Source organism: Musa acuminata, chromosome BXJ1-11 (assembly GCF_036884655.1).
Source record: "Musa acuminata AAA Group cultivar baxijiao chromosome BXJ1-11, Cavendish_Baxijiao_AAA, whole genome shotgun sequence".
NCBI classification, from domain to species: Eukaryota; Viridiplantae; Streptophyta; class Magnoliopsida; order Zingiberales; family Musaceae; genus Musa; species Musa acuminata.
The window spans coordinates 31,625,370-31,687,776 of NC_088337.1; the positions used below are offsets into that span (position 1 = coordinate 31,625,370).

A 62,407-nucleotide genomic window follows, 5' to 3' on the forward strand; every position below is an offset into this window, starting at 1 on the left:
TCTGACATCACCAAATTATGGCATATGCGTTTGGATCATATAAGCGAAAAAGGTTTGAGTATATTGAGCAAAATGGGTCTACTTTGCGGACAGAGTACTAGGCCACTGGATTTTTATGAACACTGCATTTTTGGAAAGCAGAAAAGAGTCAGCTTCAATTCTCCGACAGTTCACAAAACAAAAGGTACTCTTTACTATATTCATTCAGACCTTTGGGGTCCAGCTCATGTTCAGTCTAAGGGTGGTGCCAGGTATATGTTGACTTCGATTGATGATTATTCCATGAAAGTTTGGGTTTATTTTTTGAAGCATAAAAATGATATTTTTCTAATATTTAAACAATGGAAGGCTTTGATTGAGAAGCAAACAGGTAAACAGATTAAGCGACTTCGAACAGATAATGGCATGAAATTTTGTAAAGATGACTTTAATGAATTTTGCAAAAATGAAGGAATCGTTCGGCATCGCACTGTTAGGATGACGCCTCAGCAAAATGGTGTGGCCGAATGTATGAACAGAACACTCTTGGAGAGAGCAAGGTGTATGATCTCAAATACAGGGTTGACAAAGGACTTTTGGGCAGAGGCGATTAATATGACATGTTACGTTGTCAACCGCGCTCCTTCTGCAGCACTTAACTTTAAAACTCCGGATGAAGTTTGGTCAGATACTCCTGCTAATTACTCTGATTTAAAAATTTTTGGGTGTCCAACATACATACATATAAATGAAGGAAAATTAGAGTCTCGAGCTAAAAAATGCATTTTCCTTGGGTATGCTTATGGGGTGAAAGGATACAAATTATGGTGTTCTGATCACAAATCCCCAAAATTTGTAATAAGTAGAGATGTTACTTTTGATGAATTATCTATGTTATCTTCTAAAAAGGAATCTACTAGTTGTACAAATGATAGTCCACATAAGCAAGTGGAGCTTGAGATTGGTAGGTCTGATTCTTTTCAGTCGAACTCTTCTACTCAAAGAATGCTAGCAGATGGTCCCGAGTCTACTGAAGTAGATGATCCAGAGAAAGGGCAATATTCCATAGCCAAGGATAGACCACGAAGAGATATTCGACCACCACAAAGATATGCAAATTTGGTTGCATATGCTTTGTCTGTTGCAAAAGAAACAAGAGAAGTTGGTAAGCCTACTACCTACTCAGATGCAGTTTCTTATGATAATTTCGCTAAGTGGTTGATTGCGATGAATGAAGAAATAGAATCTCTTCATTGGAATAGAACTGGGGATCTTGTGAAGTCATCTTCGGATAAGAAAATTGTTGGATGCAAATGGGATACCATTGCTGAGGGGAAAGTCCTTGTTCAGAAAATTCATACAAAGGACAATCCTGCTGATATGCTTACGAAGCCTCTTCCGGTTTATAAGTTCAAGCAGTGCTTGGACTTGGTTGGTGTTCATTGTTGGTGATTGCCCATTGGGGCTTTTATGAAGAAGGTGGAGCAAGTTTTGTTGGGACATACCAAGGTAGAGATTTGTTAGTTTGGCAAGTCTCATAGTCCCACATCGGGAAAACCAGGCTTGTTATCTCCTATTGAAACTATAAATAAGGGCTTGGGCTTTGAAGTCAGATGTACCACAAGTGGCACCCCAAGAAAAATCTATGTATTTGCTTTGGGTTTAAGTCCATACTCAGTTCAATAGTTTGGGCTTATAGTTGAGGTTTTTCTTATTTAGCATTTTCGGGTGTTTTATGACCTAGAACATCTTCCTAAGACATTTGTAATAATCTCTTTTATAGTAGTGATTTGCTCCTCTTTCGTCCGTGGATATAGGTCAAAGTTAATTGATCGAACCGTTTTATTTTTTCCGCTTTATTGTCTTTATCGGGTTACCAAAATTACCTTTGATAAATTTTCTGAGACTACCTCTAATAATTTCTCTGAAAGCCAACTGCCTTCCCCCTCATCTTTCTTGGACCACCACATCGGTACATGGCTCCATCAAGTCGCACCTAATTTCTTCTCTCTCTCTCTCTCTCTCTCTCTCTCTATACATGTATATATCTCTGCACACTGTAATGGATTTAACTTGAAAAATGGATCGAACCATATTACTGTATAGACAGATATATCGAGTTGGACGGTGTTAATTTTGTTATGGGGGACTATCGTCCTCCCCCTCTTCATCATGAAAACATAGGGATGAAAGTGAACTCAGGCCTCATCGACCGGGACCATTAACACACTCTCTGGGACCATTTTTAGTAACAGGGAACCTTCTGTATACGACCCGAACTTGATCTATGAACCAGTTTTTCTTCACCTGATTGATCGATGGAATGGCAGTGTTTTCTCTCCTTTCGGTGTGAGTTTACGTGCATGTGTGGAGACACACAGGCGATCATGCGTGGGAAAGGAGAACGAGGTTAAACCATGTCACTCTCGTGTCCAAAGGCGTTCCGAATCATAAAAATGTGCGTCGAAATTGCATTCGTTTTCTGGTCCTGCATGAAGAAAGCACGTATGGAGTAGTACATCGACGTCCCTCCCCTCTTCCTCTCCACATCTCATTCACCATGGCCGGCAAAACGACAGAGCTGGAAATATGTTGATGTACATACGACATGGTCCACCCTCTAAACATCACAAAATCATGATTTCAGGTATGCTAACTCATGAGTTAGTCCCCACAGATCTATATGCTCGCTGAGACCCCATCCGATGCACCGGTCCATTAATGAGGTATTGAATTGTGAATCCAAACATAAGCTATTTTACGCAGATATATCAGTGTTTCGTGCGATTTGCGTGAAATATTTGAGTGATAATGGATGAGGCTGCCAGTGGATGGATCGTACAGGACAAATAGGACACGGTAGAGCCGACGACGCGTTCATCGAAGTCCCTGTCACCAGCTATCTCTTCATGCTTCAGGATGTCTTCAATTATTAGAGGATTAGGAAGGAAGAGCTACGTGTTCATCGCCTGAGGGAGCGAAGCAACCCGACGCACGAGGAAGCCGCGGTCGATGCGGCGATGCCGGTGTTGAGATAATGCAATACACAATATAATTGAGGGTGCTATCAGATATGGTCTCCACCTGCATCTACGCAGGAATGTCTCCCGTTTCATCCCTGCACGAGTCCTGGAACCACGCGTCGCTCTCGTCCTCATCCTCCGTCGTTTGATGGTGATCTGACGATGGCCCCTCCCCACTGCTGTTTCTGTGGAGTTAGCAAGTCAATACATCCAATAAAAAAACTGAATTAAATGGGTCAAATCGAAGTAGGGATCGATTGGCCCGTCGGTACAGTGGTCGAGAACTTGAGGCCACAATTAGGCCACGTTCGTGTCATTTTGACTCAACCCGACTACCGCCCATCTCCGAGATCGAAGTTATGACTCGGTGGACCGGCCGAAAAGAGAGAGAGAGAGAGAGAGAGAGGGAGGGAACCGAAAGAATCTATCTATTCTTCTCATTGGATTATTTCCATGGTTTTCCTTTTTCCCATGACGTACGCTCATAATATTTGCAATCTTCTCGTGTCGGGCAAAGGATGGACAGGTGGATGGGCCGGCCGGCCACTCTTCGCCTTCCCCCTCGCTTGCTTTGGCTTCGTCATCGCCAATGATTGCTTGCTCCGACCTCTTTTTAGCTGCGATGGAGATGAGTAGACAGATGGTTTTGCAGTGCTCTAACTAATTTGACCCAGAAATGACCGGCGACCCTCTCGCAGACAGATTGACATCACGAGGGAGGGATGGGGGGGCGAGAAACGACGAGTAATTGATAGACTGGGGGGGAGGGAGGTGGTGGCGGAACAGGGGACGGTCCCAGCTTCTTCCCCTCCTTGTGTACATTGCATGGACGGTGGGCTCCCCATCGACACTGCTCGCCCTACATAAACATCTTTTCCTTCTCCTCGTTCACTTATTTCCGTGACTCGCATCTCGCGCGCTCTGTCTCTTTCCGTCGTCGGTATGACTCACTGTTTCCCATGTGAATGTGTAGCTCCGGATGTCGAGAGGCATCCACCAACTGTTTGCAGGATGAAAGATGAAAAGGTTTTCCTCCGGTCGATCGAGACCGGGTGCAGAAAAGATAGCCCGGCAATCACAAGTGAGTGGGATTTGGGGGGTCCATATACCCCCTTCCGTGGTAGACGCCCGTCCGTCCCCGGACGTGCCTCAATTCCCCGTTTACGTGACCTCATTCATGCGGTGGAAATAAACGGAGGCCAAAGTTGCACGGGTTAATCTCAGGAAGTAGATTGGGACGCTCGATCTGCATGTCGTATGCGCATAAATCGATTGATAACTACACCGAGCACTCTGCCCAAGTCGGTGGATCTGATGGTGTCCAAGAACAATGTAGCAGACTTCATCACCAACTATTTCATCCCTGTGAAACAAAGACAGAGGCAAAGCAAGAATCCTGGTAAGGATCTGATCCCATGTTGGCTGTGGAGAACACATGGGGAGCACGACACCGGAGTACGGAAGAAACAAAATCAGTCAGAATGTCCTCCGGGTAAGATAAAGAGGAAAGGAATCAAAGGCAGAGAAGCAAGTGCTAGTTGCCAACCAGTTTCCCCTTTTTTATTCCGCTCAAGTTTCTTCGGAACCTTCGTCGACAGTTCTATAAGATTGCCACCAAGTAGGCGTATGGGGCGAAGCTGGTGTTTCTGAGAAGTCAAATCCTCAATTTACTCTCGACTGTTTGCTTGAGTTGGTGAGGATGATGGTATTAAAGCCGGTCTTTCATTTCTGTTTAGAATCTCAGATATTCTATCTTTTGATTTGATGTCTCAAAGGCTATACACCTGATGAAATCGTAGAAGGAACTGCAGGTGGGGTGCAATTAAGAAGCCAAAGCATATTGAATGCTTGTGGGTAAATTGACTTGGCAGGTCACATTAACTCGAACGTTTCTCTGTTTGCATGGTTCTGGAAATTGATGGTTTCGAAAGTTACAGAGGCTGTCTTCTCCTTTTTCTCGCGTCCTGTGTTACCCTTCTTCACCAAGGCCTGCACATCTGTTTCCTGGGTGAATCTGAGTGCAGAAGCAACACCAGCTACGGGGTTGGTGCATTTATGACTCCCTCGGTCGATTCAGTTGGGGTTCATGCCAGAATCTGTCAGCTCTCTCTCTCTCTCTCTCTCTCTCTCTCTCTCTCTTGCATGAGGGGGTGTTTCTATCACGTTGAATGCTGTCCTTAGGTTCTCCTAGTGAGAAACGTATACTGGTGATGCCCGTGAAGACGGGGAAGCTTTGTTTCATGTGGTGACCTTGGATAGGTGAGACAGAGCGGAAGCCTAGTCATTGAGAGACTCTTTGTGCGGTTAAAAGGGCCTTCCCTGCCCTGTTTGAGATGAGCAGTCATTGGCAGCGTCAGTCAATGCTGTTAACTCAATCGAACCCTCTCATTGTACTTTTTTGCCTGAGTAGAGGAGGGCATGGCACAGTTCGGATTCACAAGAGATTTCTTCTTCTTCTTCTTTGCTACAATTTTCTAATAACAAGACTTGGCCATGGAGATCGCAATCGTAACCTGCTAGCTGAAACCTTGTTGCTTCGACATTTACACTGGGAATTCCTTCTTTCACAAAGATACATGTCTCGCACTAAATTAGAGACCTTCGGCATCAAGCTGTAGGTTGTGCAGCCAAGAATTTTGGCTTGGTTTTGACAGAGAATTCAGCAAGTGCTTTAATTGGTGTTCCAAAATTAGATCCTTTGATACCACCATTCGGTCGTCTGCCAAAGTGGAATCCTTAATGAGAGGGTTGGAACTCTAATCCAGACATGTGCATGTGACGTTCGAGATAGCTTATAGCTCTAACATTATAGACTCATACGAAATGTTCTACAGCTTAATGTTAGTGAGATCAAACCATATTTGTTCGAACACCTTCACGATGACATCGTGGTACTCCCTGGAGTTCAGCGACAGGTAACAAGCAAGCAGTTCCTCCAGATCTTTCGATGCCCGGATGTTGTTCTCGACTATCATCTCCAGCATAGAGTCCTTGAAGTCCCTGTGAGGGTTGGACGACGACTTCACCACCGCGAAGCTCTCCGATAAGCCCTTCCTCTTCTGCATTGCGGTGGCCGATGTCGTGGTCGACCCAGTGCACCTCCTGCTGCGGTGAGCCTGAACTTTCTTGCTTGAAAGCCGTGGCGAGTTGGTTCGCATTCGTAGACGATGAAATCCGGGAGAGGGCTTCATGGATTGCTTCTTGTCCTCCACATCTTTGTCCTCGAATTTGACTGCTTTCGGTTCTTTCGTTGCTGGCTTGGTGATGATTGGAGGGAGTCTGAGCTCTGAGACCGAGTCGAACTCATCGAGCTTCTCCGGTTTTGGAGTGATCGAGGTCTTGGTATCCATATCGATGATGATATCGGTCGGAGAGGATATAAATCTGCAGCTACAGGAGTTCGACCGGGAGGGCAGGTCATTACACTGGAATCCGTAGTCGTCGTCGAAGTTGCTCTTTTGGAATTCGAGATCCTCGCCGTCGATATAGTAGTCGCGTTGACGCAACGGGCTCTCCACTTCAGGGAAGTCGGGAACGGACTCGGTCTTCCAAGCTCTGCAGCTACAGCCAGCGGAGACAGAGGAGGTGACCAACTTAGGCTTGGTGGGAGCTCGGATGGGCTTCTTCCTGCTTCTCTTCTTGGACTTCCGTGGTGGTTCCACGGGGAAATTGGTGTCCAAGGCCTTGGTGCGAGTTGGAGAGAAGGAAAACCTCTCCGCTTCCGTTCTGCTGGAGTAGTAGCAAGAAGCTCTATAGGGGAGGAGCTTAGTCTGTGGTGGCGGGAATGGCTTCGGCGTAGCGCTTGTTGCTGCTCTTGAAGGCTGGCCTTTCCCCGTGGGGTGCGGCGTGCTGCGGTTCTTGTTGGCTCTGTGACTCATGTCTTTGAGCTTGTAGAACCAAGCATTCGGCATCATGTCAGATAGCTTAAACCTGTAGTTCCCCATCACCCAGAATCCTAATTCGACCACCAAGAAGACGACGAAGAAGAAGAGAGGCTTACTACTTCGCAGTAGCCTAGATCTACGCTACTGTATCATGGCAAGGACAGAGAGAAGGAAATATGCTACTGAAACCTCGAAACAAGAAAGATATCCGAGCAACTCTAGATCATCAGAAACACAAAAGAACTTATCTGGGGAAACTCTGTGCTCTCAGTGCTTTCTTCTCATCTCAGTCTCAACCGGCCACAAACAAGAAACAGAAGAGCTAATTAGAAACATCATAACGCTGTGGTGACCTCAAAGCTCCCAAAGTACCTACAACGGCCACACAAAAGCTAAGACTGAGATACCCAATATAGAAGACATGCACACAAGAGCCTTCCAACACAAAAGCTACAGTGACCACACACAGGATGATTCCAAGAAGATGAAAGGGAAAGGCTAGACTCGTTATCCTTGGTGTGTGTATGAGGCAGTTCTTGATTTGGAGGGGAGGATGGGAGGGAGGGAGAAGATAAATAAGGAGGAGAAGAGGGTGGTGGTGGTGGTGGTGGGATGAGAAAGAGACCTGAGGTGTGTCTTTAGCCCACAGCGGGGTCCAGATTGTAGAAGAGCTTAAAAGAAAAAGAAAGAAGGAACGCAAGGATGAAGGATGAGATGGTTTGGGCTCCCTTAATTCACAGGTGAGACATGAAGAGCAATTTACTAATGTGTTCGTGTTAGATTGATCACCAAGCAACCATGCATGTTTCTTTTATCTTTCTTCTTTGTTTCTACGACTTGTCGGATGGTACGGTACATAAATGTTCGTCCACCAACCATGGATGGGTCTTCCTCATGCTCTCTCCACCATTTAATACGACGCTAAGCTTCCTCGTCGGCAATCCACAGCCCAGATTCGTGCTGAGCCTTGTTATCTAAGCAAACAGGGTGTTGTCCTCTGTTCATTCTAATCAACTCCATATAAAGGTGGGAAAGAAACAACCGGATGCGGTCGGATGTACACAGTCTTCTCCCGCAACCGAGCAACCTTACTATAAGCCGAAGCAGAGCCCGCAACACAGATTCGATCCATCCCTTTTTAAACTACTCATGCCATGTGATTCTCGATTTACCTGTCTGCTCCATGTTTCGTCATTTCCATGCAAGCAAGTCCTGCCGCCTTCGTTGGTATGTTAGCATGCAGTCGATGTGTCCGGATTGCAACGCTAATGACAGTCCAAATTCCAAAACACTGGAGTCAGGCGATAGATTGATGTGTAGGAAAGCTCCGAGGCGACTGCAGCAATAATGAAGGAAGCCACAGAGGCATGTGTGGCGAGGCTTGACACCAGCGGGGAGGGGTGCAGCTAGCGTCTAAAAGCTGCACTGTGTAGCCCCATTCCTCGACCTCAGAAGAAGCAATCGTTTTTCCAGAAACACTGAGAAGGCCATATGTGGGGGAAATCTAGAGAGAGAGAGGTGCGGGCTCTGCGTTGCCGCTGTCGTGTATCACTGCGTCGAGTTCTGCCTGTCTTGTCTTTGGATGGTGCAACTACGTAGTGGAGGTACGATTTCTTCTCGGCCAACTGTTTGTGATTTGGTCTTCCAACCAAGATAAACTATGTAGCACAGATTACAATCATCGTGTCATGTATACAATGATCAGTGGCCACAATGCTGACTGATTTATTTCTTCCTATAGCTTGGCTTTTATAGCTCGAATTAACTGAAATAATTGTCCAATCGACTAACCTGAGTAGCCAATGATTCATTCGTTCTTCTCCTATTGAAGAAAACTATGAATGTATCACCTTCCGAAGAGGGGAAGGAACAAGTTATTCCGGCCACTGATATGAGTTGGGTTGGGCCCAAATTGCAATATTTTCCACGGCAAAAGTGCAAGAGTAGCCCACCATGTTCATAGTTTAGGTCTCATTCTTGTACTGCACTGGTACATGTAGAATCTTCAAATCCATTTGACAGATCAAACCGAATTAAAGTTGAATCAAAATCAAACTTTGTGTGTAACCTTATGCCCTCCACGTTCATAGTCGGTATGGCTTGGTCTGTCTTAAAAGTATAAAGTCATCCATGTGTGGATTCTTGGGACTAAGAGGTTGACGGGACGAGATCGGGTTAGAGGGTTGGTTTTCGGGATTCTATTGTACCCTCGTTATTGACTTGAGGTGGAACTTGATCGGTTTCGTCCATGCTACAATCCTACACAACAGATTGATATCAGGAGGGAGATTCTTAACTCAACCCTTTGGATTGTTAAGTTACTGAGTGAGTCTTTCATGTAACAGGTTTGATCATCCTTTTTAGACCAGGAGATCGGTATTTATACATGTGGGGATGGCTCAATTGTACTTAGATCATTAATAATCGTCAATACTTTGAATCGTGTGAGCGATTGGTCTGTGTGCTCTTAACAACGTAGGTCGATTTGTCCGATCTCCTATCGTGCGACGTCGACTAATATGATTTAAGTGGTACGAAGTTAGTTATGCATCATTCCCCAAGTTGGTTACGCTTTCTTCGAACACATGTTGGGTACATGTTCCATGTCGACTCCTCGATGGCCACTAATTGTTGATATGTGGGCGATGACGAAATATTCCCTATCAAAACTAGTTTATAATTGATTTGATTTTAAAGACTATAAATGAGTTCGATTAAATATACTCTTCTTTATTTCGGTTAATAATTTGAGCTGAACCGAATCAATCTTAATTAAAAAAAAAATCAATTCGATCGAATTCATTATCTTAAACTATTAAACGATTATAGCCAGCCTAAAAAATCTCAAAAACTACTTTCCTTTAATTAAATCAAATAAAAAATAAATTCGATTGGGTTGGGCCCTAAGAGTTCCGTTGGAACCCGTTTCAACACCCTTCGCTTATATGTGCTTCATCATCGTCTCTCACCCTTTTGCAATTGCCGGGTTCCACCCGGATGCTATCATCAACCTAACAAGTGGGTTTGCCAAGTCGTGAGAGGATTTGGCAGTGGATCTCGACGCATGGAAAAACAGAGCGGGTGTCAGTCCCCAGTTAGGATAAGAGAGCTCCTTTTCCGGCCACAGTTCTATGGTTGCCGTATCCACCAATTCCTCCATTTACCGGTCGTCCAAAGCTTCCTCGATATTAGATAGTGTCTTAAGGAGTCTTGGCAGCGCGAACGCCAGTCCACAACTCCAAGGAGATAAAACATGCCACAGATATATTTCCAGGCAGATGAAATGTGATATAATACATGGCTTATCTCCGTCCATGTCATTCAACCAACCCATTTTATTCCTGTCGCACCGATGCTTGCAGTAGACATCCTTTCGTAATCCTAGCAATCCTTTTCTTCAGGAATATGTCGTACACATCGACGTGGTGTCATATGGGCTCTGTTCTTTCCAAAAAAGAACATTCACTGCGTTTCTTTCCAGAATTCATGAGATTAATCTACTTGTGTTGGAGAAAATGGTTATTAATGGCTGATTAACTCCTCCAATTACGACATAGGCGTTATCCTCACCGGACCACCCGAGTCGGTCGCACGCTGCCGTCGTTGTCCTGAGAACAACCACTCCAAGTAAATGCACGCGGCCGTCGTCCAATTTGGCTGTACGGGTGAGAAGTTCGTAGGTCATCATCATCCAGCAGTGCTTCATTTGCATATAGTATATACATATATACATCTCTCTCTCTCTCTCTCTCTCTCTCTCTCTCTCTCTGTGGAGAGACTGTCGTGGAGCAGCAGCATGTGCAGTGGAGCTTATCAATATGTGGAAAGTTAGGTTGCGCGGCTCACAACTCGGTGCATTAATATTTGTGCCGGGGCTTCCTACTCGTTAAGTTGGTCTGGTCGCACGGTATGGCTGCACCACAATTGACGTCGAAGCGAGGTCGCGACATGCTCGCCAAAAGCTCGGATCGGCCCCTCAGCCCTCTCCGCATCAAGCAGGAGGGCAACTTCTACGCCAGGCTCCTCTCCAAGGAAAGCTCCCTGTCGGCCACCCCTTCCTTCAGGGTCTACTATGGCGTGTCGTCCGGCTCGGTGCCCTTCGTGTGGGAGTCCCAGCCGGGGACGCCCAAGGCCACCGTAGCCGCCGCAGGACTCCCTCCCCTCACCCCGCCGCCCTCCCACTTCCACCACCCCAGGAAGATCATGGCCACCAAGAAGAAGAGGAGAAGGGCGTCGAGGTTCAGCGTCCTAGCCACCTTATTCCGCAGGCTTATTCTAAGGAAGCCATGCATGCCGCGTTCGCCGTTGCCCTTCTCGCCCTCGTTAACGCCCTCCCCCTTCACTCGATTAAGCTCCTCGAATTCTCTGCAGCGGTCTTCCTTCTCCTCCGGAGGGGACGACGACGACTCGGATGGCGGATCAAAGAGATCCATGCTTTGCTTTCCGGTACAGCGGATCCCACGCATCAGCCTATTCCGTCGATGCCGTGATCACAAGAAAACACTGGTCCGGAAGCACGGAAAAGGATCTGCTTAAAGAGTTACAGTGTTTCCCTGGAAAGTTGCTCTCCTCCTCTGCTCTTCGTTACTCCACATACTTGACAGGATGGTGATCAGCATCGGCCAGTCCAGTTTGATGGTTGCTTTCACATGTGTTTCTGTTTCTTCTCATCAAATGGTGTATCATAATATGACTTCGGAAGATAACCGTGTGGATGAAAACGATAGAAATGTGTCTCAAAATGCATCGGTCATGCCTTATCTGATCCCGTGACTTCAAACAATTTAAGAAACTGGAAACATTCGACCTGCTGCTGCTATATGGTCGATGAGTCGATGACCCAAATGGGTCTGGAATTTAGGTGGCTCTTTCAATGCCAAAGAACCGAAAGTAGCTACAGCTTACCTTGTATTTAATTCCAGTCAACTGGGAGCATGTGAGTATCTAATTACTCCTTCACATCGACAAGAAGAACTTATTGTTGAGAGTGGGATTTGAACCCACGCCCTTTCGGACCAGAACCTTAATCTGGCGCCTTAGACCAACTCGGCCATCTCAACATTTGATCACCTTTTACCTTATTTTCTTTATATCTAATTGGTTTTCCTATTTGGGGTGCCTCCACAAGCTATAGATTGGTAGTTCGACGAAATTTGTATCCCTTGCGTTAACCAGCGTGATCTCACCTTCCACTTTCAACGTAGTTCTGACTGGGTGACTACAAATTTCTCCTCGTTCATCTTGCCGGATCAAGTGATTTCCGATAGATACTAAACCCAAGAACGATAACTGTGAAATATTGATCTAAACAATTGACCTCAATCAAGAAGTAGACAATGAGAAGGATAGGATTTAATATTCATTTATTATCTCAACTATTAAGCTGCGGACAGAAGACACCAAGCGACAGTACATGCTTTTAATGCATACAATACGGCAATGAGCACATTCGGTAGGAGCCAAAGAAAGCGTAAGAACTCTGCGTCCCCAAACTGTTGGGCAGGTCCCCTACGTACGATTACCTTGCAGGAATTGAAGCCTTGATCCGATGCTCTGAAGAGGGTTCGTTAATTGATCTTCCTGCAGTTCTTCCTGATCTCGCCGTTGGAGCCTGTGAGGGGCTTGATGTCGCCCATCTTGATCATTCCCGACACGAAGTCTGAGAAGAAGGTGCCGGTGCTGCTGCTGTAGGCCTTCACCAGGGAGTCGGTGGTGTCACTGACGTTGTACAGCTGCTGATCCGAGTGCAGAAGGCCCTTGAAGGGGACGAGGTTCTTGTAGTAGTTGTTGTCGAAGGCGGTGGGGGTCTGCAGGTCCAGCGGCGCCAGGTTGTTGTCCCCGGAGCCGGAGGCGCTAGGGCAGTTCGCCTGCCTCTTCTTGGCAAAAGAGGAGTCGATGTTGGTGTCGTTGTAGATGTGTCCCCGGAAGGACGTGCACCTTGCTAGCCCAATGGTGTGAGAACCTGGGAACGTAGAAGAAGAAGAAGAACAAGAACAACAGCCCTCGCATTAATAATCTCTGCTATTTGTTTCAATAACTAAGTCGTTAAGGATTCTAATTGGTCTTTAAGCCATTGGCGTTTCTTTTATGGTTGTGGGAGCACATGCCTTTGCCCGGCAACAGAAAGATGACAACAGTCACGAGTGTAGGACCGGGCGAGCCCTGCCGACACACCCCCTGGCCTCCACTAGATAAGACAGCAGAAGCTAACACAACCTAAGAACTTACCTCTCTCCTCCATAATTTATATCCTTCCTATGAGTAAGATGATTTTATGAAGCACAATTCTATCAGTACGATGTTTTTCTTCTTCTTCTTCTTTTGAATTCATAAATCCACATTAGTTTGTCGTAAATTATATTACCAATCTCATAGCTTAGATCCAACCCTACTAATAATCTATGTTTCTAAGTTCTACTCCTGGGGTTGTGGCGTTTCCGGTCTCCAATACTTACCACTGGTCATTCTTTAGATTCAAAGAGAACCGAATGATAAAAAGTTGGTCGATGCTAATCTATGATTCTTGTCTTTTTCTTCCTGAACAGTAGTCGAACCATTTCGTGCTTTGGCAGCAGATTCCCGTCTTTTTCTTCATGAATTGAAGTTGAATGGTTCCATCACTTTATCGCTTTTCATGTGCCAATCGCAAGGTGACAACTCATGTCTTTGTAATAAGGGGCACCCTTAATTTGACACGATCACCTCTTGCACTGCTGATGGCACAGAAAAGCGAGTGTAGATTGATATAATAATCTGCAGGTAATGTTAGATGAATCTATTGTGTTCGTATAATCTGGCAAGTTGTTTGTATGATGCATCGAAAGTAAGTGTTCTCTGCATTGCCATAGCTTCGATCCTTACCAGAGAGTGCGACCATGTCTTTAGTTGAGAGACCCTTGGCTGAGAACTTGGTGATGAGATTGCTAAGCGATGAGGTCGGTGAGGGGATCTGCTTGTTAGCTTTGGATAAGCTTGCTCTCCTGGAGTCCCTCCTCCCCAGCTTCACATCCCAGTTAGGCCCTCCGAGCTGCAAGACGAGCTCTTCTTCGGTCCATTAAAAGCTTACTCTAAATGACATATACAGATAGAACATCAGCACTACCCACAATGACTACTGAATCTCTTGCAGCGACCGCCAAGATATCCGCACACGACACCACCCCCGGGCACGCCTTCTCCACCGCAGTCTTGATTTGGTCTATGAGTTCGAACCCTCTGATGGAGTTGTTGTTTGGCTTAGCGGTCTTCTCCCCCGTGAAGGTGGGTGTGTCATCCAGCAGCACCGACCCATCGCACCCCTGAATACGTATATACATGCGTACATGAAACATAGACATGCCGGGCGAAGAAGAAGGAGACACAGCTGATGTTGTGTGGGCAAGGGAGGATTACAAGAACAAAGCAGTCATGGAAGAAGAGGCGAAGGACGGATGCACCCAACCGCTTCTCTTTCGAGATTGCAGACCGGACAACGGGTTTCACCGTGCTAAACAGCTTGGGGCACGACGAGGAATAGAAGCTGGTGGATAGCTGCGCAGAGGTGCCGCCGAGAAGGAGAAGTAGAACCAAGGCTGCAGAGGCAAAGACCGTGGAAGAGGAAGCCATCGGAGCGCAGAGAGTTCGTGCGATGGCCAGGCCACCACATGTATCATTAGGTCGACATATATAGGAGGGGTGCCCGAGTGGGTGTTGCTTTCGTGATGGCTGCATCGTAAACCTACAGCGTTGGGATGGTTTGCATGGCACCAAATGACAGCGTAGGTGCGGCAGACGAATTACCAGTGCCGGAGGGGAAAAGTACAGCTCTATTATTGTGTGACACATCTTTGACATGGAAAGATCATAGTGACCTTATTGCCTAAATATCAAGAAAACAGATACGATTAGCTTTCTGTCACTCCCCTCCCCTGAAATTACATTATTATTATTATTATTTTCGTCGTAGTAATTCTTTTCTTGGAAGTCAAAGTGTATTTATTTATTGAACGGTTAAACCCATAGGCGTCCTGTGACTCGAGCACATATCACCTCATCTTCCCTAACTTTTGCTTTCTCTCAGAAGGAAAAGTGACTAAAGGTGAATCCACAGGCTTCATGTGACTCAAAAAGATGAGTCTATCGTTCATCTCCTTAGGAAGGAATTCAAATTAGATGCATTAAATTATTGAGATTAAATCACTGATCCAAAATATTTAAATCTAATTCCGGATTTTACGATCCATTTAATAATTGTTTAATATATTTTAAGTAGGGAGTCAATGACCCACATGTCAATCATATCAAAAGTAAATGGTGAGGTTTTGGATGCTCAAATTAATAATAATAATTAATCAGACTCTTATAAGTCAATTCATATTTTTTTCAAATACTCGATTGATCATGTGTTGCGTTTACTATATTTTTTATTGTAGGAATAAAAAAGGCAACAATTATTCTTTTTTCTTTAAGCGTTATAGTGGATTAGTGGTTCTAAAAGAAATAATACATTAATTAAAACCAATAGATTGCCTATGATATGGAACCTTGACACATGAAGCTATGTGACATATGAGCTAACCGAGTACAAAAGTAAAAGTTGCCATCAATCATTTAAGTTGGTGTGTGATGCAATCTACATGGGGTCAACCATATCTTTCTTGCCTTCCCCAATGCATGGAATTTCCTTGTAGGTAGCCATGTCAAGCCAGAAGCTGCTCCACTGCCAACACATTATTGTGCTTGTGTTCTCATCAAAGTCCACAACAGCAAAGCAGTAGGGACGAATGCCGGTTGTCATTTTCTTGCGTCGAAGTCTTATCAACTATATTAAACCATGTTATTTTCATGCCAAAAACAAGAAAAAGTAGAGAAAGCCGATCCAAAATTAAGAAAAAGTGGAGAGTCACACGGCTATTATGCCACCGAAAATGACAAAAAGCCAATTCATGAATATGTCACATTGATTAAATTATAATAAATAATAAATAATATTTCTTTGACCACTAACAACTAAAGAAGGATGTTTTATAGAAGTTAACCTTTTAGGTGGTCGATGGATGACATGACAAATTTTTTCAATATCAATCTTCGTACGAAGGGAGGTTAAACATCACATCACATCACATACGATCGTCACTTTAAATATGACTAATTATAGATTATCCTTTGTAATCAATGATATTTAGTATTTCGATCTATATACTTTCAAAAGTTATATTAAAATATAAAAATAAAATATTTAAAATTTCTTTCTCTTTCTTATTTTTGATCCTATAAAATTATCTTTTTAAACCTATAAAATTATAAATCCTAAAAATAACTAATTAACTCTTTTGAACAACACTAATTCTCCAAATGGAGGGTCGGGTCGATCGTGGTCGTAGAGTTGAACAAGATGAGATGTTAAGTGGGATGAGTAAATAATTATGGGCGAATTTTTGAGAAAAAAATTATTTTTCTTTCAAAAATATCTAATTTTCTAATAAATAAAATACCTTCAGTCACTTATTCTCTCCTATTTTTTTTTTCATTTTTTCTATGGACGATTCAATTACAGTATTTTTATATTATATTAATATTATCAATAATAGTGGAAACACATTAACCATTCCCACTCAGGAGACATCCGCATGCATCCGTTGGACGCCTCCCATCATTCATGTATGTTCCCATGTGGTCGAGCCAATTTGGTCCATCGAGCATCCCGAAGACGACGTATTAGCATCGATTGCTGCGGGGCCATGTCATGTACTAATCTTTGACAATGGGATCGATCGTCAACATCACCTTTTACCTATGCAAACCAGCCGTCGGACAGAGAAAAGCCACGCAACATATGAGTTCTCACAATGTTGGTTGGCGCTTGCAATCTTCTTTCTCTTGTTGATTCTACCGGAGTGATTTTTTGGGTATTGTTTTTGCTGATCTCGTTGTGGCATTTCGACAAGCAGATTGATGTTGCTCCCCTGGCCCCTCCGAGACGGACGTCTGTTCGATTCCGAAGGTCTTGGCTCCACTGCCTCTGAAGGTATGCGCAAAACGAAGATAGAACGCATCTTTTCCCCTCCATGCTCAAAACTAACTGCGTAATCTTGTCGGCATCTTTATGTTCAACGCATGCTTGGCTACTTGTATAGGAGCTTGCTGTTCATAATGAGTCAAAGGATTAACCATGTCGGGCAGTTACTTTGGTTGTTGCAATTGAACTCTTCCACTCTTGAATGCATTATTTTCATGTTTTCTTGCATTTGATGGTACATTTGCTGCTCCAAAACCAATTTTGGCCGCCACCGACCCATAGATGCACCTCTGTGCTGCGAGGGAGACTTTGAACGTTCGACGGTGCAGATACTCTGCTACTGCTTGCTTTTTCGTTGTGTTCTTTTTCACCAAAGGTTCTGGATTGACAAGATGCTTTCAACTTTGAAATAGATCTGATGAGTGATCTCTTGATCATGAGAAGTGTCAAACAATGTTGTTGGTCAGGTCATATATGTAATGAACATAAATTCCTGATCCTAATTCTACTCATTATTGGCTGTTATCCTGTGCGAGGTATTTCGATTGAAATTCAACTTGTCAAGATATTTTTTGTTTTAGTACTTAAAAAAATAGCTTTGTGAATCTTTTGTAGATATTTGTTGCTAGTATTTCTTCCTTGATAGTGCATTTACCCTAAAGAAAAGGAGGAACCTTTTTTTGTTCTTGTCGGTGCTCATTATATTGTGGTGCGGATGATATTTACACTCTCAACTGCTCTTATAACGCTTATTGCTCTGTACTCATGGAAATATATGACAGATTTCATCTCTATATCCCCAAGGAGTTTCAAGAAAGAATCCTGTCTTATAAACAGTTGATGTGGGTTTAACGCACATAGTTTTGTTTGTATACCTAATGATGTTCGATAACATTTCCTGCTTTGGAATTAGTCAATCTTTCGTCTCCCATTAGTTTCTTGGAACCTGTTTGTGTGACTGCAATTTAGTCTTGTGCTTTGATTGTAAATGTGGAGGATATCTATCTTAGTGTACGGTTGTGCTCCTAATGTTGTCATATTTCTGTTTCTTCATATGTATATTTCATTTTGCTATTGAAGTATCAATTTGGCATTATTGTATTTCTTTACTTCAAGTCTTGCATTATATTGGCTCATATCTATTGACATATTCTTGTACATTTTTCCATGTCATACATGGCTTCTTAGATATGAGTCGTTTGTTACTAGTGAGTTTTACATTAGCAAATGTCTACTGATAAAACTTGGGCCTTGCAAGCATATTAGGCAAAAAAACCTAGAGAAGTTTGCTGCCTATCAAGTCTTGAAAGGGTCCGTTTGCCTCTCTTATACTGGATCTTGTAAGTGAATCCTGTTTAATCTTCTAATGTCTTATGCATGTCATATGCTATCTACCATATTTTAGCATCATGTCTACCTTACAGCATTCCTAAATTGTTCACCTTTTACATAGTCTTCTCCTTAGGAATCATGAACTGTGAACTCGATCTCTACTTCCTTGCTCAGAAATTGTTGAAGCTCAGACACAGTTCAACTCCGGTCCCTTACAGTTTAGGACTCTGTAAACTTAGTCGACAAGTTAACTAACCTAATATTTCCTATATTTTGCCAAAACATGCAAGAATTATCACTCCTACAGGGTTGATGTTGAAGTCTAATGTAATACTTTGGTTTTCATATTGCGTAATCATATTTAGATGTGCTTCGAGTGTAACACCATTTTCATGAATGATTAGGTGCATGAAGCTTGCAGAAGTTTCATCATTTTCAATTTTTCACAGTTATATAAGATATCATATGCATTTTTCCTTTGTAGGTTTTCTTAACAAAACATTATAAAAACGGACGTTTAGGTGATGCAGGTTTTGTTCTGGATCTTGAATAAATTTGTCATTGACTCGAAATCAAAATCCACTACAAGAGCTGTAATCTTGGTAAGATTCTGTATATGTTAATCTGCAAACATTCTTGAAGTGTGTTAATGTGACCCTCAAACTCAACTACAGTATATAGAAACTTACAAACAAAAGATCTGAGATACAGCATTGATATGTAAAATAATGTTTTAGTATCAACACAAGGTCGATCAAGTTCTACCTTCTTTAGTTAATAGAATTAACATGCAATTGTTTTCCCTATTTACATCTACAATGACTATCAATGTAGATGTTTCTGACAATAACTCTGGCGCAACAGAGTCCAGTTACTATATGAACCTCCTGTTAGAAGAAATTTAGTAAAATTATTTATGGCAATCTAAAGATGAGTGAAGCCTTCCACGATGTGCATATCTCTTTGCATACTTGTCAAACCTTGTTTTTCAGATTTATGTAAGGAAGATAGAAGAAATGAGCTTCTAATCATTCCATGGTGGTGGAAACTCATTCATGATTATGGACAAGGTATTCTGATCCTTCTTGTTGTCTCTGCTAATTCTATTACACTGGCCTAATGCCTTGAACTTGTGTCAGAGCCCAAGGGATTGTCATAGACAGAGAAGAGTGAGCAAAAATAAGATAAATGGAGAAGAAAACCTTGTGAAGCTTCGAAAGTTGAGTTTTTCCAATTGGTTTTGATTAGCTTAAATCTCAATCGTATTCTTTATGAAGTTAAATGCAGGGCTGCTTATCCATATGGCTTCGGAGCTGCTTATACAACATGATTATTTTATCTGTCCTCTAATTTATTAAGATCAATCTGTTGTGACTTTGAAGCACTTGTCTGGGAACATTAAAATTGGGAATTAGTGCCTCATTTTAATTTTTCATTTAGGAAACTTTATGATCGAAAAAGTCGACTATAGATGGTTACAGAGAACCGAGATTAACATCGTCATGTTTGTCATGGTTGATGAAGAGAAGTTTGAGATTTACATCATGAACAAGTTTGAGATCAATATATGTCATGTTTGTCAATAAATAATTATTTCTAGGGTTAGCCCAATAGAGTCGCTACTTGGAGTCTCCAAGGGTGGAAAGGTTCCATAGATAATCTTTTTTTTGTTTTAAGTCAGAAAATTTATTGTGTGATTTTGATAAGGGACAAATAAATAGTAAAAGATAACAGAGTGACTATTCTTATCACCTTTGTTTTCTCATTTCTCATATCATATGGAGATATAAATTGGATGGTGTCAGGAAAACTACAATATAATTATCACAACAATTTTCTTTTATCCTATATGGTAGTGTCAGAGTGTCCTTCAAATCTCTAATATATTCGTATTAATTTGTTCTGAATGATTAATCTTTTTTTGGTATCGCACACTAAAATAGCAAGATATTATCTTGAAGTTCGATCTTATGGAGGCATCATAGTATATTTCAATGTTTATTATTAGAATAATATATTGAAATCGAGGTGCTATTCCGAGATAAAATATTAACCTAAGAATGTCAATATGGATATATCGACGATAGAATACCATGTAAATACCGATGTGATCACATGTTATTAACATATGATATTAACATGTAAATATGGACTTGGATTTGGATTTGGGTAACTTACGATGGAGTGGTAGTGGCAAACCCCTCGAGAAGTGAATGGGTGGATTGGTGCGTGGGCATGCCAATGATTAGGGTGGTAGAGTAGACACGTGAATGAAATAAGGGTACGTGCATGGTTTGTCCCTAATGGCATTCAGACAACCTAGTAAGCCACAATGGTGTGAGAGTCATCACCACAACCATCCAACCACTGTACGTATTGCTATCCTCCACCTCCCACTGAGCTGTCATCGACGTTGTATCACGGCAATGTCACGAGATGCGGTCTGTCTCAACATTTTGGTGTCACTATCCATCCATATACATATATAAATATACACAAACATGTACGCGCATCGATGTATGTGCTATGACACACGGTTAGGAGAAATATTTACCTCTCTTCTGGGCTTGACACATGTCCATCCCGTCAGCATAAGGTGGTCAAGACCTTCGGTCATCATTAGGTTACGTCAACATTTATCGAATATAAAATATTCAAAAAATATTCCTTCACTCGGTAAAATATTTTAATAGGTTAAATCAGATATATATATATATATATATATATATATATATATATATATATATATATATATATATATATAAGGCAAACCAAACCTTGATATATGGAGGTTATATAATATTCACCCTCGTCTCCTCCTATTTCAACCAAGAGCTTGTCGGTTGTATCTTAAAAACTCCTTTTGCATATAGATCCAAATCGAGTTAAATTAATTTTATTATCATCGATTGATAGAAGATCATGATGGAAGCAAATATGAAATAATATCCTTGTATTTCTTACATCCTCAATCAATCTATGATTTAAGGATCAATTATAGATTTAAATGTGATTGAGTAATTTAAGTGCATGATCGAAAAAAACTCAAATTTTGAATAAATACTTATTATCTGAATGAATAAAATTGATTCTCTTCATAACCATTTTTATTCTACATAGTATCATAGTTTTCTTGCTTTAAGCATGAAAGGCTTTCTTCCTCCTTCGTGACCCACTCTCGGGGCCCAAGCAAGAGCCCTCCTCAATCACTACTCCACCCTGATTGCTACAATCTCCCTTTCGTGACCTACATGATAGAGCTGATTAGTCCTCCGACGATGCAGATATGATCTGCTGCCTCTACTGATGCTGATTTGATCCACTGCTTTCGATGATTGTTCACCTCTCTATTACTAATCTGATTAGTCATCCACCTCGCTGATCTGACCAGTCCTCTGGCAATCTATAATAGATCATTCCTCGCTCCAACTATAGATCTCAATGAGCCCTCCTTCCTTGTAGGTCTTAGCCAAAGAAGTAGCCACCCTACTCTCCATCACTGAATCACTCAAATTATATGATGATAGCCCTACTATGGATCTCATATAGTATCAATAAGTACTTTGTTCCTTACAGTAATTATCTCTTACATTTTCAAATCTAGTTAATAAATTATTATAATTTATGTATCGACCCTCTATTATGTATTAGTTTCTACTAAAATATATTTTGTGGTTTCTTAAAGACACTCTCAATCATGAACTTTTTCTACATAAACACTCTTCACTTCATCTTCATGCTTTCACATACACTGATTGAGCAAACAATATTGATGATAGAATATTTACGTCAGCATATACTCTAACTCTTAATCTGAGCCGATAAGTACTAATGCTAATTATATGTAAAATATAAAAATTATAATAGATTACTTGACTTTAATAGATCATCTCCTAAGTGATGAAGAAGTCATTGTCTATACTCTCAATAGCCTAGGAGATAAATATAAGGAATTTACAATAGCAATTCTAGCAAGAGACTCACTTATGCCATTTGAAGAACAGTATAATAAGTTGATTGATCATGAAACATATCTAAAAAAAGAAAAGAGGATGATATGACTAATTATCATAACTTAAGTCAGTCAAAAATTTAAAAGAATTAACAATCAAAGTAACAAAAACTTCAACAAATGACCAAATAAGATGCCTCGTATACATATGGGTAATATGCAGAGCCATCATCTTCCTTACACTGTCAATCTTTCGATCGTGATGACAACTTTAATCTAAATAACTTACATTATAAGTATCAATAGTTCTTTTTACTGAATCACTCAAATTATATGATGACAACCTTACTATGAATCACACATAATACCGACAAGTGCTTGGCTCCTTACATGACTTATATCTCACATATCTAGATATTTCATTTGTAGTCAATAAATTATCATGTGCATCAACTTTCTACTATGCATTGTCTATAGTAAAACAAGTCTTGCGGTATTTAAAGGGGACTCTCAATCATATATTTTTTTTCGTAAACACTCATAATTTCATTTTTATACCTTCATCGATGCTAATTAGGTATGTAACATCGATGATAAAACATCTACGTCAGCTAACATTATCTTTCTTAGAGTAAATCTAATTAGTTGTAGTTTTAAAAAATAGAAAACAGTTACAAAATCCATAATTGAAGCTAATTATCGAGTCATCGCTACCAACGCTACAGAACTCAACTGGGTAACTAATCGATTATAGAAATTTGACATCACCTCCAAACTCAATTTTACGGGCATGATAAAAGATCATAATAAAATCAAATACGAAATAACATCTTTACAATTTTTTACCTCCTCAATTAATCTATAATTTGATGATTAATTATAAATTTAAATAATTAACATGATTGAATAATTTAAGTATATGATTAAGAAAAATCTTTCGATCAAACTCGGTATAAATAAGTATCATCAAATAAAATTATTCCTCTTCAGAATAACTTTTTTCCATTCTACACCGACATCCTCCGTATCATCGTGCTAAACGCTTATACTCTGCTCTTCACTTGGTGGATGGAGGAGTAGTACATCTGCCAGAGAGTCTGCATCTTGTGGGTGGGAGACAGAAGCCATAATATGTTGCAAACATCAGCCAACTAATTAGAATAGTTTTCTGATTCATACTCTGTCATGCATTTTTATTGCTAGCTGGACTTCAGCATCGTCTAAGATTAAATTATTTGCAGAATAAAATGCGTGGGATAAATCCATCTTTCCCATCCATTGTGTTCAACCCAACCTACAAAATCCAACATATGTACAACAATTAGGTGAACTGTCTAATACAGAATAGTTCAACCTATCATCCTCACTTCCAACTCCTGCCAAGTCGAAGCTGATGAATGAATGAAGTCGATAAGAGTATACCCGTGAGGGATGTTTGGAGGCATTCACAACTCAGAGTGGCAAAGAAGATCCAAATCGGAACACGCGTCGCATTGGCACACCCAAACAGCTCCCCCTCGACTTCACTTCAGATTCCTCTCCCTCTTTCGGCGTTACCCCACTCTCCTACTTTTAACTCTCCCTTAGCATTTGGTTCCAAGTTTCTGCTTGCTCTTTGTGCATGCATATGCATATGCATGAAGCAGTACTTCACTAGCACTACGAGCTCCATCGCTACAGGACGCCAGCATCGTTCGTCTCACTCACGGTACTGACTCTAAGCAGACTGCCGGTAAACCGATGCTATGTGAATGTTTGTAAGCGAAAAGACCATCATGTAGTGGTGGGAATGGGTTTCGTGAGTCATAATTGGGCTTCAATTATTGCAGCAGGTGCATCTCCGTTCCCAGTGGGCCAAGCAGTCAGCAGTTTGATGGGGAATGCGATGTCGACCTCACTGACACTTTGTGCTGGCTATCCATTATTCCGTGGGAGCTCATCCCATGCTTTCTCAGGTAACAGCAAGACTGCATGCGTGATGTAACAAAATAATGATTGGATTGTTAGCTAATATTGCAATTCATCCCCGCGAAAGGTTTCTATCAGCAATGATGTTTAGCTTTCTGTAACAGCTGACGTAGGCAAAGTAATCTACGATACCTCAACATCGTGTCGGACTTGCCCTATTATATTCTATCGAAGCTACTCCTCCGGGCGTTTCCGGAAGAGGCCGGAGGAAGGGAAGCGCGGGGGTGGAACAAAGAAAGATGACATCCAGAGATCAAAAGAAGTCTGTCTTGCATGAGAAGCTGCAGCTGCTTCGATCTGTCACCAACTCCAGCGCAGTAATACGCTTAATTTTCTCGATAATTGTTGTATCTTGTTGATGTATTTGTGCTGCTGCATCTCCATCATGTTTGAAAGTCCTCCTACCATTTTCTGACTCCTTATTTCGCACTGTAATTTATCGAATGACATCCGATCGTTCTCTTCCATTTGCAAGCTGCAAAACCTACTGTCATCCTATAGTTCCTTACTGCTAACTTCTGACATGGTCCCTTTTCCATCCTCCTCTTCTATTAGAGCATGGAGTGGATGGAAACCCATACGAGTCGATCGATCCAAATGTATCGAACTCATTTATGCCATCTAGACCAAGAACTGCAATTAATTTGAGAATAATTGGAAGCACAAACAAATTACTTCAACATCTAAACTGTACAGTTATCCTTTAAAAGGTACCTTAGTACTGATCGCAGATACTGTCGTTCTTTTATTCTCAGATTTCATGTACTTGTGGTATTACACTTTGCCGCATCATCTAACGCTCTCCCCGTACATAGCTAAGCAAAGCTTCTATTATAGTGGACGCGTCAAAATACATCCAAGAGCTGAAGCAAAAGGTGGAAGCATGCAAACGAGATCTCGCGGAGGAAAGCTCCCTCCCCATGGTACTCTCCGGTAGTAGGCTATATGAACCTGGAAGAACTCACGGTTGGCCTGGTTTCACTTCTCTACAATATCCCTGCAGGTTACTGTCGAAACCCTAGAAAAGGGTTTCTGGATCAATGTATTCTCCGACAAGAACTGCCCGGGCATGCTTATCTCCGTTCTTCAGGCATTCCAGGAACTTGGTCTTGATGTGCTGGATGCGACCGTCTCCTCCGCCGACTCATTTCGTCTTGAAGCTGTTGGAGGAGAAGTAAGCAGATAAATTCCATCACCAGGCTTCGAGTATACTCCACACATGAGCATGCTAATGCATCTCTCATCCTCATATATAATAATACACAAGTAACTAAGGTGACTGATGTTCAAGCTGTGCTCCTCCAGTAATGATCTACACATAGACACTGTGCTCTCTCGCTACATGCATAAACGCATTCATTGATTTGTCTGCTTGTGTAGTATATGTTTGATGTAGCTTTCTTCTCCTGCATAATTATGTGTATCTACAGAGGTGTGCAGACCACACTGCTCCTTTCTCATCAATCCGGTAATACAAGATAGATATATAAGAAGGTTTCCACACTCTTACATGCATTAACATGTATTTGAACAAGATACATGGCATCAAGTCCAAAAGAATTGGTCACTGTGCATAGTCCTACTGCAAACTATATCTCGAAGTGGAGATAGGATCTATATTAGGGTTTATCATGTCCCAATTTTGTTTGAGTGATGTTTAGTTACGTTCGATATCGACATGAAACAATACTTCACATTTGACTTATAATTGGTCTATGTATATATATCATATATAGTCTTAAAACAAAGCATATGAAGAAAGAAACTCCGAAGCGCATGCATTATTAATTTGCATATAATGTGAAAAATACAAGAATAATGATAGAGGTCGAATTCTGCATAGTGAGTGAACTATTGAGAATACAATGCTGAATTCTGAGATTTCATTTCAAAAGGCATTCATCCTTCTCTTTTTCTTTTAGCAGCCGCAGAATGAGAGCGTGGATGCACAGATGGTGAGGCAAGTGGTGGTGCAAGCTATTAAGAAGTGTATGGGAAGTTAAGCAACGAGCAAAACCAGAAGGAGAATGGAGGAGCAAAAGGGTCTCTAAAAGATGGGAGAAAAATAGTAGAACAGAATTGTGCAGCTTTCTCCAAAGTGCAAGCGAGCATATAAATTGTTTCTATTGTTTTCTGTCATTCTGCCTTCCAATATCTGCAACCAAAAAAAGCAGTCTTTTACTGTCTCAAAGGAACACATATAATGATGGATTGTGTATATAAATAAGTAGATAGCAGAAATAATTAATTACTAATATTTTATGCATTATCGGATGCTTGGTTTTTGTTCTGACATCCTAATTCATATTGTCCTGATTTAAAACTTTTAATGCGATATATGTAGTTATTAAAAAATATTCATGTGTAAGATAAAAATAGTAAATAGTTAAAGAAAATATAATTAACATGAAAATAAGGAAGCGATAAAAACTTAAATTTATGGATCAAATTTAATATATGTCATCTGACTCCTCTAAATCCTTTTTCGATGTTCACACAAACTGAATGGCAAAAAGGTTTTCGTAGATATCGATTTTGCCGAGTCAGTTTTGAATCACAATTAACCATTATCACGATAGAGTTTCGATTCTCCATGTTTGATAGGCTCTCCCTGTAACATTTGCAACAAATTTGTTTAGAGATTTTATACCTGGTATTTGGCACATCATGCTATTTAAGCTCTAATTAAAGATGCTGCCCAATGTACTCCTAATGTACTAAGATTACTTACACGCTAAAGCATGATAATGGCCTTTATTTATGCTGTCAAATGTCCGCATACATGCGTGGGTAAGCAAAGCAGGAACCAAAAGTTATACATTTATGATTAAATAAAAAAAATAAACTAATTTTTCGATTGTGCACCTCTGAGATTACGAAGGAGTTGATTCATAATTGATCAAAGTTTGGGGTTAGAAAGTTAACATCAATCAAGATCATCGATGGAGTCCAACAAAGCATCGATATCCGGGGTCACCACGGCGCGCCTGTCGATCTCCCCGAGTACACAACAGCGCTTGTCTTTAGTATTAATAGCTACGACATCTTGAGCGAATGAACCGCATAAACCAGGAGAAACCTGCAAAGAAGAAATTGAATCCTAATTAGCAAGCAGGGCTAACATATCAGCTGCTTGGAAAAGAATACAAGCAACAAAAAATGCAACTCACATCAAACAGTGTATCTCCTAGCTTCATCTTGACTTTCCCACTCTTGTAGACCAATAGTTTACCCATAAACCCCGGTTGCAGCTCCTCCAATTTGCAGCCCTTCTTCGATGCACGGTCTATCTTGCCTGCAGCATCTTTAGTGTTTGTGGTTGCAGCAGGTTGCTTTAGCACTGGAAGGTTTGCAGGAAACTGAAAGAAGAGCATTTGTGTTTCTTCCCTCTTCTCCTGCCATGATCGTCATTGAGATGCTAATGAGAGCAATGCATCCGGAAGAGTATGAGCTATGCTAAAAATTCATACCATCAGACCAAGTTCCCCGGCTGAATCAATTTGAGTTTCATCCATACCCAAGCTTGCTGAAGCCTCCCCAAATTCCTCTTCATCAAGAATTTCTGAAACAAACCGGGCACAGCTGAAAAGTCTCTCCTTGCTGCATGATTGTGTAAAGTACAGTGGAACCAATTTTTACCTGGGTTCCCAGAGTAGGGCCTTCTTAGGGGAAGTGTGGAAGGATAGTATGAATGATCATAATCCTGTTAAGAGACAAAACAGGAGAACTATGATGTCACTTATAAAGAATGATTTGGTGGAAGTAATGCTACTTTACTCACCCAAGGCTCGACATATTCTTTCTCAAATTTCTGTACATCAAGGCCATCTACATACCCCGGAATTAAAAAAAAAAAAAAAACTGTTCAATGACTTGTTAGGGCAGATCAAAGAGACATGAATTCATGATCAAAACGGCACCTGAATCTTGGATTCCTGTACCACGACCCTTGGGAAATGACCTTGCTAACGAGGAACTTCCATGGCCAAATGCTACTTCTGACGGGCCAACTGCAATGAACAAACAGATAACTGGACTTTAAAAAAAAAACAGTCAGCATTGAGAATCCTGTGATCACAGACTCACATTTTAAATATTCTGCAGAAGAAATATCAGTAAACCCTATGAATTAAAAAGAACATTCTATGTGAATTATGTCATTTTGTGGCAACTGAATAGTGAGGAGGTTTTCAGGCCTTTGATCTTAATCTGTGGGCAACTTGTACATATTAAATAATATTGAATGTTCTGTACATCACTGAGGAAACTGCACTATGAAAAACCGTATATTTCAATCCAATTATGAATATAACTCGTAGAGGGCAACAAGATAATGAATTGTGCATTTAGGTCCAATAATATAAAAAACAACTCATATTTGAGAGCTTTCCAACTCACAGAGAGACTTCTCATGCCCAACTCATAGGTCTAATAATAAAAAAACAAGGTACATTTTTCTATATGTGGCTTTTGCTTGCACCCGGAATGATTCATTTCTCATAGAGGAAAAGAATGTTTCTAATTTACAAGGTGGAAGTAATTATAAGAATGATTGTGTCTTCTTCACAAAACAGAGGTATCATAAGGCTGCTTATGTGCCAATTTATTACGTTCCATATTGTGCAACTTCTTGCTTGCACATGAGATGCTCTACTCTAAATAGAGCAAAAAAAAGAAAAGGCTTTCTTGAAGCATTATGACATAGGAAAATTAAAATTTAGGAATTAAAGCTTACAATTAATATAAGAATGTCATGACATTTTCTTTTTTAGAAAAGGAATGAAACCATTTGTTCTCTAAAGCATGTCAGTCGATGAAAAGAAACTACTAAGAGAATATGTTTTTTTGGAGAATATACCCAAGGCAGATTAAAATAGAGTCCTTTAAGAACCGGAGTTGAGTAATTTGTCTTACAGAAAGTTGATTTGAGTATCTCTAACCTTTTCTATCACTCTTAGGAAATCTCCTCATGAGACCATCGTTAGCCTGCTAAGACATGGCTCCAATCAAACAAAGAAATTATCGTAAAAAGGGCAGGGCGGACAGCTTCAAGTGGCTGAAATATTAATTAATAATTACCTTCGCATGGTTAAGCTTTGAGAGCAGTTCCTTATCAACAACATCATCCTTGGTTTCAGGTGTTTCCCTACAAGCAAGCATCATGTAAGTTCCAGGAAATGCATTAAAAATATAGTGCTTTCAATAATTTACACCATACGTTTTAGTTGTGAGAGGCTTTGGTGCCTTCCGAGGACGTATCTTAGGGGTGAACTTCATCTGCTTAAAGGAAATAAACATATAAACAATCTAAACTCAGCGACTGATCATTAACAGCATCACAGGGGAAAAAGAGCGAACACCTTTCGAGCAGGAAATTTTGGAAGGCCGTCCTGTTCTCCCTTCATGTTATATCTTCTAAGATTCTGAAGAAAAGCAGAGAAAGTTACAGGAATCTGAATAACGTAAGCATAGACATTAAAGATTCAAAAGACAGTGATAACATCAAAATTGTTTGATCTATATCGTATTTATCAACACGTAAAGATGCACAAGTTTCCGACAGGTTTTTGATTCTGCATCAAGATCGATTCAATTATCTAACATGCAAGGACCGACAATAGGATTTCTTTAGCATTGTTCTAGGAAGAACTGATCTTTAGGAGAAGGCATACCAGAAGAAGAAGTTGCGGTCGATGATATGGGAAAGAAGAGATCGAAAGAGGCGGCGTGGCTTCCTCCCACCGAACAACAAAGTGATGCGGAGGGAAGGGTTTATGGTTATATGGACTTCGTGGGATGGGTTGCTACAGGGAATTCGGTATACTTCATCGCGGGACCCATTAACTTTGGCTTATCACTGTCGTCTCCGGCTTGATCGGGGAATTCACGTAGGGTCCCGAGAGGCCGTGGACAACAGAACTGGGTCAAGATTAAACTTGGACAAGAGCTGGGCCGATCACCCTACCGTCTTCTGTAGCACGGCCCGAAGATGCGTGATACTGATGGGCCAACGCAGTAGGTTGCCCCTCGATAACTTCACTGGGCTCTCGGTCTCTCAAATTACCTCGTCTCGTCCCGTGTACTCCTCGTCTACCTCCTCCTCGCCTCTCACTTCAAGGCCGGACACCCCTCCCACTCCCACGCCCACGTCCCGCCTCCTCTTCCGTTACTCGGAGGACTCGTCTCCGTTTATCCGCTGGAAGATGTCTCCGGATCAAGGCCTGCGTAAAATTTCAATACTGACGTGTGTGTGTTCGTTGAGACCAGTTTGGTCTCTTTGGTGAAACATGCTCAGATGTTGTTTGAGGATATGCCTGTGAAAAATGTTGTCTCTTGGACTGGATCATTAGTGCGTATAATGGTGACGAGAGGCTGGAAGAGGCGCTTGACACGTTCAGAAGCATGTTGGATATGTGTTTGAGGCCAAATAGTTTCACTTTAGTCAAGATACTGACTGCTTGTTTTTGGTCACTTTGGTCGATAACAACAACAACAACAACAAAGCCGTAAGTCCCAACTATCGAGATATACTAGAGTCAACATGTGTGCTAAACGCGGAAGAATGAAGAAGGCTCGCATAATTATCCAGATGTCCTAGAGTGCAATGATCTATTGCATTGTGGTGCATCAGTTCTCCTGTTGGGTTGTAAAATTTGTACAGCTGCAAGGAGTAAGTGGGTTACATACAAGAGGTTGGACTTACAGTTTTATCTCCATTATCCATTACATTATACATCTGCATGATCTGTTACTGAACTCCCAACCATAGACATCGGTGCCATGTGCAAGGCCTTTTGTTCGATTAAATCATACTTGCCAGCCAAAGCCGGTTGATTTATAAATACCAGGATTAGTACAACTACCTTATTGTCATATCATGCATTGTTATCTTACAATGTACATCCATGGTTAACTCTGTGTTATTTGTTCTCTTTGTTTAACTACAGATTCATGTCGTTGACTCCTCGTTCGTGAGCCAAACAAGACCTGGTGAGCCACACCACAAATAGCCAACTCATTAGGACATGCATGCACCAATCTTTTATTTTGATGGGTAAAAGTGTTCAGGTACATCATCTGCTATTCAGATTTCTTGCACCGTTTGTTCTACTTACTTGATCTGGCTCTACTCAGAAAATATTTGCTGTGCATTTCATCTTAGTGCAATTTTTTTTTAACTGAATCTTTTGCATGAAAAAGAAAAAATTTCAACTGTTTTATAGTGCCCAAAATTTAGAGCAATGGGATTCAAGTACTTATTCACCCTTCTTGTAGCACATTGTATGCTAAATTTGATAAGGGGAATACAAATAAAGAAATCACTCATTTTTATCAAGTACGGAAATGGTACTAGCTCGGTCATATTTTAATAAACCTCTCTTTGGTACTTAGTGTCGTCGGCATTAGTTTTGGCATTTCATTAGCACCCTGACTCTCATAAATGATTAAAGAAAGAGTTCCATACTGTGAGAATGTAGCATGACAGCTAGTTGAAGGAACAATAGGTTTTGGAAGTAGTAAACAAGTATGTCACAACCATCAATACACTTCTTAGTTGTCACAGTGATTTTTACGCATACATGCACCGAATATTAACTACAAAAGCAATTCTTTTGGCATCGAAATTTTAAAGAATCCATAGAAACAAATTGACTCAGGGTTATTATAATTAACCATCGCTTGGCAAGGAATCAAATTAGCTGTAGCTGACAACCCTTGGTATTAAATTCTGCCTCCCTGCTTCTGAGCTAGGAAAACCTACACCGTTCAGGAATTAAACATGATCACTTCTTGTTTTTGCATATGATTGATCATTCTAACAAGTAAGCTATGCCAAATGTCGAGAGATAGCAACCTAAACACTAAATCTAACATCAGACTGATTAGGTGCTCTGTGTGCAATCATCGAGCAGAAGCTTATGTTTTGCAGGCTCTTTAACATTGTGGTTGAAGGGCAATCTGCTGCATTGCGATGATCCCCAATATCATATCAGAAGCCATGGATGCTTGCACATGGTCACCATATTAATTAAGATTTGATAACTTTGAACTTGGGAGAGAAGTCCATGCTTCCATGGATTCCTAATGAAAGATTAAACATGGTCAGATCTGTCCACTTGCGATCAAACAAAATATATGGGCCACTAGGTGACCATACCTTCATTATCTATTCCTAAAAGGACAGTACCTTGATCAGGACTTCTTTGAGGCCAAACAAAAGCTAATCTTATCAACCTTGTTGGCCAGTTAAAGGTGTGAGAGAACTGTTGTTAGTCTCATCGATATGCAACATCTTAATTAAGGTGGAAATATGGCTTTCCGATAACAATTCTTTTTTTTTTTCCCTTTATCTTTAGCAACTGTTTTACTACTTTTTCCAAGAGAATAGAAGAATAGCAACAATGTTTTCAACATTAAATTTGATGACAATATATGCAATAACGTATTTTAGTCTGAAGAAAATATATGCAGTGACTGATATGAAAAGATCGGATTTTGTAATAAGAAATGGATTCGTTTCTTGGTTCTCTCCAGGATGATGTGGTTGCTGTTTCTCCATCCACCTCTTCGCCATGCCCAGCAAAGAGTTCATACTGTGTTATGTATCTCAAGCCAAAAAGTAATCTCCTCTCTTGTCATCATCTCATAACACTTGTATTTGTTACATAATGATAAAGATTATGATAGTATGGTTCAAAGGGAGTAAAGTTTCTCTTTCATTTCGCTCCAACGGATGTGTCTTTTGTTCTCTGAAGAATAGATTACAAAAAGGATTCACAACTTCCACTCGTTTCCATCAAGTGGGAGGAAAAAGATGAAGTGATCACGATTATGTGTATATCCACATAAGAATAAGAGAGAGAGAGAGAGAGAGAGAGAAGCAGCAAGCCATGCTCCACCACCCACATGCTGAAGCGAAAAATCTTATCTCAGACTTCTGATATGCTCTCGAGACGCGGCCTCCATACGCCAACCCGCCCACTCCGCCGGCGGCGGTGACATGCCTTCTTCTCCGAGACGATCGCTGAGAGGCGGTCGTTGTCATGGTCCGACTCCTTAGCGGCCACGTCGCCACCAGTTTTCTGGTGCCTCTTCTTCTTTCTCTCTTTGCCTGCAGGGCCTGGGAATGCTGATTCGGGAATCAAGAAGTAGATATGGCCCCTCTTCAGGTCCGAGTCCGGCGACACGATCAAGATCTTGCGGGTGACTCCCTGGGAGCACGGCTTGCTGATGATGTGGTTCGGGTTGGCTGCCAGGATCTCTCCGGCGGAGACCTGACGGCTGTACTCCTCGACTCGGCCATTGAGATGGACGATTCGGATGACGTCCAGCGCGCCACAGGGAAGAACGCAAGCCAAACAGCATCTGAGGCTGTTCCCCATGTTCTCTGCTTCTCTTCTTGTTGCGAGACTGCTATAGGTTATATATAGACGCTTATCCCTGCAACTTCCAATAAACTTAGTTGCCGCTTTATAGAATTGGTTGTCCAAATTGCTCATTATAACCTCATTTTTTAGCACTAATAAAAAGGCAGGTTAAAACGAATCGAAAACGCGTTTCAATTCAAAAAAATACTGTCATGCAGGTTAACCCACTCGAGAGCTGCACATCACTTTGATGTTCCTGTAGTTGTACCATGACATGATTGGTCGCGCCTCAAACCTTACAAGTCATAAAGATCTTATGAGACTGAGGTAGCACCATCAGACATTGTCATACATAGAAGACTCGGCAAAATAGCTTCGTTTACGTTCCTAATTCAGCTAAGCATATCAACAAACAACATGTGAGCCGTCTTCCGACAGCTTGGAGTCCGGGAATTATTGGACGCGGTGGTTCCAAACTCGGGTACTCGGGCGCATATGGCAGGCGACGATTGAGGAAGCTTCGTGGCATGAGGGAGAAGCGGGGTCACGGGCACCCATCGTCGCTGTGTCCGCGAAGGACCCGTCTCGGCCGTCCATCTCGCAGAGGCCGTCCATCCCGCCGCTGTTGTGTCCGCAGCCCTGGATGGATTTCTTTTGTGTACGAAGGGACCGCAAGAAGACGATGACGGGAGTGTACGAAACTAAGGTGACTTATTGGGGGTTGGGACGTCTCCAACGAGCAGCATAATACACAGTCCATTGGTTGTCGAAGACGACGAGCATCTCTGTCTTTTTGCCCTACAGGGAAACAACTTGTTCTGATTAGAGAAGAACTTGCATTATACGTAGTGGTGTAGCTTAAAGTTAGTTACATTGAAGATAAGAGAAAGACTCGATAACAAGAAAGAGTGGTACTATTAGTTTATATTTTATAGTTGTCAAATGTTTTATCTTCAAACTAGCGTTCCTAATCTATACACACGATCAATTTTAATATTTTCATAAACCAAACCAACTAAATATAATGACTGATAGGGCGACTTTGCTTTGGTGAAACTCGGAAGGATTAGTCAAGAAACCTCTTTCGATGTTGATCTTCGTGTAAGTGGTATCTTGATGGCTCGACGTTTTCACCTCAGAGGCACCTTGACAACATTGCGCATATGGGTTTAGACCACGTTGGGCTGATGAATGACATCTTACCATAATATTTTTGATGATAGAAAAAGGTTTTGATATAGTAGCAACATATACCTGTGGATCTTTCCAATAAATGCTTGAGTAAAGAGATTAAACTTTACCCTAAACTTATAGTACTTTCACTCAAGCGGGGTAGCAACCATAATTTTTACACATTGATGTATCCATCTCGGTGTAGATACTAATGCAATACTAGCATATACTTAAAAATCCATCTTTTACCCCATAAGGATGATCCCGAAAGGTAAAAAATAATTTAATTTTTATTTTATCTTTATACATGAACATATCATATCATTATAATATTTATTTTTATGATTCACACACAAAAATAGAATTTAGACTATTTAGTTTCTAAAAATAACATAATTCATTAGAAAAATTAATTAATTTGTATTGAAAATATTAATTTTAATTATTTCTTTAACCATACTAGACAAATAAAGAAGTTAATAATTTAAATAAAAAAATATATTATTTATGATAATTAATTTATATTAAGAAAAATAAAATCATCGATGATTAAATTTCTGAATCACGTAACATAATCTCTATTTTTTTCGTCTCGAGAAACATATTCTCTCGGGGCTTGCATCCGACTGTGACGAACAGAAGTGGGCTTATTTCTCGGACACAATCCATGTAGAAGTAACCCGTGTAATCCGTCTGCACGGAATGCAGCCCATTCATCTGAGATTTAACTCTTAACCATGGAGTTCATTAGTAATTGGCTCGCGGGATGCGTCCACGTACGTGTTGGACTTGATCAACACCAATAAAAGCAGAGTCCAACTTGGCCCGTTCGTGGCCATAAATACGTTCCTTCGCTACTTCTCCAAACGGCGTGTCACGAGCATCTGTCTCGCGAAACGCCATCCTCTCTCATCCCAGCCGTCGAATCGATCTTTTCCGTGTTCTAAATACCTCGCTGTCCCTCCTCTCGGTGCCATCGGACCGCAATGAGATTGAGATTGCGATTGCCGCCGCCGCTCAGACTGCCACCCGATCGGACCAAACCTTTATACTGTATCCGTGCCTATTCCTTCTCCTCCTCCTCCTCCTCCGCGGCCGCCGCCGCTGACGACGACGCCGACCTCCGCCGCAGCGTCTCCCTGCTCCTCTCCCCTGCCCCCTTCGATGCTGCCCTCTGCCGCGAGACCCTCTCTCGCATCTGCCCTCGCCGCCTCGAACGCCTCCTCCTCGACCTCCGCTCCTCCCTCCACCCAGAGCCCGCCCTTCGCTTCTTCTCCTTCGCCACCGATCACTGTGGCTTCATCTTCACCCCCCGCGCCTACGCCCTCATCGTCCACTCCCTCTTCCGATCCAACCTCGCATCTGCGGCCCGGGTTCTCCTACTTCGGATCCTCGACGCCCGCGCCGCCGTCCCCCTCTTCCTCGATGACCCGGATCATTGGTTCTCCGAGATCATCCACGCCCTTGCTGACACCGTCCCCTCAAGCGTCTCGCCCGCGATCGATCTTCTTGTCCACCTCTGCTGCACCCAGCTTCGTGGCCGAGGGCTCGCCTTAATTGCCTTCAGAATCCTCGTCGATCGGGGGCTCTGCCCGTCTCTGAAGACCTGCAATTTTCTTTTGGTATCGCTGGTGAAATCCAAGAATTTAGAGGATGCTCGCATGGTTTTTGATCAAATGCAGCAGTTTGTTGCTCCTGACGTCTACTCGTACACCATACTGATTGATGCCCTCTGCAAGAGACGGAATGTTGAGGAAGCTATGGCATTGTTCTCGGATATGGAAAGGTCCGGAATTTCTGCAAGCGTTGTAACTTACAATGCTCTGATTGATGGACTTTGCAAGAGAAATATGTTGAATGAGGCATTTGCATTGAGGGAGAAGATGGTTAGAATCTCGATAAATCCAAGCATCGTAACATTCGGTATTCTCATCAATGGCTTGGTTAAATTGGATAGGTTTGGCGATGTGGAACTTGTCCTAACTGAAATGGAAGAGATTGGAATTCCACCAAGTGTGGTTATCTATAATACATTGATATATGGGCACTGTAAGATGGGACGACCCACAGAGGCATTAAAGTTGAGGGATGAAATGGTGGCGAAAGGTATAGAACCGAACTGTGTTACCTACAATATAATTGTACAAGGCTTGTGCGATGCAGGGGACATGAAGCAGGCTGAGTATATTCTTGATGAAATTCTGTCAAATGGGATGGAAGCAAATGCTGGGCTGTTTGGTTCTATTATTTTCTGGCTTGTCACTAAAGAACAAAGATTAGATTGTGCAGTGAGGCTACTTGGAGAGATGCTGCTGAGGAATTTAAGGCCTAATGACTCTCTTTTGACGGCTTTGATTGTTGAGCTCTGTAAGCAAGGGAAGCATCGAAACGCCATAGAGATTTGGTCCAAGATGTTGGAGAAAGGATTTGGTGTGAATATTACAACTTCCAATGCATTGATTCATGGGCTTTGTGAGTCAGGAAACATCAAGGAAGCAATAGGGTTCCTCAAATCAATTCTCGAGAGGGGAATAGCACCAGATAGAGTGACATATAATATCTTGATATCTGGATGCTGCAAAGAAGGGAAAATCTGCGAGGGGTTTAAACTATGGGATGACATGATCAAAAGAGGATTTAAACCAGATATTGTTACCTGGAACACTCTAATACATGGTTTATGCCGTTTAGGTAGAATGGAAGAGGCTATTGGACTTTTGAATCAACTAAAGGATGAAGATTTGGTTCCGGATCTTTTTACATGCAGTATGATTATCGATGGCTATTGCAAGGTTAAGGAAATTGATAAAGCGAAAAGCTTCCTAAAGGAGATGGGTACATGGGGTTTAGAGGCAAATGTTGTTGTCTACAACTCACTTGTGAGTGGGTTTTGCAAGAATGGCAATATTATTGGGGCTTCTAATCTTGTCGATGAAATGAAAAGTAATGGTATATTACCAAATTTTGTGACTTATAGTACCCTTATGCATGGCTTCTGCTGCACTGGATATTTAGAAGAGGCTAAAAGAATTTTTGAATTGATGAAGGAGAATGGTTTGGGCTTGAATGTGGTGACCTATACTACACTTATTGCTGGATACTGTAGGTCAGGTCAAATGGATGAAGCAATCAAGGTCTACAAGGCAATGTGTGTCGCTGGTGTAACCCCAAACAAGTTCACATATACAGTATTGATACAAGGGTATGCTAAAATGGGGAATCTTGAAGCAGCGTCTAAACTTCTCAACGAAATGGTGAACAATGGTATTGTTCCTGATTCTGTCACATTCAATGCATTGATGTCTGAATTCTGCAAGGAAGGTAGAGTAGAAGAGGCTCGTAAAATATCTGATCAAATATCTCAAAGAGGTCTGGCACTAGATGATACTGATTATACTACTTTAGTTCTGGAATAACTTCTTCTAGGCATCAAAAAGAAATTGCTTCTCCACCTGAAGGAGGTACTATCAAGCAACTATTTTTTAATATGTCCTATTCATACAAATACCTTTTAGGACAGTAAACGTCTTCTCTACCTATTTCAACTTCTAGATATATCTTACAGGGGATTGCTTATAATGTTGTAGAGAATGTTGGGGATATTGGTGAGATGAGATCTGATCTTTTTGGATCATATGCTGAATCGTCATGTGCTGTCCTTGTTGTTGCCTCTATCTCTTCATTTGGAGTCAACCATGATTTTCCTGCAATGTGCTATACTTTGCTTATTAGCTCCATGGGCATCGTAGTTTGTTTAGTAACTACTCTCTTTGCAACCGACGGTTGGTATTGCAATTATCAGTTGGATTGCTCTCCCTTTGACATTCACGATTTTCAGTTTTGGGGTGACCAGAAGCAGGCCAAAAGCTGGTTAGTATCATGTTCCTTTTATTTCAGTAAATGGCTAGTTTTTAATCTAATCGTCAGAGTAGTTTAGGGAGTTATTTAATGTGTTGCAATTGGATTATGGGCTGACTTCGTTATTGGGTTTGTTACCGAATACTATACAAGGAATGCATATGGGTAAAAAATTGGTTTTTCTATTCTGCTTAACATGAGCTACCATGATCTGGTTTTTATATATTGTGTCCTTTCCTTACTACTTATTTCTCAGTACTGTACAACATGGCGCTGATTCTTGCCGGACTGGAGCCGCTACTAGTGTCATTTCCGGACTGGCTTTAGGATACAAGTCTGTCATTATCCCAATTTTTGCCACTGCTGTCAGTATATTTGTTAGATTTAGTCTTGCTGCCATCTATGGTATTGCTGTTGCTGCTCTAGGCATGCTGAGCAGTATTGCTACTGGTCCGGCCATTGATGCCTATGGGCCCACCAGTGACAATATTGCTGGAGGCATTGCTCAGATGGATGGAACGAGCCACAGGATTCAGGAGAGAACAGATGCACTTGATACTGCAGGCAACACCACCACAGCCCTAGGAAGGGTATCATAATATTATTGCTCAAGTAGTTTTCTGCATTCAATTAACTGTGTTAGATCTGCTTGAAGCTTGGGGAGGTAACCTGTGCCTAGGTGATAGTGACAAGAACAACCTTGGTATGATGTAGATTTATTTTATTTTAGATGGGTTGGTGCACATTCATGCTATCTGGTTTGAATATGATGTTTGCATCTATATTTTAGATTTTTTTTTGTTTTTTTGTAACTGCTTATGCAGATAGTAGCTTTGGTAAAACTGCTACCCACAAGTTTCAGTGCTTTTTGTATTAGCTTTTTTGCCATGTAGAACGCTAATTGGGAAAATATTTTCAGAAGAAGCTACTTTTCCAAAATTTAAAGTAAGGCTATTTGCCAAAAGTCAATCTATATTTAGAAGAGGTCATCTGTTCCAGGGATGGTGCTTGTACTATTTTTGTTGATATTCTAGCTTTATCTATTGGTTGCATGTCACAAAAGTTGTGTTGTTGCAAATGCAATTGTTTGATTGTCATTATTGCTTGCTATTAAGATTGTACTCGGATTGTTACTGCTGTTCTCTATGTTTTCATTCATCTTGAGTCTTGTTTGTAATTTTCATTCATATTTTTATGTCTTTTCCCAGGGCTTTGCAATTGATTCAGCTGCCTTGGTCTCTCTCACAGTCAAGCAGCTATTTCCACTGTGGATGTTCTGACACCAAAGGTGTTCATTGGGTTGATTGTTGGTGCGATGCTTCCTTACTGGTTCTCAGCCATGACCATGAAGAGTGTCGGCAGTGCAGCTCTGAAGAGGGTGGAGGAGGTCCGAAGGCACTAACTGAGGCTTATGGATGGTACTGCTAAACATGATTATGCCACCTGTGTCAAGATTTCCACTGATGCCTCAATCAAAGAGATGATTATCCAGGTGCTCTGGTGATGCTTACACCCCTGATCATTGGAATTTTGTGTCATGGAAACCCTATCTGGTGTTCTTGCTGGGTCTCTTGTTTCTGGTGTTCAGGTAAGTAAGAATTTGCATGCTGATTTCACCAGCAGAATTTGTGACTCAAGGTAATGGTCGTTCTTTGTCACAGATTGTTATCTGATCCTCATCTAATACTGGTGGTGCATGGGACAATGCCAAGTACATCGAGGTAAAGCTACTCTTCCTTTCTCATGTTTTCTTTACATGCTACTGTGCTCCTGAGGCTTGTTTCTTCCGTACATTTATGACCCTTGCCTATTCAAAAGAATGGTAAATTTCAAGATAACAAAATTGTGCTTGTTTAAACTTGGTTTACATGAGGTTAGGTGTCTTAAATTTCTCATAGTTCCACATCAGAATCTGTAGATACCTCATGCGATTATTCAAATTGCTCATCTAATATGGCGTTGATAGGCTGGGGCATCAGACCATGCAAGGAGCCTTGGCCCTAAGGAATCCGTTCCTCACATGGCTGCTGTTATTTGTGACATCATTGGGGACCCTCTCAAGGATACGTCCGGGTCATCACCTATCAAACTAATGGTTGTGGAATTTCTGGTGTTGGCACCATTCTTTGCAACTCAAGGAAGTCTCTTGTTCAAGATCTAACTAATGAGTAAGCTCGGGGATGCTTGTTCTTTACACTGCTCAAATCTCGATCGGTTTCAATATTTGATCAGTGATTGCAACTTGTTATTTATCTTTCTTTTGCCTTTCCCATCATAGTTTCTCTTTATCGTTATTAGTTGAAATTGTAGATATAGGTCAGCGTCCATCGACCCATTGTGGGCAAGGAGGCTGACAAAATTTTCTTATGTTTGAAGATGACAATTATTGTGGTGAATTGACTGTTGTCATTCTTAAGAGTTTTGTGTCAGAATATCCACAGTGGAAACAGCTGGCTCTCCTGCATGATCTACTAATAATTTACTTATCAAATGAACACCTTACTATGCATGTGTTAGAGGGAAGATCGAGTACGTTGATTCATCCTAACCTCGTGGGAGTTTCGTACATTTCTAGTTCATTTGGAGATCTTGATTTGTGTTAATCATGATTTTAAATAAAATAAACGTCTCTAATTTCAGCTTTAATCCTTGGCAAGTTCTTCATTAGTTAGACAAATTTGGTTGCATAGGGTTTTGTAAATCTGAATATCGTTAACAATAACTTTATTTTGATTAACGTTAATTTTTAAATCACTATTCACTATAATTTTATCTTTTGTAGGAAAGAAAAAGAAATCTGATGTGGGGTTAAATACCATTTATTTCTTGATGTTGCTACTTTGTGAAAAAAAAGGGCATGTGCTGTGGAGACCTCAGAATGTGATAGTTAGAAGATATGAAATGATTAATATTAGTGGTATGAGACGAGATTGAAGAATACCTAAAAAGACTTTAATAAAGACTATCAAAAAATATTTAATTATTCTAAACTTAAATAAATATATGGTTTTTTATAGATCTCAATTGCGACAAAAGATCTATGTAGCTGATCCCAAATAGTTGAGATTTACAACTTTGTTGTTATTGTTATTGTTACTTTGTGAAAGTAGTGCTGCAAGACTATAGGACTAAAGCCATTTTTTTTTCGTTAAGGTTAAATATTTACCATTCACTTCAATTATGGTTTCCTTCATTTAATTCACTTATTATTTTATCAAACATTCTCAGAAAAAGAACCACAACCTATTCGATGGCCGACTCCGACAAGGCAGTTGTGGTTGTGTAACAGCCTACTCCAGCGGTTGACTAGGCAAGGTGGCCGTGGTTGTCGATGGTGCGGCAGCCATTGCAGTGAGAGATGAGGCTTTTGTGTGTGCTGTGCTACTCTAGATTGGTGGCCACCTAAGAAATGTGACTATGGATCATGCTGCTGGGGGTTGGGTTCCATGCTCAATCTGGTGAGGTTTCGACTACCTTCGGATCTGGACTGTGTCAACCATGAAATGTGACTATGGGACATGCATGTGATCATGCGGTGGATTGAGGCTTTGAGGATATTGGTGGTAGAGTACATGATCGTTTTGAGGGATTTCCTCAAGGGTTTAACAAATAGGGGGGCCATGAATTGTATATTCTTGCTTTATATCTCTTGACCTTCACAAATATTTCTTACATTTCTTATCTAAAGTTTGGATCTGTTTTTTTTTTTGTAACTCTGCTGTTACATTAGGGTTCAGACAACAAGTCTGTTAGAAATCTGTCATATTACTTGTATTAGAAACATGTCTAAACCAATGAGTGGCAATGGAAAAATTGTGGATAATTAGCAGTCTTAAATCTTTGTTAGATGACAAAAAATGATATTGTCTTGAAGCCAAAAAATGATTCACAAGGAAACTCGATCGATTGTTAACTGTAGATATGACAAAAAACATGAATAATTAGCAGTCTTGAGTCTTTGTTAGATGAAAATGATCTAAATATTTGTGGATCGATCACAAGGAAACTCTGTTCATTTGTCTTAGTTTGATTTGATACCTAAAGTTGAATACAGCATTGATTCATACATCATGATTGACAGAGGTGTTTCATCTTTTCCTCCATGCAGAATCTTTGCAACCCCATCTTGTTGAGTGCAGTAAAAGGTGAACCTTTTTACTTGTGAAGAATAATTGCCTTCTTGAGGATGAATGATTCTGATGTTCTTTTCCCCTGTTTTGGTATCATCTTCTTCCTCTTTTACAGCATTTTCTCTGCTGAAACTTCGCATCGGGGGTTCCTTGCAAGATAAGGTCATATTCAACACAGGAAATCCTCAGCAATCATGTGTGCCATTCCTCAAGAACACTTCTGAGATGTTTGGTTTCTCTCAAGGATGCTTACCCATGCCCAGATGGTTGAGCTGAATGAGTTCTTCAAGACAGCAGGGTAGAAATCTTCTCTAGCAAGTTCAAATTTTACTGTTGATGAATAATTTCTCTCTGAGACCACTCAGAAACTTCATCCTATCTTTTGCTCACACATTATTTTTGGGTTGAATGCACTCGATGGAAAAGTTCCTCTGAGTGATGGTTCACTAGGACCTTGGAACAACACCAATGCCACTTCTCTCATTGGTATACAGACAATAAGGGTTGCACCATCTGTTGTTGGGAGCTTGGTAAGTCCACCTTGATCAAGAATTGCAGGTTCTAAAAAGACTGGAACTTGTTCACATCATTGCTTTAATGCTTGAAATGTTGAAAGAGATGTCAACACTTGTTAACATCATCATTTGGAACTTAACAACCACTGAATAGTCTATCTTCATTGATCAGCACAGAACTTGCTGCAAGATTTTACTCTAGTAGGGATGAAGGTTCGGGTTTTTTGTCTGTCTCAGGCAATGAACCAAGTGGATCTGGAGTTGGAGCTACGATTGGTGCAGACCAGTATGCTGCAGATGCTATAGGAATATTTAAAGAAGGATTGGCATCAAAGTGACCTGCAGCTCTCGAGTGGGTTAAATTGCATGACTCTATTTTTGAAACGTGTTCTCAATTCATTTTATATCTATGGATTAATAATTTTCATACCAGTATTTCCTAGATTTCATTGACCCGACATACACTTACTACATATTTTGGATGTCATTGACTTGACTATTTCATAGGGTCATTTAGCACATGGACATCCTAAGATCGCATTATTGTCTCAAAAGGTACCATGCAATTTACGTTCTCAGTTCTCGAATATAATTGTGGTTTACCACGAATGTGTAGATCTTTTATCACAATATAGTAGTAGTAGTAGTTTACTACGAATGTTGGTCCTTTATTATAATCATTTCTTCATCTTCTATCCTTGACCATATGACATTGTGTTGAGTTTTTGCTCCTTAAATGTAACTCGTATCAGTAATGTGTTTTGTATACTGGTTACCTGTTTGTGTATATGTAAGTTCCTCCTTTGGTCTCTGATAGCTGTCTGCTTGCTGCAGATGTCATCTTCAATGAATTCAATATCTCTGTTAATAGAGTTGGGTGCAATTCACATTGTCGATGTCAAATTTCTGTCATTCGAACACGTAGAAGTTCACTGGTGAACTAGAAAACTAATTGCATAGCCTAACGAAGGGCTTTCTTTAGAGATCTTTTAGAGAAAAGATCTCCCATGCAGCAGGAAAAGACTGGCTCAAGTTTTGGCCTTGAGTGACTGAAAATTAATGATGACCATGACCTACTTAAGATTTGTATTTACATGACACAGCTGCTGCTATCGTGACCTAAAGCTCAAACGAATCAATGAATTCAAAAGATCCTACTGAGCTAATCATTGCTTGCGGATGCAGCGGCAATGGAGCCACCATCCTCGCTGGATCCTGTAGCGCCGGCAGCGTCCGGTCTGATCTCATCCAGTTGCTGCAGGATTTGCTGAACCTCCGGCCTGGCCGTCGGCGCCGGGTCGACGCAGTGCAGGGCCAACTTCAAGGTGTTCAGTAGCTCATCCCCGGCCGCCGTCCCCGCCGCATCCCTCATCAGTTCCAGGTCGAACACCTCATTGGTCCACTCCTCTTTGACTATCGAGGCCACCCAGTGCGGCAAGTCCATGCCGTTCATCAAGTCCGCAGGCGATTTACCCGTGAGGAGCTCGAGCATGACGACGCCGAGGCTGTAGACGTCGGTCTTGGTATTGGCCTTCTTGAGCTTGGACAGCTCCGGGGCTCGGTAGCCGAGCGCGCCTGCGGTGGCAATCACATTGGAGCTGGCAGCACTGGTCATCAAGGACGAGAGGCCGAAATCAGATATCTTAGCGTTGTCGTCGTCGTCAAGCAGAACGTTGCTGCTTGTCAGGTTGCCATGGATCATGTTCACTTCGTTGTGAAGGTAGAGTAGACCCCGAGTTACCCCCTTGGCTATGTTCATCCTTGTCGCCCAATCTATCGGCGTCTCAGGTCCCCGAGCTGTGTCAGCAGACAAGAAGAAGTTATAGATTCTTATTGCTGTTCATCAATGAGAAGGAAGCTGTGGGTGTGGATGCGAGGGACTCTGCGGAAGTTACCATGTAGAAAAGCTGCAAGGCTTCCCTTGGGCATGAAATCAAAGACCAGAAGCTTCTCTCCTTTGGGGCCTAAATAGTAAGCTCGCAGCGCCAATAGATTGTGATGCCGGATTCTGCCAAGCTCACACGCCTCCGTCTCGAATTCCTTTTGGCTCTTGGTGATCTTCTCTCTCAGTCTCTTCACTGCAACTTGGTTCCCGTCCTCCAGTGTGGCCTTGTACACGGTCCCGTACGTGCTCTTCCCCATGATCTCCGCCGTCGCACACAGGAGGTCATCGGCGGCGAATGCCAACGGCCCCTCGAAGTGTACCAGCTTTCCCCCGGCCTCCCTGCCGGACTCCGCTTCAGCTCCCGTGGCAGGCCCGGGCTTTTCCTCTCTTCCGGTGGCAGAAGCGCCGCCATCAGTCTTCTTCCCCAAGGAACTCCTTTTCCTCATCAGGCAGCAGAGCACAAAAAGCAGCACCGCCAGCACTGCCCCTGCAACTATGAGAACGATCGCCTTGGTGCTCAGTTTAGCATGGCGTTGCCTTGTAGGGATCAACGGAGGAGACAGAGTCGGGGCAGGGGAAGAAGGACAAGGGACGGTAATGCTGTACCCACACAGCTGAATGTTTCCCATGAAGGAGCTCGAATTAAACTTGTGGGAGAGGAGAAGTGGCACTCGACCTGATAAGTTGTTGTCGGACACATCGAACGAAGTCAGACCAGTCAGGTGCACCAAAGTGGCCGGTATCGCTCCGGTGAGGTTGTTCTCCGACAGGTCTAGCTGCGATAGACCAGAGATGTTTCCTAGTGTCGCCGGTATCCCGCCACTTAACTGGTTCATCTTAAGCGACAGCATCGACAGATTCTTGAGCCCATCAATGTTGTCGGGGATGTGGCCGTCGATTTTGTTGCCCTCCAGGCTTAATTCGACCAAGGACGACAAGTTGCAGATGGTAACAGGAAGGCTCCCTCCTATATCGTTATGTGAAAGATCTAACGTTTGAAGCAGCGACAGTTTACCGATTTCTTCGGGTATGCTTCCGTTAAGCCTATTGTTGCCAAGTGTGATCTCTTTGAGCATTTGTAGTCCACTGAGAGATGGCGGAAGATTCCCGCTGATGGAGTTGTAGTCGAGATTTAGGGTCTGTAATTGGTAGACTTGGCTGCTACCACTTCCGATGGCCCATGTGTCGGGAATGGGTCCGGAGACATTGTTGTGCTGAAGGGAGAAAATGGTAAGCGAGGCGGAGCGGGTAATGCTACGGGGGATGGCACCGGAGAGATCGTTATGGCTAAGGTTAAGCCTATACAGCTTAGTAGCGTTTGCAATGGAAGAAGGAATACTACCCGCAAGCGAGTTGTTGCTGAGATCGATGGTCCGGAGGATGGGGCAGTTGCCGATGGACGGCGGGATGGCACCCGAGAAGCGATTGTTGAAGAGGTAGAGGCCTCTGAGTTGAGGTAAGAAGCCAATGGCCGAAGGGATCTGACCGCCTATGGAGTTGTCGTGGAGGCTCAGCTTGCGCAAGGCGGCGAGCTGGCTGATCTTCTCGGTGATTCGCCCGCCGAGGCCCCGCCACGGAAGCTGGATGGCGATGACCTTGCCCTTGACGCACTTGATCCCGACCCAGGCGCCGGAGCAAGCGTCGAGGCCGGTGTCGTTCCAGCCGCGGAGGAGCCCCCGGGGGTCGTCCAGGGCGTGCTTGAGCGCCTGGAGGCCTTGGTAGTCGGCCTGGCTGATGATTATGCCGTCCCAGGACTGGCTCGAAGCTGAGCTCGCATGAGCCAGCAGCGACAACATCACGATATGAAGCGGCAGAAGCAGGAGGAGACTACTCCCGGTTGCAGATTGCTGAGATGGGGCTCTCTCGGAGTCGCACATCTCCATATGCTCTTGCATTGTGTGCTGGCATCCTCCGATCCTCCTCTTCATTCGCATGCAAGTTGGATGGGAGTAGGAAGACAGACCCCCGAACGAGAGAGAACGGAGGAGGAGGGGGAGGCTGGGAATTGGGCAGGGAACTGAGAGATATCTTGCCTGGAATATAGGATGGTATTATTTCTCGAGGCTAACGGCTAGTTTACTTTTCCTTTCTGTTCTCTTTTGGGGCCGTAGAGCGATGGGGTGTCGGCGACTAGGATTCTGGGAGAGCTATTATTGAGGGCGGGCGATCATCGGTCAGAGGGAGATCCCACCATGTCCCAACGGCTACCTTATTTGAATGGGTCCATGGCGAATCAACAATTCATCGGCCTTCCTCGTGCAGGGCGTCGCGCAGTACAGTGATACGACCACCAGAATAGCTTACGTGTGTGTCCGCACCTGTTGACCAAACCCACAGGGTTATGATGACAGCTGACTTATATAAGTCGATAAAGGCGAATCTTTTGAGACTCGAGAGTGGGTCGAAAAGGAATCTTTTGAGGCTCGAGCACGTATCGACATGCTCTGATTCATAATTTAGCTGCCTGAATGGTGGGGCCATTGTTTGCAGTACTAATATACCACACTACGTTGCAGGGTTGGCCTTTGAGATTCACATAAACTGATTTCGAATTCTCATGATACTGATAGTTGGAAAAGAGAAATCCAAAATCTATGATTGAAGGTATCCAATTGTTACACAAGTGATAGATCATCAAAGTGTTATATACACCATCATTTACTGTAATATATATATATATATATATATATATATCCTCATTTTTAATTTAATTTATTTATTTTTTCTAACTGCAATCATCAATTATTGTGATACCGAAACTTAGCACAAAAGATTCGCGTTTCCCGAATCGTAATCCGCAACGGCCACTCCCCGAAATCGGAGGACCAAATATATATATATATATATATAATAACAGCGCCCCTTTGCATCCCCCGCCCATCGTTTTCGGTTCCCTCTCCCACTCCTCGATCCTTCTGAATACTCGGCGATCTCCTTCGATGGCGAGATGGTAGGAGCTCCAACGATACGGCGATTCTCTCGCTGGCTACCGGATCCTCGTCGCCGGCTCCGTCGTTTCCTGTAACGCGCCGGGGAGCGGCAACACCTTGCAGCGCCAGGTGAGACGTCAACGGTGCCCCTGTTCTCAGCGTTTGAGTTGTGTCCCATCTAGTGGTGTTATCGATGTCTACATGATGATCAGACATCGTTGGAGACGTTTTGGTGCGTGAGGGTATGGTAGGGTCATGGCAGGGCGATGATCTGATCCCTTTTTTCTCTAGGGTTCTCGGATGAATTAAATTGCATGGTCTTGTTTCCACGTTTGATTTGAACTTTACAGATATCAAACTAGATTTATTTGATTCCATGGTCTTGTTTCTCTAGATTTGTTTGAAGTGTTGAGATTCCGATGAAAGAGATAAGAGAATTAAGAATCATGGTTCTCAGATTGCAAACAAGATTTACCTACCATGCTGAAAAAAAGTAGAGAATTATGGTGATTGTTACATACTCTGCAATCTTAACAATGTCATGAATCATGGCATATGCACCTCAAACCATACCATGGACCATGGTCTAAATCCTCCAAAACTAACTGAACTTGCACCTTAAGAAATAGTTTGGTATGAGAAAAAAATGAAAATAATGCTTTACAGTTGTATCTTTGAAACAAAACTGAACTGTAAACCATACTTATGACCATTTATGTTCTATGTTTTTTTTTTTTTACTATAACCATTTCCTGCAAACATGAGTTTGGGCATTTTATTTGTTCATTTACTTCAATATTCTCAAATCTCTATGATTTTGCGAGAAAGAGAGTATTTCAGTAGAAACTTGCACTATAAATTGAATTATCATATGTGAAGCTATATAAATACAGATTATGAGGGAAAAGATTATGTATTGTTTGTATTTCGTATTTGCACTCAAGGATGGGAAAAGATTATGCTAGAAGCTTGAAGTTGTTTTTTGAATGTAATTAGATTAGGTTTCCAAATTTCTTGATGTGTGATAACACGAAATTGGGGCTAAATCTTTTTCTTTTTTTTTTTCAAAGCTAATCTTGTTAGGATAAAAACTGTTTGCCCATTAATTGATTTCAGAGACAGAAAAACATTCACTTGTAATAGAGATGATCTAGATGACTTTGAAGATGGTGATTATTACTTTAAAAATATATATAGTTTCTTTTGGTGTATGCCATCTTGGTCATTAGGATGAAACTGTGCTGCCTAATAAATCAAGCTTCGAAGACTTTCAGTGAACCGGTTGATTTGAAGTTTGCAGTTACTATCAGATAGAACTCTTTATGTTCAAATCAGTACCCAGCTGAAACAGTGGGGAGATTCTCAGCAAGAACAGGCCAAAGCTTACATGTTTCACCCGATATTCAGTGATTTTTTATCGGTTTTATCTTTGAGAATTAAATCCTACTCTTTTAGTTTCACTGATTAGATTCTTAGTGTCTTGCTGTCTCTTTTAGTTTCAGGCACTATTACTCTTCAAACTGACCTTGAGTGCTTAATCCACTGGGACCTGAAAGTTCTTGGTGATCCACTGTGGCCATGGGTCTAGATTCCTATTGCTCTGTTGATTTTTGACCATTTGATACCAAAGTGCATTAACAGCACTATCCTTTTATTATAACTTTTTTTACTTTTAACTCATTCAAATCAAATATCTAATATTAATGAGTATTAATATTAACGAATATTCTAACTAATCATGATTAACATATATAACAGGTCAGGCACCATGTCAATCCAAAATTTGAGCTATTAGGTTGTTGACATATATAACTCGACTATTTCAATATTTAGCTTCCATCTTTTCTTCTAGTACAATATATCTAACAAATGGTTCTGATTTTTCTAAGGAAGGATTCTAATATAGAGTTGGGACCTGTTCATTAGTTACATGTACATGCTCATATATGTTATATTGCACCTTTTTGATGTTCATCTCTTGAATTATGAAAGTAAGAAAATACTGAGGTTTTGGGCTGCTTGCCTACTCTTGTGTTCCAGTAAAGAAGCAATCACAACATCAAGTAGCGATCTTACCTGACTAAATGAGAATAAGTTGGCTTGGGCTATTTGCCCACCAAGGGATCACAACAAAAGGAGGTATTCTTGCTATCGAGGTCAGGACTGTCATGTAAGAAATGTTTGTGACATCTTACTTGAGATATGTTGTTGATTGAATTTTGAGAAAACTTGGTTGTAAACTATTTATCAAGACAATTTTATATAAATTATGATAAAAAGGACACCTAAACACAGTTTCCACATTCTTATCGTTCTTTTCCTTTCATTCTTGGTGGTTCCAATCATAATAATGGTATGTTTCTTTGATTCGTGTATTCTACTGCCCTTCCCTTGATGGCTTAATTCCAGTTTCACAGTCGTCGTGACAGTTCAACCACAAAATTTTTACATGCTGCCTATATTATTGGGATCCATGTGTTGCTAGTGAAATGACTGCCGTTCGTTAATGCACATGAAGTACTGCCATATCGGCAATAGCAGGAGATATAATACAGCTGTCTTTGTTTTCGCTCAGGTGGCTGCCAATTTCTCTGCTGCTACTGATTTCAAGCTTATGCATCTCGTGACCTGCGGAGCCATGCTTGGTTCTGTACCGCAACTTTTTTCTAACGCCTGTAACTGGTATTCTTCTTTTAGCTTTGGCGACTAACTCGGGCCCCTTTTGGGATTACTTCTGCTTTCTTTTTTTAGTTTACTTCTGTTTTTGTTGTTTTAACGAATAGGATCAATTTTGTTGACGATTTGATGTTCTTTGTCTTCTTTTAAATCGTCAACAGGTCGAAGGAGAGAAATCATTCGATCATCCAGCAGAGATTATTGGCCACCGAGGGGTAAGTCTTTAATAATTTCGAAGCAAAAGTTTTTACTTTTTAGAATTCCTTGAAACAATGAATTTACCAAACATGGGTCTTACATAGGTTTTCCATTTTCTAGGTGTGAGTAAAATCTCTCTAGTTCTTAGTTGTATTCCTCTATCTTTTTTATTGAAACTATTACTAGGCCTTGATCAGTCAAGTTCAGACGTCTAGGGTTTGACTTTGGACATGAGCTCGAAGGAACTAATTTTGAAAAATAAAATAAAAATCACTAAACCAAATCCAAACTCTTAAGGGTGTTCGTCAGCCGACCTGGTCAAGAACCGTGACGAACAGAATCAACGATGGTATGGTTTCAAATTTGGAATCTACCATGTAATTTTGACCTGGAACTTGGTAGTAGAAAGCAGAAACATGATCTTAATGCACTCATACGTAAATTGAAATGTCATAAATTTATGCATAAAACATGATGGAGTACAAGTACTTATATACTTGACAAGGAAGGCAATGCAATTTTCAGATTTTTGCATGAACAAGATTTAAAACATCTGGCCGATCATCGTGTGCTGTAAAGGCCTTGTGGTCTTGATAGGGTGCATAAAAATTTTTCAATCGTAATATGGCATGATCTTGAAATTGTTCCTCAAAATCTGTGGAATTTCTCGAGTGCTAGAAACATCTAAATCATATTTTAAGGTGAAAAGTAACCTCAGCGCCGTGACTTGCAGGTCACCTTGCGACCAGCCTGACTCATCCTTTTTGGTATTTTCCCTTCTTTTTACTATCTTGTAGTGATTTAGAAGCAACCAACGGAAAGAAAACCCAAGTTGGCTTTCCTTTGTAGACATAAAGCAGATTGTTACATTAAGAAAAGCTAGAAGTACCGGATATGTAATTACACTGCAGAACTGGATGATTCAAACTAAGAGGAAAAACTAAGGGAGAGAGAGAGGTGTTGTATGTATAAGATGTTCTTTTCATTTGTATGAAAATAGACTGATAAAGTCTTTAGTAGGTGGTAAACTTGCCATGATAAAATAAGTGAGAGCCACTGACATGCTTCGGAATGGTGCAACTGTTTTGCTTATTGGAAGTTAGAAAGAGGTGTTAGGAGAGTTCTACAGAGATAATGATGTATGCCTCTGCTACCAGTGATGTGAGATCAAATCAACTTCGACTGGCAGATATAAAGTAGAAAAACAGAACGAGAATATTACCCATCGATCAGTTTCCTCGTGGAGTAGGAAGAACCCATGAAACTCAGGATAGATAGCGCCTCTAGACAAACAGAACACAAGTTCCTACTTACCCATGGCGCTATCCCTCCTGAGCTTTACAGATTTTTCCATACTTTTGCCATGCTGGTGTGCCAAAACTAAAAATTATTGTAGTAGCCCATACTAGCTGGTTATGAAGAAAGGGAAGAAAAGTCTGTCACAAAAGAAAGGCCAGGAAGAAACATCTTCAAGGAGGAGAGGAAGTAGAAGAAGATAGAGAGTTTCCTAAACAAAAGGATAGATGAGATGATATGAGGAAACCTTCGGTGCACTGGGTCTTATTTATAGTTGGGCTCTTGGATGGATGGTGGGTTGTATGTGTGGATTTAGGAGGTGAAGACAAGAGTCACAGGTCTGGATTCTCGGAGGGCGAAAACCCTTGACTTTTCAAATAACAAAAGCCTTGACTTCATAAAAAAAAAATAGAAAAGGGTGTAGGATGGACAGATATAGAGAGGTTGGGGGAGGGGGGGAGGGAAGGCTTTGTCCTCTATTCTATTATGAGATTAATTTTCTCCAGCTGGACCAGTCCTGCCGACTACGTTAACCCGCTCCCTATGCAAGGTGGTACTACATATGCCTTGGGAAAAAGGACTGCTTTTACCAACCTCTGTATGTGATTTAAATGCACTGAAACGTTGTGGTATCATCTGGGGCATTGGTCGAGTTGGTGGAAAATACAGTTTCACCAATGATTTCTCTCTGCTGCAGACTGATTTCTGACAGTAGACAATAGTTTTTTCTCTTCACCTCTGTGAGTTTTATTCTTGGACTGTACAGGAACGCAAGGCCATCAGCTCTAGGCATTTCACCAGATAGCTTCACTGTATTAATGTCCGGGAAAGGTGGAACTAGACTTTGGGCTGTATGATAGTAGGTAGTTGATCGATGGTCAGTGGTACTGGAATGACGTTGATGAGGTCATATCTTCGTTATAGGTAGCTCACATCTGGATATTAGTATCTTTCCCATCTGTATACTATTTTTCTTTTTAACGCTCAAGTTGTGTTGGTTGAGATGAAGAACTGCCCGTATGTTTTTTAGCTGGAATTAAGAATATATACGCCTCATTAATTGATCAATGTTTGTTTCTGTATCATCCACAACTAACATTGGTCGATGTCTAGAATACTGACCATCGAACCTCTCTATTCTCTTGTGCCCCTTCAGCTCTCGGACTGGAACCGACAGACAAAAACCATCTTAATTACTTTGGGTCCCCATGTTAATGCAAAGATATGATCAATATATTGCCTGTCCTTGTCATATCTTCTTTCCGATCTAGTATCTCACCTATTAAGTTAAAAAATGACGAGGAAGAACCTATTTCTTCTTCTAAAATGAGAGATTAAGGCAATCTGAGCTATTTTTCTCCGCATTAGTGTTAAGGGTTTGTTACAACCAATGGACTATAGGAAACTATATATCCTTTGTTTTGTTATTGTGTAAAGAGGAAGCAACACTTTACTCGATGAGAATCTTAACGAGTTTCTCCTTTTGATCTGACGAGAGCTGCCAACCGAACTATATGTGCAGCTCTTGCTAAAATTGACGAGCGCGATCTGGTCCAACCTTTCATTATTGTTGGGAGTACTCTCATCAGCCTCAACTGTAGCTATAAAAAACATTTCACCTGAGCCTGCAGCATGGGCTTTAGCGTTTTTGACCGGAAGGACTGTGTCTAACCTAATAAGCAAGTAACATGAATCCTGGATTAATGTCTGTGGTCTACTCCACAAATTTCTTTAGGTCGTCTCTTGTGTACACGGATTGATAGGGTTCGTGTAAAAAACAAACATAAAATTGCACAATATGATACGGAAATTTAATTTGTTTAGCATTTCATGATTACTTCATTGCTTCTAGAAGTCGAAAGCTGTCTGCAATTATTGCTTCTAGGGATTATGACGGTGTTTTTTGGGTGTCTATCATATAATGTTTTTGAAACAGAAATATATTTACCTGTCTCTGTTGTAATTTTTTTAAAATGTTTATGTTGCTCTTATATAATGTTAATTATTTTGGTAGTGTCCTCTCCTCTCTGTTTGCCGTAGTTAAACAAGCTTCGAGCGTAACGCTCTTTCCATGTGACCGGTGAGTGCCTAAGTAGCTCTTTGGTCTTTTTCTTTGATGGAATTCTCGAGGGTACTCCTAATTAATTGACTGGCAAATACGTAGCCCTCTTTTTTCTTCCTCGGGTTAGGGTCTCCCTGGTTGGCCGCGACATGATCCGCACGTAAATGGCGAGTCTTGTCACGCCCACATGACTCATTTATGAGCCTGCTGGTGAGAGGTGATCTCGGATGTGATGCCACTGATGGCGACTTCCATACGATATCCCCATTAATCACAAGGTTTCGCAATCAAAGATCATGGTATTCAGTCACAGATTGTCTAGAAATATACATAACTCAAATCTAGCATTTTTTTTCATTGTATTTCCCTCGTTGTATTAACTATAAAAGGAAGCCAAAAAAAAAAAGTGTGAGAGAGAGAGAAGGCCGTTCTCATATAAAACAAATGTTGCAATATATTTTCTATAGACAAATTCTTTTGGAGAAGGAACTAGGCCTTGGAACATAGGTTAAGAGGTATCACATGCTCATCTTAAATCTCACACTAGTCCTGGCTTACTAAGGTATCACGTGCCAAGTCCAAGTAGTATGCTTCAATTTCTAACGACGGAAGGATGTCGATGTATGTTTCTATTGACTTATTTGTACAAACATCACTATCTCGACACGGTTGCTTCAGGCTTCCTAATCAATATCATTACGTCTTCGTCAAGGCACTAACAAAGCTATGCTTGCGTGATATTCGGCCTCAGAAGATGTTAATTTCTTACTATCGAGTACTCTATCGTTGAAACATCCGAGATTTCTTTAATGCACTTAATTGTGTTTGCTCATTCCCAAGGGTGATCAAGATTTGGAAACGATCAGATTTTAGCTTTAGATCGGGGAGAGCATACGATTACTGTAGTAGATTGTAGTTTGAAAATTTGTTAATCAAAAAATCGATGATATTCTTGATGTAAAAGGGTGAGATCAACTAGTTGAGGTTTGTGTGATAGTGACTTGAGATATTATATAGAAGTTTTTTGGGTTAGGTATTCATCTTCTCTATCAGAGTAAATTATTTTAATGATATATTGAAAAAAATTTTGATCATCTTTTTAAAATGAGTAAAAATCGTGATGATTTCATATTTATATTTCAAAGGATATAACCATGTATATTTAGTAATGTAATATGCGAAAATGACATAAAATCTGAAATTATCAAAATAAGTTGTTGGGTAGGGCCTTAAACATCGATGTAGATAATTTTAAATGATTTTGAGTCGGATATGAAAGATATTCTAATAGATAATTTATGACTTTTATTACTAAAGCATCCATCATAATAAGTTTTAATTTTACTTGATTTGAAATTTGAAAGAGAGTAATAAAAACATAATTATTGTTGAAGGAAGTAGATATTGTCCTTATTCTAGCCTCGGACCAAGGATGCTTGGATGCTCTCGTGTTTAAATCATTTACAACGAGCCAAAAAAGAATTAAATAAATATGTTATTTTGTTTGCAGAATTGAGAAACATAAATAAGATTTTTTTTTAATATGAGGTACACACAAAACATCATCAAGTGTATAAGTGTTGATATTTGAATTAAGTGTTGTGGAACAAGTATGAGTAATAGGAATTTTGTTATCGTCATCAATGATGATATCTTTACTGTCTCCATAGTTGTTGTGGATAGATAAGTTCTGAAGATCATAAGTAATATGATGAGAAGCATTATAGTTAATAATCAATGAATGAGCAATGGAAGTAATCATGATATTTGCTTGAGACCAATTGGGTGTAGTAGTAGGCTTGGTTAAAGACCGACAGACTTTTGTTGTATGTCTAGTTTTGTTATAGAGCTAACATATGAGTTTTTGTTAATTGTTATTATTGAGATGCTAGAATTGTTAATAATTATATTGTAAGTTATATTTTAAATTATTTGGATTGAAGTTATTATTATGATTGAAAGGTTGATAGTGTAATGGATCCAGGAGACATCTTGGTCCTTTGTTATAGAGAATGATAGCTTTATGTGTTACGAAAATAATATAAGAGAGAGGGAAATACTATTACTAATTATATGTAAAATATAAAAATTATTATTAGATTGTCTTTAATTGTTTATTTCATGAGTGATGAAGAAGTCATTGTTCATACTCTCAATAGCCTAAGAGACAAATACAAAGAACGGATGGTAGCAATGCGAGCACAAGATTCATCATTTGAAGAACTATATGATAAGTATATTAATCATCAAACATATTTAAAAATATAAGAGAAAGCAATCAAAGAAAAAATTAATAGAAAAAGCAATCAAAGAAATAAGAACTTTATCAAAGGATTGAAGATACCTCTTGTCCGTACATAGCCATCTCTATTGTACTATAAGCTCTATGACAAAATTGGACATCCAATAAAATTCAACCAATCTCGACCTAAACCTACTTCTATACCCAATTGACTTTAAGCAAACATCATGACTACTTTGATTGTTTATCCAACTAATTAGATTGTTGACTTCGGTGCTTCTCGTCATATTATTTTGATCTACAAAAGTTATCCATCCACAACGATTATAAAGAAACTTAAGACGTCATTATTGGTAATGATAACAAAATTCATATTACTCACACAGGTTTCACAATACTTAATTCAAACACCAATATTTTCACTCGATGATGTTTTATGTGCACCTCATATCAAAATGAACTTTATTTATGTTTTTTAATTTTGTAAATAAAATAACATCTTTATTGAAATCTTTTTTGATTTATTTCTTATAAATGATTTGAGTACGGAGATATCTTTGGTTCGAGTCCAAAATAAAGATAGCATATATGAGTGGTCATCAGCTTCACATATCACTTAGCCAATCACTCTTATTTCAGTTGCTGTTCTAATTGATGTATGACATTGTCACCTTGGTCATTCATCATCTTCCATTCAATAATAGTTTTTTTTTTTTGTTACTTTTTTTCAACTTTCAAATCAAGTAAAGTTAAAACTATGCTTACCTTAGTAATAAAAGTCATAAACTATCTTTTAGAACGTGTTCGATATGCTACTTCAAATCATTCAAAATTATCTATATCGATGTTTGGGGACCTAACCTAACCACTTATTTTAATAATTTTATATTTTATATCATTTTCATATATTATTTTACTAAATATACAATGTTATCCCTCTCAAATATAAATCTAAAGTCACAGTCATTGCTAACTTTAGAAAGATGATCAAGAACTTCTTTTAGTATATTATTAAAATCATTTACTCTCATGAAAGAGGTGAATACCGAACCTTAAAAACTTACCTCTCATCCTATTTTTAAACTCAAAAGATATTTATATTATGTTATATTATTTGTGTTGAGTCAAACTTTCCCTTTTAGAACTATGTGTCTTCAGTAATACGAGCCGCTCCAACAACCATAAATCACTGGATTCATATAAGCACACCTCATGCTTCCTTAAATACACTTCTTACCATGTTAACCATTAGTTCTGCTTAAGACATATACTCCCTTATCACTCTAATTCAATAGTATCTCACCCTCTCTGTAACTTATACCTACTTCTCCATAAATTAACCTTGCAATGCTCGATGAAGCAACACCCTCAGCACCATAAATGATGTCTTTGCTCTCTCCTTGACTAAGTGACACGAGGTGCATTAGCTTGATCAGGTATGCGTCATTAACTTTTTACTAATTCTCATACCTTCGACATAACTCAATAGTAGCCCAAAAATCTTCACACTGACATAAAGTCATGTGAAGAATATGAAAAGTTGACATTGTCTTTTTTATAGGGGATCTTAACTAAAGATGTCTTTATATAACAACCTCCTAGCTTCATCCACTCTCATATCTAAGTCATTTGTAAACTGCGAAAAGTTATTTATAAACTTCACCAAGCTCCAAGAGCTTGGTATACTGAACTTTGTTCGTTTTTTATATTGATTGACTTTATCAACTCTAAGTCTGACATTTTGTATTTCTATGGCAACAAAAGAAAAGTATCATATATCTCCTAGTATATGTGAATGACATTATCATTATAGGCAATAATCTCATGAAGATTAAGTAATTGGTAAATCGATTTTCAAAAGTACATATAAGATCTACTATCAAAGGCAACCATTCTATACTACTAAATTACTCAAGTTATATAATGATACCCCTACTATAGATCTCATATAGTACCGATAAGTACTTGATTCCTTACGGTACTTATCTCTCACATGTCTATACATCTAATTAACAATCAACATATTATCATAATTTATGCATTGGTCCTCCACTATATATTGATCTGTAGTAAAACAAGTTATACATTATCTAAAAGGGATTCTCAATCATGGACTTGTTCTGTACTTATCACTTTATTTCCATGCATTCATCGATGTTGATTGGACAGGTAACATTGATAATATAACATCTACGAGTTGGAGTTTTAAGAAATAGAAAACAATCGCACGATCCATCACGGAAGCTAAATACCAAGTTGTCACTATCGCTATCGCAATTGCATAATTCAACTGGGTCACCAATCTACTATAGGAACTTGATATCACTTCTCAATTCACTGTTATAATATATTATCATAATGTTGGTCCCACCTATCTATGTGTCAATCTAGTATTCCACTTACGCATAAAAAATATTATATTGATTTTTACCTCGTTAGAGATCAAGTAGTCAAACATCAACTAACAAACTCTTTCATAAAGCCTCTCGCTCGTAGAACATTTCAATTATATCCATCCAAGATTGATATATTTAATAGAAGCTTAATATTAACAAGGTATGATAGAGGTACATATGAAATGACATTCTTATATTTCTTATATCCTCAATCAATCTATGATTTAATGATCAATCAAAGATTTGAACAATTGATTCGATTGCATCATTTAAGTGAGGAAAATCTCTTCCTCAAAATTTGTATAAATACTTTTCGTCTTAATGAAAATTTGATAATCACAAGTTTCTCCATACAAATCATATGTTCTCACTCTGAGTTTAGGTTAAGTACCTATCTGTCGTCTCCAGCAACACAGATATTTAACACTGTTATCGGTCCCATTACTCCACCGAATCTATATCCTCTCCAGCATTCCACCGGTTGTTCGGAAATATCTTTTTCCGTTTGGACCTTTGATGAGAGTCATGGCCTAAGCTAATGCGAATAAAATATATACATTTATCCTGAGAAAAAAAAAATTAGGTTGTTGTAATCATTAGTGACAACTGTAGTCTCAAATTAATAAATATTTTTTGGGGGTGTATATTGGGTGCCAATATTAGAAACTCATTTTGAATCTATGTTTGGGTTGGGCCCTTCAGGTCAGAGGTGACTTGTGAGCTGCCAGTACATGGGCCGTATTCTGTCTCCATGTCCCGCGAACGCTGGGTTGGGTCGGGTTGGGCCAGCCGGCAATAACATTACCTCTGCCTTAATAGAGAAGGCTCTTAGGCTTCATCATCCGTGCATAGCTCGTAGTGAGTTTTGGTCACTGTCGTTAACCTCATGAAACGAGAGTATATGAATTAAGTTGTGAAGCCCATAAAAGAATGACTATTGTTGACCACATCGTCATTTTTCTTTTTCATTATTGCCACAACCAATTCTGTCGATGTATGTCATTATTATTCTACAATGTGGCATCGGCCAAGCCGAGCACAATATATTCTTCCTGCTTACAGTTGTCACGCTCCTAACATCGAGTTTGTCTTAGTTGCCTTGCATCAATCTCCTCGCACAGTATCAACCTGTGATGGCTATGCAGTAATGGCTTATATCAAGCCATTGCCAAAGTTTTCTTCCCAACAATTAAGCTAAATGCAAGGAATGGTTGTCAAGTCAATTGACGAGAGGGAAAGGGTGCGAAGGTAATTTCGGCCCCATCAACTTGCTGAATTCTTTTTGAATTCCTTTTCTCTCTCTCTCTCTCTCTCTCTCTCTCTCTCTCTCTGTGTATCTTTTTATCTATTGCAGTATCCCAACAACATTATTCTAGCTTTAATTGACCTTTCAATGTCCAACTTTCCTCTCCACAGCCCACTGGAACCTGAAGACCCCACCAGACCACCCCTTCGGTAGCCAAATGGTCGCGCAGGCCGCTTAAACAAAGTACAATATGCACAACAGTACCGATCAAATGGTAACTTCTTTATGGCCCAAATTAAAGCTTCTAAGATGGAGCTTTGGAACTTGCGTGTTTCATCACCCCCACTATATTAGCCCTCCCTTCCACCAACATGAACCACTCCTCTCTCCCTCCGCTCCTCTCGCACAGCTGTAACACTAGCGTCGTCGCCATGCCCCACTCCTCCCCCAAGCCTTCCCCTCCTCTCCACCGCATCGGCGGCAAGCTGGTCCTGGGGGCGGGGGCATCGGCGGCCGCAGGCGTACCCGTTCGGTGCATCGGCCATGGCGTCCCCGCCGTGGTGTCGCGACACCACGAGCACGCGGTGGAAGCCCACCAGTGCTGCTCGGCCTTGGTGCAGCACGTCGCGGCGCCGGTGGCCATGGTGTGGTCGGTGGTGCGCCGCTTCGACCAGCCGCAGACCTACAAGCACTTCGTGAAGAGCTGCCACGTGATCGACGGCGACGGTGACGTCGGCACCCTTCGGGAGGTCCGCATCGTGTCCGGCCTGCCGGCGGCGACCAGCCGGGAGCGCCTCGAGATCCTCGACGACGAGCGCCACGTGCTCAGCTTCCGGGTGGTCGGCGGGGAGCACCGCCTCGCCAACTACCGCTCCGTCACAACCCTCCACCCGGAGGCCGAGGGGTGCACGGTGGTGGTGGAGTCGTACGTGGTGGACGTGCCGGCGGGGAACACCAGGGAGGACACGCGCGTCTTCGTCGACACCATCATCCGGTGCAATCTGCAGTCCCTGGCGCGCACAGCCGAGACCCTGGCCAAGCTCCCGGGAACAGCCAAGTAATTTCCCACCCAATCCAACCCTGTGGCTGCCCATCTTTTAAGCTTCCACCGCCACCACCCCTCTTGCATGCCCACTCGGAAGCAGACGACGACATCTCAGAACAACTGCTGAGCCCGTCAACATCGGGAATTTTGTGGAAAGAGAAAAGAAGAGAGAAACTCTTCCAACTCGTTCCTATCTCTTTTTTTGTCTTCTTTGTTTCGGTCACATGAACCCTTGCGGATAAATGCCTATGTAGTTCTGTCTATACATAAACCCTCCAAGAAAGCAAAACAGATGTTTCTTGGAATGCTAGCTAGCTTTATTTACCTTGGTCTCTCTCCCTCTGCATTGTGATCCTGATCAGTCTGTGCTATCTTCTCTTGTCAAAAGTAATGGGTTGTAAGCTTCGGAGTAATGGATGTCGAAGCACATGGGATGGGGACACTGCTGTAGCATGGTTAAAGAATGGTGCAGCACCACATGGCTGGCTCCCTTGCAAAGCTGCATTAGTCTTCTATAGAACCTCTGCCGACGCTTTCACTGATATGCGAATTCTTCGTCAAGTCCTCCGACGCGGATTCACCATCAGTGGGGAGTGCAGGTGGGCTCCATGCTTCGTCGGCAGGAGCGCCACATCTATGATCGGGTGGCAACCGTGAATGACCGGTGATTGGGTCGATGAGGATCGCGGGATTAGGTGGAGAGCACGAGGATCCACGTGGGCGTGCGTGGCGTCTGACTTCCGAGGTAGAAGATGACTTGTACCCGTACATCGCTTCCGCTGTCGCCAATTACCATGTGGTGTGGTAGCGTTCGAAAAGGGTAGGATTCCACGATCCTTCTATCCCAACTTGTCTCGCAATTTGCACAAACAACTGAGGCCAATGAGTTCGGGTATATATATATATATATATATATATATAGAGAGAGAGAGAGAGAGAGAGAGAGAGAGAGGAATCATCGACTGCCATATTGCAAGCCAATTTGCCGTCGAGAAGCGGCATAAAGAAGTGCAAGTTGGGATGGCCTCCTCCAGTCCAATGGATAGTTTTGTAGAGCCCTCCCTCCCACTTGTTCCTCTAAGGGTTCTTCTCGTCTTCCTCTTGTCTGCCCGTTCTCTGTGTCGGTTGGTCTTCAGTTGGCAGCGAATGGATGGCTGCAAGTTGCGTGAGGCTTCATGCTTACCGTTCGTGGCCAACTGCCTTTCTCCATCACTTCTCCCAATCCTTTGCTCAGAATTCCACAATGCTGCTG

At 41.1% G+C, this 62,407-nt stretch overlaps 9 protein-coding genes, 2 long non-coding RNA genes and 1 other non-coding gene across 22 annotated transcripts; 7 read left to right on the forward strand and 5 right to left on the reverse strand.

Annotated features, from left to right (window-relative positions):
• Window positions 1-5,783: 5,783 nt before the first annotated feature.
• LOC135597694 (transcription repressor OFP2-like) lies at window positions 5,784-7,422 on the reverse strand. Its single transcript, XM_065091028.1, has one exon. It carries the CDS (start codon window positions 6,944-6,946, stop codon window positions 5,831-5,833), a length of 1,116 nt encoding a protein of 371 aa, XP_064947100.1. The 5' UTR covers window positions 6,947-7,422; the 3' UTR covers window positions 5,784-5,830.
• A 4,443-nt stretch (window positions 7,423-11,865) lies between these two features.
• TRNAL-AAG (transfer RNA leucine (anticodon AAG)) lies at window positions 11,866-11,946 on the reverse strand. The gene has a single exon. It is a non-coding gene; the product is annotated as a tRNA-Leu (tRNA).
• Window positions 11,947-12,223: 277 nt separating this feature from the next.
• On the reverse strand, window positions 12,224-14,531 carry LOC135597695 (peroxidase 4-like). The gene is made up of 4 exons (XM_065091029.1): window positions 14,279-14,531; window positions 13,993-14,184; window positions 13,748-13,913; window positions 12,224-12,848 (listed from the first exon to the last, which is right to left on the reverse strand). The coding sequence occupies exons 1-4, from the start codon at window positions 14,489-14,491 to the stop codon at window positions 12,454-12,456; spliced, it is 966 nt and encodes a 321-aa protein (XP_064947101.1). The 5' UTR covers window positions 14,492-14,531; the 3' UTR covers window positions 12,224-12,453.
• A 2,190-nt stretch (window positions 14,532-16,721) lies between these two features.
• On the forward strand, window positions 16,722-19,693 carry LOC135597696 (uncharacterized). The gene is made up of 3 exons (XR_010481373.1): window positions 16,722-16,892; window positions 17,166-19,285; window positions 19,355-19,693. It is a non-coding gene; the product is annotated as an uncharacterized LOC135597696 (long non-coding RNA).
• Window positions 19,694-24,303: 4,610 nt separating this feature from the next.
• Window positions 24,304-26,200, forward strand: LOC103972233 (transcription factor SCREAM2-like). 2 transcript variants are annotated; one of them, XM_009386500.3, is made up of 4 exons: window positions 24,304-24,452; window positions 24,951-25,058; window positions 25,139-25,309; window positions 26,061-26,200. In XM_009386500.3, the coding sequence occupies exons 1-4, from the start codon at window positions 24,375-24,377 to the stop codon at window positions 26,136-26,138; spliced, it is 435 nt and encodes a 144-aa protein (XP_009384775.2). In that variant the 5' UTR covers window positions 24,304-24,374; the 3' UTR covers window positions 26,139-26,200. The 2 variants fall into 2 exon arrangements, with proteins under 2 accessions (XP_009384775.2, XP_009384774.2); XM_009386499.3 differs by having other exon boundaries at window positions 26,058-26,196.
• LOC103972235 (uncharacterized) lies at window positions 26,168-30,013 on the reverse strand. Of its 3 annotated transcripts, XR_010481374.1 has the most exons (12): window positions 29,808-30,013; window positions 29,496-29,558; window positions 29,354-29,412; window positions 29,215-29,281; window positions 29,076-29,124; window positions 28,056-28,145; window positions 27,917-27,963; window positions 27,775-27,838; window positions 27,606-27,697; window positions 27,306-27,530; window positions 27,001-27,214; window positions 26,168-26,290 (listed from the first exon to the last, which is right to left on the reverse strand). XR_010481374.1 is itself a non-coding variant. In XM_065091030.1 (11 exons), the coding sequence occupies exons 2-11, from the start codon at window positions 29,538-29,540 to the stop codon at window positions 27,062-27,064; spliced, it is 891 nt and encodes a 296-aa protein (XP_064947102.1). In that variant the 5' UTR covers window positions 29,541-29,558; window positions 29,808-30,012; the 3' UTR covers window positions 26,863-27,061. The 3 variants fall into 3 exon arrangements, 2 of the variants coding, with proteins under 2 accessions (XP_064947102.1, XP_009384778.2); XM_065091030.1 differs by lacking the exon at window positions 26,168-26,290 and having other exon boundaries at window positions 26,863-27,214; window positions 29,808-30,012; XM_009386503.3 differs by lacking the exon at window positions 26,168-26,290 and having other exon boundaries at window positions 26,863-27,214; window positions 29,076-29,121; window positions 29,808-30,010.
• Window positions 30,014-30,188: 175 nt separating this feature from the next.
• On the forward strand, window positions 30,189-33,614 carry LOC135597698 (uncharacterized). Its single transcript, XR_010481375.1, has 3 exons — window positions 30,189-30,827; window positions 31,083-31,203; window positions 32,671-33,614. It is a non-coding gene; the product is annotated as an uncharacterized LOC135597698 (long non-coding RNA).
• A 1,959-nt stretch (window positions 33,615-35,573) lies between these two features.
• LOC103972238 (pentatricopeptide repeat-containing protein At4g19440, chloroplastic) lies at window positions 35,574-40,702 on the forward strand. Of its 5 annotated transcripts, none has more exons than XM_065091033.1 (6): window positions 35,574-38,137; window positions 38,242-38,546; window positions 38,791-39,124; window positions 39,743-40,122; window positions 40,196-40,255; window positions 40,501-40,702. In XM_065091033.1, the coding sequence occupies exon 1, from the start codon at window positions 35,663-35,665 to the stop codon at window positions 38,090-38,092; it is 2,430 nt and encodes an 809-aa protein (XP_064947105.1). In that variant the 5' UTR covers window positions 35,574-35,662; the 3' UTR covers window positions 38,093-38,137; window positions 38,242-38,546; window positions 38,791-39,124; window positions 39,743-40,122; window positions 40,196-40,255; window positions 40,501-40,702. The 5 variants fall into 5 exon arrangements, with proteins under 5 accessions (XP_064947105.1, XP_018676147.2, XP_018676144.2 ...); XM_018820602.2 differs by lacking the exon at window positions 38,791-39,124 and having other exon boundaries at window positions 39,743-39,952; window positions 40,027-40,122; XM_018820599.2 differs by lacking the exon at window positions 38,791-39,124.
• LOC135596496 (pyrophosphate-energized vacuolar membrane proton pump-like) lies at window positions 38,963-40,695 on the forward strand. The gene is made up of 7 exons (XM_065088543.1): window positions 38,963-39,098; window positions 39,190-39,244; window positions 39,783-39,929; window positions 40,027-40,122; window positions 40,196-40,255; window positions 40,353-40,407; window positions 40,501-40,695. The coding sequence occupies exons 1-7, from the start codon at window positions 38,963-38,965 to the stop codon at window positions 40,693-40,695; spliced, it is 744 nt and encodes a 247-aa protein (XP_064944615.1).
• Window positions 40,703-43,739: 3,037 nt separating the features above from the next.
• LOC135597699 (probably inactive leucine-rich repeat receptor-like protein kinase IMK2) lies at window positions 43,740-47,469 on the reverse strand. The gene is made up of 2 exons (XM_065091031.1): window positions 45,075-47,469; window positions 43,740-44,976 (listed from the first exon to the last, which is right to left on the reverse strand). Exons 1-2 carry the CDS (start codon window positions 46,996-46,998, stop codon window positions 44,342-44,344), a joined length of 2,559 nt encoding a protein of 852 aa, XP_064947103.1. The 5' UTR covers window positions 46,999-47,469; the 3' UTR covers window positions 43,740-44,341.
• Window positions 47,470-47,934: 465 nt separating this feature from the next.
• Window positions 47,935-55,747, forward strand: LOC135597700 (uncharacterized). 4 transcript variants are annotated; one of them, XM_065091034.1, is made up of 6 exons: window positions 47,935-48,123; window positions 50,035-50,150; window positions 50,570-50,676; window positions 50,832-50,885; window positions 54,179-54,244; window positions 54,329-55,747. In XM_065091034.1, exons 2-6 carry the CDS (start codon window positions 50,079-50,081, stop codon window positions 54,351-54,353), a joined length of 324 nt encoding a protein of 107 aa, XP_064947106.1. In that variant the 5' UTR covers window positions 47,935-48,123; window positions 50,035-50,078; the 3' UTR covers window positions 54,354-55,747. The 4 variants fall into 4 exon arrangements, 2 of the variants coding, with proteins under 2 accessions (XP_064947106.1, XP_064947107.1); XR_010481376.1 differs by having other exon boundaries at window positions 50,035-50,164; window positions 54,179-55,747; XM_065091035.1 differs by lacking the exons at window positions 54,179-54,244; window positions 54,329-55,747 and adding an exon at window positions 52,931-54,170.
• Window positions 55,748-60,447: 4,700 nt separating this feature from the next.
• On the forward strand, window positions 60,448-61,475 carry LOC135597701 (abscisic acid receptor PYL4-like). The gene has a single exon (XM_065091036.1). It carries the CDS (start codon window positions 60,482-60,484, stop codon window positions 61,169-61,171), a length of 690 nt encoding a protein of 229 aa, XP_064947108.1. The 5' UTR covers window positions 60,448-60,481; the 3' UTR covers window positions 61,172-61,475.
• The last annotated feature ends 932 nt before the right edge of the window (window positions 61,476-62,407 follow it).

Bases quoted from the DNA above. Each gene is read 5' to 3' on its own strand.
- LOC135597694 (XM_065091028.1), bottom strand. From the start codon at position 6,946: ATGGGGAACTACAGGTTTAAGCTATCTGACATGATGCCGAATGCTTGG.
- LOC135597695 (XM_065091029.1), bottom strand. From the start codon at position 14,491: ATGGCTTCCTCTTCCACGGTCTTTGCCTCTGCAGCCTTGGTTCTACTT. The intron at 14,185-14,278 runs GTAATCCTCCCT...ATACGTATTCAG, and splicing joins TCCATGACTGCTTTGTTCTT to GGGTGCGATGGGTCGGTGCT. The intron at 13,914-13,992 runs GTGGGTAGTGCT...CTCGTCTTGCAG, and splicing joins CAAGAGATTCAGTAGTCATT to CTCGGAGGGCCTAACTGGGA.
- LOC103972233 (XM_009386499.3), top strand. From the start codon at position 24,375: ATGACATCCAGAGATCAAAAGAAGTCTGTCTTGCATGAGAAGCTGCAG. The intron at 24,453-24,950 runs GTAATACGCTTA...CCCCGTACATAG, and splicing joins CTGTCACCAACTCCAGCGCA to CTAAGCAAAGCTTCTATTAT. The intron at 25,310-26,057 runs GTAAGCAGATAA...TTTTTCTTTTAG, and splicing joins TTGAAGCTGTTGGAGGAGAA to CAGCCGCAGAATGAGAGCGT.
- LOC103972235 (XM_065091030.1), bottom strand. From the start codon at position 29,540: ATGAAGGGAGAACAGGACGGCCTTCCAAAATTTCCTGCTCGAAAG. The intron at 29,413-29,495 runs GTGTTCGCTCTT...TCCTTTAAGCAG, and splicing joins CAAAATTTCCTGCTCGAAAG to ATGAAGTTCACCCCTAAGAT. The intron at 29,282-29,353 runs GTATGGTGTAAA...GCTTGCTTGTAG, and splicing joins AAGCCTCTCACAACTAAAAC to GGAAACACCTGAAACCAAGG.
- LOC103972238 (XM_065091033.1), top strand. From the start codon at position 35,663: ATGAGATTGAGATTGCGATTGCCGCCGCCGCTCAGACTGCCACCCGAT.
- LOC135596496 (XM_065088543.1), top strand. From the start codon at position 38,963: ATGCTGAGCAGTATTGCTACTGGTCCGGCCATTGATGCCTATGGGCCC. The intron at 39,099-39,189 runs GCAACACCACCA...ATCTGCTTGAAG, and splicing joins AGATGCACTTGATACTGCAG to CTTGGGGAGGTAACCTGTGC. The intron at 40,123-40,195 runs GTAAGTAAGAAT...TCTTTGTCACAG, and splicing joins CTCTTGTTTCTGGTGTTCAG to ATTGTTATCTGATCCTCATC.
- LOC135597699 (XM_065091031.1), bottom strand. From the start codon at position 46,998: ATGCGAATGAAGAGGAGGATCGGAGGATGCCAGCACACAATGCAAGAG. The intron at 44,977-45,074 runs GTAACTTCCGCA...CTGCTGACACAG, and splicing joins CCTTGCAGCTTTTCTACATG to CTCGGGGACCTGAGACGCCG.
- LOC135597700 (XM_065091034.1), top strand. From the start codon at position 50,079: ATGAGAATAAGTTGGCTTGGGCTATTTGCCCACCAAGGGATCACAACA. The intron at 50,151-50,569 runs GTCAGGACTGTC...GTTTTCGCTCAG, and splicing joins GAGGTATTCTTGCTATCGAG to GTGGCTGCCAATTTCTCTGC. The intron at 54,245-54,328 runs GTGAGTGCCTAA...GCAAATACGTAG, and splicing joins ACGCTCTTTCCATGTGACCG to CCCTCTTTTTTCTTCCTCGG.
- LOC135597701 (XM_065091036.1), top strand. From the start codon at position 60,482: ATGAACCACTCCTCTCTCCCTCCGCTCCTCTCGCACAGCTGTAACACT.